Source organism: Lepidochelys kempii, chromosome 1 (assembly GCF_965140285.1).
Source record: "Lepidochelys kempii isolate rLepKem1 chromosome 1, rLepKem1.hap1, whole genome shotgun sequence".
Classification (NCBI taxonomy): Eukaryota; Metazoa; Chordata; order Testudines; family Cheloniidae; genus Lepidochelys; species Lepidochelys kempii.
Window position 1 is genome coordinate 111,887,728 of NC_136380.1, and position 63,542 is coordinate 111,951,269.

At 44.3% G+C, this 63,542-nt stretch overlaps 1 protein-coding gene and 1 long non-coding RNA gene across 2 annotated transcripts; both read left to right on the plus strand.

The window, feature by feature from the left end:
• Positions 1 to 8,134: 8,134 nt before the first annotated feature.
• LOC140904966 (uncharacterized) lies at positions 8,135 to 41,461 on the plus strand. Its single transcript, XR_012156690.2, has 3 exons — positions 8,135 to 8,418; positions 40,219 to 40,359; positions 40,546 to 41,461. It is a non-coding gene; the product is annotated as an uncharacterized LOC140904966 (long non-coding RNA).
• Positions 41,462 to 45,814: 4,353 nt separating this feature from the next.
• On the plus strand, positions 45,815 to 50,702 carry LOC144930724 (endogenous retrovirus group K member 5 Gag polyprotein-like). Its single transcript, XM_078853681.1, has 2 exons — positions 45,815 to 47,925; positions 49,281 to 50,702. Exon 1 carries the CDS (start codon positions 45,818 to 45,820, stop codon positions 47,405 to 47,407), a length of 1,590 nt encoding a protein of 529 aa, XP_078709807.1. The 5' UTR covers positions 45,815 to 45,817; the 3' UTR covers positions 47,408 to 47,925; positions 49,281 to 50,702.
• The last annotated feature ends 12,840 nt before the right edge of the window (positions 50,703 to 63,542 follow it).

The window sequence follows — 63,542 nt, forward strand, 5'->3', positions numbered from 1 at the left end:
CCCCTGCACGCCTCCCCCCAGCCCAGACACTCACACGCCCTACACCTGCACCCGCTGCCCAGCCCACACACTCACACCCCCTACCCCTGCACCGCCCCTGCTCCGGCCCACACAGTCACAGACCCTACCCTCCTACAGCCCAGTGATCTAGAGGGAGAAACAGCCTGATGCTGGGTCCCGGGGTTCCATGGCATTTCCTGTGTGCCACCACCTCCTTCCTTCAGGGCATGCTAAGAACTGCAGGTATTGAGATGGTGCCAAATTGGTCTGCCATACTGAATGAATGGTGTGAGTATAACTTTACATGACTTAAACATGGCTGAATGACTGCAGAGGATCCTGGGAGAAGGTTCCCTTTAAGCAGAAGGAAATTTGATAAAGGACTGGCAAAGTCTGTATGTACGATCAATATTGAACCTATTGGTCGGCAAATATGGGTCCATGCAAAAGTAAATGTAAAGTTCCAGCATTAAGCACAGCTCGACCTGGTTTTAGCGACCTCACTGCAAGGATATCATGCAGAGAGCCAGCATGAATGATTGATAAGTGAGTAAATGTGGGGTGATCTTCATTCAGTACCACCACCCCCAGCCCCTTCTAAAACACTAATTAGGTAAAATTAGTAAGCACACGCCCACTAGGCATGCTTTTAAGATGTGACTCCTTTGAGGAAAAAGAGTATAAGAATCAAGAAAAGCAAATTACTGTGATTGGGATTCCTTAACTAACATTTGAAGAAGCAACGCTGCTTGACAGAGTAGCCAAAACTGTGCTCCGTGGGCTCGAGTAGGACTGTGAACCAGAGGGGTCTCAAGGCAACCAAGGCCTTGCCTCAAGGGAATCCAAGACAGACCAGAGGGCTGAGGAGAACAGACCTGGAGAGAAGCAGCCATCCATAGATTGGTAACCACCTTCTCTGTTTGTCAAGCAGGAACTGTGTGACGCTAGCACAGGGCCTGTTTGTGGATGTTTGTGAAAGAGAGGCTCGCTAAGAGGAATGTATAGCTCTTAATGTATAGTTCTTAATGTCTAACATAGGAGTTATGTGCTTAATGTAACCCTTTACCACTTATGTAATTCCTTCTCAATAAACTGCTGTGTATTGAAGATAATTACCGTGGACCTTTTTCACTGGTATGACAGTAATCCACCGGGAGCCAGTAAAGATCCATTTCAGGGGTAGTGGTGCCCTTTTTCAACACTGGGATCCCTCCAGTTCCTTCCCCTCCCCCCCCCGGCTTTGTCTTCTGTTTGCAAGCTGGGCTCTGCTGGGTCCAGAAGCCCCTAGTTGTGCCAACATTTCTGCACCCATTTCACGGGGGGGAGGAGAAAATTCTGCACACCCAACATTAATTGCTGCAAAATTCTGCATTGTGCAGTGGTGCAGAATTCCCCCAGGAATAAAGAGGCAATGGGCTTAAATTTCAGCAAGGGAGGTTTAGGTTGGACATCAGGAAAAACTTCCTAATTGTCAGGGTAGTTAAGCACTGGAATAAATTGCAGAGGGAGGTTATGGAGTCTTCATCATTGGAGATTTTAAAGAGCACATTAGACAAACACCTGTCAGGGATGGTCTAGATCAGTGGTTCTCAACCAGGGGTCCAGGGACCCTTGGGGGGCCACAAGTAGGTTTCAGGGGGGCTGCCAAGCAGGGCCAGCATTAGACTCACTGCGGCCCAGGATAAAAAGCTGAAGCCCCACCACTTGGTGCTGAAGCCAAAGCTTGAGCAATGTAGCTTCGGTGGCATGAGGCCCCGGGCAACTGCCCTGCTTGCTACCCCCTAATACAGGCCCTGGCTTTTATATGCAGAAAATCAGTTATTGTGGCACAGGTGGGCCGCAGAGTTTTTATAGCATGGGGGGGTGGGGTGGGCTCAGAAAGAAAAAGGTTGAGAGCCCCTGGTCTAGATAATACTTAGCCCTTCCATGAGTGCAAGGGATTGGACTAGATGATCTCTCAAGGTCTCTTCCAGTCCTATGATTCTATGACTGGGACTTGTGCTGAGCCCAAGTAACAGGGGCTTGTAGGGCAAAGCAGGGGAGTTCTGCAATGGGCCTTTTCTCCTCCCACTGGAGTGGAAGACCAAACTCTCACCAGCAGGCACCTGGTCCCTTTGTAACATAAGGACTTTATGTTAAACATCCTTATTTTTGATCCCTGCCTTCCAGCCCAGTACAGCTGCTCCCTGCCGGTCAGTGGCCAAGTTCCCAACATGCAGGATTGGGCCCTTCAGGAGATGCGTGAGCTCAGGATCAGCTCTAAGGGGCTTGTGTGTTTTTCTCTGGTCACAGACGGAGATGAACTCTAAGTAATAGCCTTTCATTGATGCTAAAAGCAGAAACTCCTAAGCTGCCAGGGCAGTTTTAGGCACTGTGCTGCACATGGCCCACCCACACAGAGCAATTTGCAGGATTGGGTTCATTATGCTGACAGGTTTCAAAGATGGAGCAAAAGTGTAACCTGTATGGCAGAAATATCAATTGCATTTTACAAAGTAACCAAAACAGGTCTCTGATTTTTCATTTTTTTCTTTAAAAAAAATGTGTAATATTAGTTTGATTTCTTTTTTGTTCTGTTTAAAAACCATGTATTGTTATTCTTGAAATTTTCTTTGGTTTATTAGTTGCAATGAATTCTTCTCCTCTCTTAGGTCTTAATCCTACAGTGGCTGCATAAGTCTTTGCAGGATCAGGGCCAAAGTGAATTGTCCAAGGCCACACAATCCTGCCCTTGGTCACACTGGGGCAAACCTCTCAGCCCACAGGGAGCCCCACTGAAGTTGTTGTGGTTCAGCACAGGTGCAGGTGTCTGCGTCTGCTCATGCAAAGCCATTTGCAGGATCTAACCTTCAAGCATGTGAATAGTCCCAGTAACTTCAGTGTGACTATTCAGATGAATAAATTACAGATCAACCTAAGGGTTTTCAGGATGAGGATCATGTTTTAAAAAGGGACCTCAATTTTTGCAGCCCAAAATTAGATACCTAGGACATGATATTCAGAGGGGCTGAGCAACCACAACTCTTGCTTACTTCAATAGGAATATGGATATTCACCATCTTCGAACATCAGATCATAGGTCCTATTTTAGTACCCAAAAACCAAGACACTGAAATTAGGCTCTGTAAAGATTTCTGCATGCTAAAATCAATGGACATAAGTTTTTGCAGGATCAGGGCTAAATCCTGTGGTAGAATAGGGAATAGACACCAGACCTACTGATTCCCATCCTCTACTTTAACTACAAGTCAATCCTGCCACCTTTTCACTATACTTTGTCTCACAGAACAATTATAAATAGGTGTCATTTTGATAAAAGAACAGAAGTACTTGTGGCACCTTAGAGACTATCAAATTTATTAGAGCAAAAGCTTTCGTGGACTACAGCTCATTTCATCGGATGCATAGAATGGAACATATAGTAAGAAGATTATATATATATATATATATATATATATATATATATATATACACACACACACACACAGATAAGTTGGAAGTTGCCATACAAACTGTGAGAGGCTAATTAGTTAAGATGAGATATTATCAGCATGAGAAAAAAAACTTTTGTAGTGATAATCAAGATGGCCCATTTAGACAGTTGACAAGAAGGTGTGAGGATACTTAACTTAGGGAAATAGATTCAATATGTGTAATGACCCAGCCACTCCAAGTTTCTATTTCAAACCCAAGTTAATGGTATCTAGTTTGCATATTAATTCAAGCTCAGTGGTTTCTCATTGGAGTCTGTTTCTGAAGCTTTTTTGCCACCCTTAAATCTTTCAACTGAGTGGCCAGAGAGGTTGAAGTGTTCTCCTACCAGTTTTTGAATGTTCTGATTCCTGATGTCAGATTTCTGTCCATTTATTCTTTTGCATAGAGACTGTCTGGTTCTCCTACCAGTTTTTGAATGTTCTGATTCCTGATGTCAGATTTCTGTCCATTTATTCTTTTGCATAGAGACTGTCTGGTTTGGCCAATGTACATGACAGAGGGGCATTGCCGGCACATGATAGCATATATCACATTGGTAGATTTGCAGGTGAACGAGCCCCTGATGGCGTGCCTAATGTGATTAGGCCTGTCATAAATATAAAGGGAAGGGTAAACCCCTTTAAAATCCCTCCTGGCCAGAGGAAAAATCCTCTCACCTGTAAAGGGTTAAGAAGCTAAAGGTAACCTCACTGGCACCTGACCAAAATGACCAATGAGGAGACAAGATACTTTCAAAAGCTGGGAGGAGGGAGAGAAATAAAGGGTCTCTGTCTGTCTGTATGCTGCTTTTGCCAGGGATAGAACAGGAATGGAGTCTTAAAACTTTTAGTAAGTAATCTAGCTAGGTATGTGTTAGATTATGATTTCTTTAAATGGCTGAGAAAAGAATTGTGCTGAATAGAATGACTATTCCTGTCTGTGTACCTTTTTTGTAACTTAAGGTTTTGCCTAGAGGGATTCTCTATGTTTTGAATCTAATTACCCTGTAAGGCATCTACCATCCTGATTTTACAGAGGTGATTCCTTTTACTTCTATTAAAAGTAGTCTTGTAAGAAAATTGAATGCTTTTTCATTGTTCTCAGATCCAAGGGTTTGGGTCTGTGGTCACCTATACAAATTGGCGAGGATTTTTACCAAACCTTCCCCAGGAAGTGGGGTGCAAGGGTTGGGAGGATTTTTTGGGGGAAAGATGTGTCCAAACTACGTTTCCCAGTAAACCCAATTAAAGTTTGGTGGTGGCAGTGGAAATCCAGGGTCAAAGGATAAAATTAATTTGTATCTTGGGGAAGTTTTAACCTAAGCTGGTGAAAGTAAGCTTAGGAGCTTTTCATGCACGTCCCCACATCTGTACCCTAGAGTTCAGAGTTGGGGAGGAACCTTGACAAGGTCCTATGATGGTGTCACTTGAATAAATATGTGGACAGAGTTGGCATCGGGCTTTGTTGCAAGGATAGGTTTCTGAGTTAGTGTTTTTGTTGTGTGGTTGCTGGAGAGTATTTGCTTCAGGTTGGGTTTTAAATGTTAAACACTATTCATACAGCCTCTAAAATTGTTTTAAAGGACATTTCTTCTGCAAGAGAAATCTCATTGAAATACTCACAAAAAAGGCGAGAGATTTCTCGCATTGTCTTAAATTCCATTCAAATGGAGGGAATTTGCCTCCCAATGAGTGAGACTTGGCAGCTATATTGGATTTAAGGGTGGTTGTTTGTTTTTTTTTTTTAAACTGCAAGTCTGGTATCCTCTGCTTCTGCAGCTTCTTTTATTTTTCCCCTGAAGAGCTTACTGGTAGTAAAAGTCAATATTTTATTATGCTGAGATGATATTATTAGCTTACGGTTTTATTTCCTTAGTCTGTTACCTGATGATAGAAACTTTAAGGGCCAGATAAAAACAACAGCAGCAGCTAGTGAGTTTCCCTGTTTCCCCAACCCCTCTGTCATTGCAAAATCTGCAGCACATGGTTTCCTTAAAAAGATGTTTTTCTTCCTTCTGTGACCTAGAGCAAACCAAAAACATACCCACTGCAATAACCAGTCACCTGAAACATACATCTTAAACTGTATGGGAGCAGTGAAATGATATTCCTACCTGTGCATTTTTAATCAAGTCCTGACTTTCCAGAAGGCAAACTCTTCAAAAATTACAATTACTGCCAGAGAAACATCATATAGTGGAGTCAGCATGCAAATGGTTGCTGAAGAGACTGGCTGATAAGATTTCACAAAGGAGATAAACAGCTGATTCCTCCCAACATGATCCTCAAGGAGGCTGCCTCCTAAATATGATCTGTCAGGGTTCCTTCCCCACTCTGAACTCTGAGGTACAGATGTGGGTACCTGCATGAAAGACCCCCGAGGCTTATTCTTACCAGCTTAGGTTAAAAACTTCCCCACGGTACCAACTTTGCTTTGGCCTTGAACAGTATGCTGCCACCACCAAGCGTCTTAACCAAAGAACAGGGAAAGAGCCCACTTGGAGATGTCTTTCCCCAAAATATCCCCACAAGCCCTACACCCCCTTTCCTGGGGAAGGCTTGATGATGATAATAATGCTCACTAATTGGTACAGGTGAACACAGACCCAAACCCTTGGATCTTAAGAACAATGAAAAATCAATCAGGTTCTTAAAAGAAGAATTTTAATTAAAAAAAAAAAGGGTAAAAGAATCACCTCTGTAAACTCAAGATGGAAAATTCCTTACAGCATAATCAGATTCAAAACATAGAGAATCCCTCTAGGCAAAACCTTAAGTTATAAAAAGACACAAAAACAGGAATATACATTCCCTCCAGCACAGTGTATTTTACCAGCCATTAAACAAAAGGAAATCTAAAGCATTTTCTAGCTATATTACTTACTCACTTAACAGGAGTTGGAAGGCTTGGATTTCTGATCTGTTCCCGGCAAAAGCATCACATAGACAGAGAGAACCCTTTGTGTCCCCCCTCCCCCCCTCCAGATTTGAAAGTATCTTGTCCCCTCATTGGTCATTTTGGGTCAGGTGCCAGTGAGGTTACGTTAGCTTCTTAAGCCTTTACAGGTGAAAGGGTTTTGCCTCTGGCCAGGAGGGATTTTATAGCACTGTATACAGAAAGGTGGTTACCCTTCCCTTTATATTTATGACAGTAACACTTTTATTTTTTGTATTACCAGGACCCCATTGTGCTAGACACTGTACAAACAGAACACAATGATTGTCCTTGTCCCTAAGAACTTACAATTTAAGACAAGAGACAGATGGATACAGACAGGTGGCGAAGTACAAGGAAACAATGAGACTGTATTGGTCAGCATGACAGGCAGTGGTCAGAGCCAGGGGTGAAAGTGGGCCAGTTTGGTGTACTGGTAAGAAGCCAGTACCGGACCATATGCAGCTGACATTAAAGCGCTGCCATGGCCGCTTTTGCCCCCTCCCTCCCTCCCTCCCTCCCATCGGCGGCCCTGCCCGTAGGGACCCTACCGGCAGGGCCGCTGATGGGTGGAGGGGGTCAAAAGGGGTAGTTGCCCCGGGTCCAGTGATTTAAAAGGGCCTGGGGCTTGCAGCAGCAGCTGGAGCCCCAGGCCCTTTTATATCGTTGCTGGAGCCCTGCGCAGCGCAGGACAGGCAGTGAGGATGGGCTGGCTGGAGGAGGCTGACCACCCCCACCCTCCCAGCCCTGCCCCTTCTGAGGGCCCAGAGTTCAGCCCCCGTACCAGTAAGTGTTTAATATTACTTTCACCCCTGGTCAGAGCACACCAGCGGCCTAACCATTAAGTTTTTGTTGGCATCATGGCATAGAGTTTTAAGGAGGGTTTTGAAAGAGGATAAGGAGGTGGCTTTGCAGATGTTTATGGGGAGCTCATCCCAAGACTGAGAGGTAGCATAGGAGGAAGCACAAAAGTGCTCGTTTGAGACTTTAACAAGAGGGCAATGAAGTCTAATATCACTGGCAATTTAAAAGGGAGAGTCAAAATCTTGAAAGTGAAGGAGAAATGGTACATAGGCTGAGAATAGGCCATGAAGGGCCTTGAAAGTGAAGACCAGTAACTTACATTTGAGAAAGTGGAACTAGTGGAGGGATGGAAAGAGGAGAAGGGATGACCTTTCAAAGTGGTGGGCTAGGTAAATGATCTTTGTAACAGCAATTTGAATAGATAGGAGTGAAGCAATATACTCGGAAGAATCAACAGGCCTGTCATCAAACCAGATCCAGAGAACAGAAGAGTGTGCTGTCTGCCAGGAGCAAGGACACAAGATGTGGACATGAAGCTGAAGAGCATCCTGATGGGAGTGGGGAAAGAGACACTGATTGTGCTGCATGTCAGAATGAACAACACTGCTAGATTCCCATTGGAATGGATGAAGAATGACTATGCTTGGCTGGGTAAGACGCTTAAAGAAGTGGAAGCTCAAGTGATTGTCAGTAGAATACTTCTGATCCCTAAAGAAAGAGCAAAAGTATGACAAGGTAATGAAGATAACTCAATGCTCCCAATCCATTAGCACCAATCCTTTAAAGGCATTAATTGAAAGAAGATTTCTCAACTGATGGAGTTCACTTGAGTACCTGGGGTATTAACCTTCTGCTAACAAGGCTGGCATGATTGATAAGAAGGACTGTAAACTAGGAGATAAGGGGAGAAGGCTGGGAGAGACTCTCAAAATCCACTCCTGACTTCAGTGCACAGGAACAGGAAAATCAGCTAAATGAAGACACAACAGAGCACCACAAGCTAGAAAACTGGGTGAGGTTCAAAGGAAACTGAAATGGTTGTACAGAAATGCAAGAAGTCTGGGCAATAAAATGGAGAAACTGGAACAACTGGTGCAAGAGGCCTAACCAGATTTTGTAGGGATTACAGAAACATGGTCAAGTAGCACTCAGGACTGGAATACATCATACTGAAGGATATGCTGTTTAGGAGAGAGAGAAATAAAGGTAAGGGAGGTGGAGTTGTGCTGTATATGAAAGAAGCACTAAATGCTAAAGAAATATGAAGTGATAGCATAGACAAAACAAAATCTGTCTGGGTCAAAATCACTTTGGGGAAGCAAATTCGGTTCTGTTGGGATTGTGTTAGAGGTTTGCTATAGATCCCTCCCCCCGCCCAGGGTCATCTTCTGACATGGATAGTGATCTCTTTATTATTAGAGAGAAATACTTTTGGGGAATTGTCATTGTCAGGGTTCCCTCCCCACTTTGAACTCTGGGGTACAGATTTGGTGACCCGCATGAAAGACCCGCATATCAGCTTAGGTTAAAAACTTCCCCAAGGCACAAATTCTTCCTTGTCCTTGGATGGTATCACTGCCACCACCAAGTGAGTTAGACAAAGATTCAGGAAAAGGACCACTTGGAGTTCCTGTTTCCCCAAAATATTCTCCCAAGCCCCTTCACCCCCCTTTCCTGGGGAGGCTTGAGAATAATATACCAATCAAATAGGTAAACAAGGTAAGCACAGATCAGACCCTTGGGTTTTTAGGACACTAAAACCCAATCAGATTCTTAAAAACAGAACTTTATTATGAAGAAAAAAGTAAAAGAAGCACCTCTGTAAAATCAGGATGGAAGGTAATTTTACAGGGTAATAAGATTTAAAACACAGAGGATTCCCCTCTAGGCAAAACTTCAAAGTTACAAAAAAACAGGAATAAACCTCCCTCTTAGCATAGGGAAAATTCACAAGCTAAAACAAAAGAATCTAACATTTCCTTGCTTTACTTACAATTTTTGTAATCTAGATGCTTATTTCAGGTAGGGTTTTATGTGATGGTTTCTCCTACCCTGGTCCCTCTCTGTCCCGGAGAGAACAACAAAAGACCACACAAACAAAACCTCCCCCCACAGATTTGAAAGGATCTTCTTCCCTTATTGGTCCTTTTGGTCAGGTGCCAATCAGGTTATTTGAGCTTCTTAACTCCTTACAGGTAAAGGAGGGATTTTATGCTATCCCTAGCTGTATGTTTGACAGTCATAATGGGAGACTTTGATATTGAATGGAGAACAAATGCTACTAATACTGACAGGGCCCAATTATTCCTACATGGGATAGATGAGAGTTTTCTTCATCAAATTGTGTCTGAACCAACAAGAGGTGATGCAGTTTTATACTTGGTTGTATTAAGTAGTGAGATCATCATAGAAGAGATAATCATAGGAAACAAACTTGGATCAAGAAATCACAAATTGATTCCATTTAAATTAAATGGAAGGATAATCAAAACCCAGTCATCAAACTACAGTTTTTATTTCAAAAGCACAGACCCTGGGAAATTAAGGCAATTAGTTAAAGAACTCAGCTGGACAAAAGAGCTCAGAAACTTAAATGTGGAGGAGACATGGAATTTCTTCAAAATAATGATAGTTTTTTTTATATCTGAAATTTCCATCCCAAGATGGGGGGTGGAGGGAGGGAGTTGTAAGAAAAGGCTCTAGACATAGCTAGATGAATAACCACCTCAAAAAGATTATTAGGAGTAAGCAGAGAGACTATAGGGAATGGAAAAAGGGTCTGAATCAGTAAAGAGATGTAGGAAAAAGTGAGAATTGCTTAAAAAAAAAAAGCCTAATTAGCTCTTGCTAAGGAACTTAAAATAATAGGTTTTTTAGTTTTATAAATAAGAGGATAAGGAAAGATGAGGTTGGGCCAGTGTGATGTTCCCCTCTGGTATTATCAGGACCGGTGATCTGCTAGGTCATTCCAATCCTTGATTCTGGGAGCCAGCCTTACCCTGCTCTGCTGTGAGAACCCCCCACTCCTGGCCTGCTCACACACTGCCTCTGGCATGTAAGCTGCTCCTTGGATTGAACAACCGAATGACACTAGCCAATATCTCCGATCCCAGACACCACCCTAGGAACCTCAGTCTTGCAGTGTCCAGTTATGCCCACTGGACACTGCAAGTTTATATGAGTTTGTCAGTTTAACAAAGAAATTGATATGTATCAGGCTTGTTATCCCAAGGGGAGTCTCTGACATGCTTCAAACCAAATGCACTGCTTCAGGTAGAATCAACAGATTTATTAACTATAAAAATAGATTCTAAGTGGTTATGCTTTGACTTATAATCAATCAGATTTGGTCAAATGAAATAAAAGCAAAACGCATTCTAAGCTGATCTTAACACTCTCAATGTCCTTACAAACTTAGATGCTTCTCACCACAGGCTGGCTGGCCGGCTGCTCTTCAGCCAAGCTCTCCCCTTTGATCAGTGTTTCAGTTGCTTGGTGTGGTGGCTGTAGATGTAGGTGGAAGAGAGAGGAAGAGCATGGCAAATGTTTCTCCCTTTTATCATGTCCTTTTCTCCCCTCTTGGCTTTGCCCTCCCTTCAGAGTCAGGTGAGCATTACCTCATCACAGTTCCAAACTGACCAAAGGAAGGGGGGTGACTTCCTCAAGAGTCTAACAGATTCTTTTGTTGCTGCCTAGGCCAGCGTCCTTTGTTCCTGTGAGGCTGGGCTGGGTTTGTCCATACCTGCCCTGATGAGATGTGAACTGCCTCTCTGCTCTTGGAGAGTTTTTGCCTGGGCTTATTTTAAGCCACGAGGATACATTTTCAGCCTCATAACTACATACGTGAAATTATAATCTATAACCTTACTATAACCTTCCTGTAACAATTACTATAACATCACTAAAACAACTATGCTCAGTGCATTATGAGCCTTCCGAAGACACCCGATATGACAAACTTTGCATTGGATACCACATAATCATTTTACAAGGATTAACATAGGGGTGCTGCGTGTTCCCCTGAGGTACAGAGCGTCACAGCCAGTATGCCATGAGAATGGGAAGGAGACTAAAGATAAAGTAGGTGCGGCCCAAAAACTAAATGAATACTTTGCCTCACTTTTCAGTAAGGATGACAATATGTAACATGTGCATGAAAGTATGATCTACAGAATGGATCTACTGGTCCATTCTGACCTTAAACTCTATCACTCCTTTTACCAAGGCCAGAGAAAAGAATGTTGGAGGAACAGAGACAAAAAATGAGAGCCTGTGAGACAGATATCACAATCCCATGCAAAATCTTTGGGGACCATATTTTGTGAAGTGTATGTATTGCTGTGAGTCAGAGATTATATGCAACTCCTCAGGGGATGATTATGATTGCTCCTCCAGGGATGATTAAGGTGAAATACTTCGGTTGTAAACCCCTCCAGAGAGGTACCATTCCTGGGGAGGCTTGCATATATTGGTTCAAACTGAGTTTTCCAGAAATCAACAAAGAAAGGGCTTTTGAAATAAAAAGATGGGGTTTAAACTGATTCCATCTTTCTGATCTAAATGGACAGGACCTTCTGTCCAAGGGAGACCCAAACCTTGTGGACGGGTTGGAAAGACTTTGACCTTATAGGTTTCAGAGTAGCAGCCATGTTAGTCTGTATTCGCAAAAAGAAAAGTACTCCTTTTTCTTTTGACCTTATAGGGTCCCTTAAGACTGATGGGTGACCTCCAGTAAGCTTTTAGCATGTGTATAGCAACTTCTCTATATGGTTTCTCTGTAATGCTTTACCTTAAGAATATATGTGCTTGCTTAGAAAGAGCTATGTGGTAACTTGTAACTGCTGGCAACACACGGTTCATAGACCATGGAGAGAAAGCAACACATAGGCACTGGCCTTTAGGCTGGCTTACTGGGGATATCACAGTGAAAGGCAGGGAGCTCTGGAGCTCTAAAACCCCCAGTCAGAATGCAGTGGTACAAGGTACCCTGCCCAGAGATGGGTGATGGCTGGAGACAAGACTTGGAACTCCTGGAGTGAACCACAGAGCAGGGATAGAATCATAGAACCATAGGGTAAGAAGGGACCACAAGAATCATCTAGTCTAAACCCCTGCCAAGATACATGATTTGTGTCTAAACCATCCAAGACAGATGGCTATCCAGCCTCTTTCTGAAAAGAAAATAGGTGCAGCTGCCCTGAAACTGTGACAGTATGGACGAGAGTTTAGCTGTGTGGTTAGATAGGAGAGGTGGTCTCGTCTCAGGGATATTATTCAGAAAGAATGGGGATTTGGACATAATATAGACATGAGGACCTAGAGAGAGATCAAAGATGACACCCAAGTTACAGACCTGAGTGATAGGCAGGATGGTGGTGTTTCCCAGAGATCAAGAAAGGAAGTAGGAGAGCGGGCTTGTGAGAGAAGATTAAAAGCTCTGTTTTTTGATTCTCCCCTACCCTGGCTGACTGCTATTTATTTGTATTGTTGTAGCACTTGGAGGTCCCAATGTGTTAGACAATGTACACATCATTAGAAAAGACAGTTTATAATGGCGGCTGCCTGTATCCCTTACCCCATGCTAATTAAAATAATTAGCATTTAAATAGTACCTTCCATCTTTCAAGCACCGATTGCCTTTTTTTTTTTTTTTTTTTTTTAACTTAACACACTAACAATGTGTTGTACAGTAGCTGGAATAAATGTTCTGTGGCCTTGTCTATACTCAGTCAATAGAGGGAGTAAAGTTCAGCCTTCCTTGGCTGGAAGGACAGCTGTCATGGCATAGGGGCCTGAGAGCATGAGGAGTAAAGGGACAAAGAATGGAACCTGTAGGATTTTTCTTTTATGGATCTGATCCAGTAAGGTGTTGAATTCCTACTGATATCAGTGGGACATGAGGGCACTCAGCACTTCAGTGAGTGATACTTTCATGTTCATGTATGTGGAGCATCCCCTTATTAAATATAACAGTGTACACAGAATTAACAGCCTAGGAAGAGGGGGGTTAAAATGGATTTAAGTTGGAGAGGGCCTCAGGAAACGGAGACAGCACTGAAGTCCCAGCTAAGTTATGGCAGCCTTTCAGGGCTCCTCTATGGGCCACATAGCTGCCCAGAATCTTGCTGTGGCCCTGTCCCCAGAATGCCCCTCCTCTACCCCTGCACAACCTCTAGGCCAGGGTTTTTGAGGGGGAAAAAGAAGAAACCTTACATCTTAAACCTTCCACAGGGCCTTTGTTGAGTGAATCCTCCCCTTCTTGTATATGGGGATTTTAGAGCCCCTCTATGTCATTCCCAATGTGGAAAATACGGGAAATATGTATGTTATTTTGAATGAATATTGTATATATCTCAGTTTACCTGCCTGCTATTATTTGGCTGATTGCACAGAATTTGATCAAAGGAGGCTGTTAAGGAGAAACAAGCAGGAAAAATGGCTGATAGGGTAACTGCAGGGATAATACCAAGGGCCTTTAAGAGAACAATCAGTGAGCTTTTCATTGGGAAATACCTACTTGCCCGTCTCAAGCCAGGTTAAAAGGTCAGTTTTTCCAAGGTCAGACCTTAAGACCCAAAGAGTATGTCTACACAGTAATAGTTGTGCATAGGCTAGCATACCTGAGCTAGCTTGAATGCAGTTAGTGCAAGTAACAACAGCAGCGAAGACACCACCATGAGGACTTCAGAGTGAGCTAGCAAGCCAAATACATAGCCAGGGTCCATGCCAGGCTTGTACTACCTCTGTTGTCTTCACTGCTCCTCTTGTTACCCTCATTAGCTGGATTCAAACTAGCTTGCATAAGCTGGCCTGTGCTCAGTTTTTGCTATGTAGATATATCTTAAGCCATTAAAACCCCCTGCATAGAGAGTAAAGTGGGTGGAGTGAGCAGCAGCTGTTCAGGGAGATATGCTGACATGTGGCTGAGTGAGGCAGCTAGGCTTGTGAGGGAAGTGATAAGTTTCAGGCCCTGTAGGGGGATGCAGACCTTTGATAATCCTAACCCTTTTCCTGTGCTTGCTGTGAGTCTTTGAGTGACCAGACTGTCTGTTTGAGTAGCTTTACATTAGGGGACCTAGGGCCAGCCCCCCCCCGGCCTGCCCACCCTTGTTTGGAGACTGGTTTTTGGAAGAGGTGTTCGACCCTGGGAGAAAGGATTATTAGACCCAGATGGCATCTGGTGATTCCTGTAAAGGGCTGAAGGAGCTCACTTGGAGGAGCTGCTGGAAACAGGTGGGCTCCTGTGGCTGACTGTGGAGTGGGAGAGATGCAAAGGGAAAGGCCTCTGGGTTTTGATCAGACTACATGGGAGAGACACCAAGAAGCATATTTCACAATTTATATTTAATCAGCCTACTGCAGCTTTCAGCCACCCACTACCAGTTTCATGCGATGAGGCCAATGAATGTTAGTAGTTGGCAAGACAAGTTACAAGCCAGTGATCAGCACTGCAGGTGTCACTGCTTTGATTACTCGGTGTGACTGCTGGCTCCAGGAATCCAAATATATTCCACCCCCTTAGTACACAAGGTAGCACCTGAGGTTGCTGCAATGTAGTAACAGCTTGGAGAATCATTACCCATTGAATTCTCTGCAGAAACATTTTCTTGCTCAGTTGCCATCTTCCTGATCCACCACAAAAGAAGGTTTGAGACAATGTGATGATCCTGAAAACAGGACAGGGGAAGAGAAATGGACCGATAGCACTCTGTTTCTCCTAGCTTCTCTAAAATAATGAGGCAAAAGTGAAATGATATTCAGATGTTTATTGCTTTAGGTTAAATTTGAAACCATTAGGAGACTCCACACAGAAAAGGGTTAACGGCCATTGCAGACCAATCCATCTCATTATAGGGTTGAATTAACTAAGTTTTTATTAATTAACAAAACCGACAATTTAAGAGTCTGAGATTGCACTTTCCTCAAATACTGTATATATCGGTTTTGAATTGACTAAAAGTATTTTGTAAGTGTCAATTGATAACTGCTTGCTGAAAGTATTCAATATTTGAATACTTGTGATGGGAGGTTTAAGTCACCTGATATTTTTTTCTTCCCTGATTGGACAAGTAGCTCCTGAAGTTTTGAATTTATCAAGGAGAGGTAACAGACAGGATTAGAGAATGTTAAGACATTTTCCTTTCTGGGCCCTACAGGCCTTGCCTGAAACATCATGCCTAGAAAAAATTAGGCAGCTATAAGATCTATTAACTGGGTGTAGAGTTAAATTGAACTTTCTCTTGTCACGTACCTGGATAACTCTGTGTGCAATTTGAGATGAGTCAAATCTTTGTCTGGTTTTAATTGCCTCTGTGCCAGGGCTGTAGCAATTTGTTTTGGGAAACCTATCTTCCTCCTGCCTTGACCAATATACTATTAAATAAATGACGGACCTAGTTGTCATCATAGTCTTAAATAAAGTAATCACATGTAACTGCAGAGTACTAGCAGTTAAGGGAGAAGTCAGATCCTTGTCTTTTTCATTTAATTGGCTCTGCTCTACCATTCTGGTGAGTTCTGTGAACACTTTCTCCTGACTGTGTCAAGCATCAAGTCATTCTATATGAAGCTGTCAAGGTTCCTTCCCCACTCTGAACGCTAGGGTACAGATGTGGGGACCTGCATGAAAAACCTCCTAAGCTTACCTTTACCAGCTTAGGTCAAAACTCCCCCAAGGTACAAAATATTCCACCCTTTGTCCTTGGATTGGCTGCTACCACCACCAAACAAATACTGGTTACTGGGGAAGAGCTGTTTGGAAACATCTTTCCCCCCAAAATACTTCCCAAAACCTTGCACCCCACTTCCTGGACAAGGTTTGGTAAAAAGCCTCACCAATTTGCCTAGGTGACCACACACCCAAACCCTTGGATCTGAGAACAGTGAAAAAGCATTCAGTTTTTTTACAAGAAGACTTTTAATAGAAATAGAAGTAAAGAAATCACCTCTGTAAAATCAGGATGGTAGATACCTTACAGGGTAATTAGATTCAAAACATAGAGAATCCCTCTAGGCAAAACCTTAAGTTACAAAAAAGATACACAGACAGAAATAGTTATTCTATTCAGCACAATTCTTTTCTCAGCCATTTAAAGAAATCATAATCTAACACGAACCTAGCTAGATTACTTACTAAAAGTTCTAAGACTCCATTCCTGGTCTGTCCCTGGCAGAAACAGCATACAGATAGACAGAGACCCTTTGTTTCTCTTCCTCCTCCCAGCTTTTGAAAGTATCTTGTCTCCTCATTGGTCATTTTGGTCAGGTGCCAGTGAGGTTACCTTTAGCTTCTTAACCCTTTACAGGTGAGAGGAGCTTTCCCCTGGCCAGGAGGGATTTCAAAGGGGTTTACCCTTCCCTTTATATTTATGACAGAAGCATTACAGTAAAAAAAAGTATTTTAAAATAATGAAGAACCCCAGGTTGAATGATGAGGCTTAAATTTTTTTTGGCTAGCTACCCATTCAAGGAGCACCATCCATGCTGTGCCCTGAATGAAATAGGTGTCCTGGACAGAAGATAGTATAGGATCATGTAATTGAACTGTAACAAGGGAAGTACTCTTGCAGCACCCCTTGTGGGTAGAAATGGCCACATTGGCACCCCCAAGTTCCATTTCCCCCTCATAAAGGTGCCTCAAACTCCATCTTCACTCTTCAGTTCAATAGTGCCCTTGCTGCAGGCTAATTTATTAACATTAATGCTTCAAAGTCATGAAGTATACTCCATCACCCTAGTGCAAAAGCTAGGCTCTTCTGTGACCTCCCTCTTCAATCAGAGTAGTGGATTGCTAGGTTTCTCCTTTGTTCCCTAGACAAACTCAAAGACCCAACATGAAGCTCCCCCAACCCCCACTATTCCTCAGACATTCTTGTCAACTGCTGGAAATGGCCCACCTTGATTATCACTACAAAAGGTTCCCCACCCCCACCCTGTTCTCCTGCTGGTAACAGCTCACCTTAAGTGATCACTCTCTTTACAGTGTGTATGGTAACACCCATTGTTTCATGTTCTCTATGTATATAAATCTCCCCACTGTATTTTCCACCGAATGCATCCGATGAAGTGAGCTGTAGCTCATGAAAGCTTATGCTCAAATAAATTTGTTAGTCTCTAAGGTGCCACTAGTACTCCTTTTCTTTTTGCGAATACAGACTAACACGGCTGCCACTCTGAAACCCATAATATAAACAGTATCCACCTACCCTGGATTTAACAATGCAGAGTAACCAAGATCCTCCCACTCTGGGCTTAAACTCTTACTCCTCCCCTGGGTTCTTCCCAGCTCCCTGTTCCTTGGCTGGAACACCAGCCTATGGGACTGCTTCCCTGGACCTTCCTTCCAGAGCTCCAACTCCTCTGCTGCTGTCCTGACCCTGAGCCTTTTCCAGCTCTCTTCTCCCAGCAGCTCCCCACTACTGCTCCCTGGAGGAAACTCTAGTACAGGGGTTCTCAAACTGGGGGTTGTGACCCCTCAGGGGGTCGTGAGGTTATTACATGGGGGGTCGCAAGTGGTCAGCCTCCACCCCAAATCCCGCTTTGCCTCCAGCATTTATAATAGTGTTAAATATATAAAAATGTGTTTAATTTATAAGGGGGGGAGGGTCACGCTCAGAGGCTTACTGTGTGAAAGGGGTCCCTAGTACAAAAGTTTAAGAATTACTGCTCTAGTAGCTCTCATTCAACCTTCTCCCAGCTCCCCATTTCTGTCTCTCCCTTTTCCAGCTGCTGCCTGATGTTTTATATAAACTGGGTGTCTTCTTTCCAGTCCCAATAGAAGGCAATTAACCAGGCACAGGTTGACAGGGCCCACTCCTTCTTAAAGGGGCATACAGGGTGCATTATAATGCATATGCACAAGAGGGCTGAATCAAGATTGCATTAGGAAATGCCTACATTAATTTTTCTAACTTCTGAGTGCTTGACTTCACAACCTTAACATTCTTTTAATGTAATTTTCTAGATATTTAAAAAAACAAACATTGAAAAAACAAAAAGTTCCATCTTGTGGAACTATACTGACCCACTCACATGAGTCACCAGCACAGTTGATATCTTTAGGTCCTCTTGTACTTGAATTAACAGAGTAAATGGTAGCAGTAGAAGGCTGTTATCTTCTGTGTGGACCTGCCACACCAAAGCAAGGGGCAAGGAGTCACACTTCCCCCAGGGGTTTCACAGCTATAATTTGATAGACAGCAAATGAATGTTGAGACTCAGCCAAGAATAGTGGGTTCACCTCCAGGTTCTGGAGGGCAGTGTTCTTTAGTGGTTACTGACTTTTCTGCAGCTGTTCCCCCCACAGATTCTCTAGGTCCCTTCTGCTCCCTCACCTCCCCAGCTCCTGTCCTTGTCCCTGCCCTCCTGTTATCCTCCCATCCAACTTCTTGCCCATCTCATTCCTGCTCCTATCCTCCCCCTGGCTCCTACCCTGCCCTCCCACCCCCCCCCCCCCATCCCTCATTGGCTCCTGCCCCATCCACCCCCTCACTCCTGTCCACCCCAGCTCTTCCCCAAGCTCCCTGTGGTAGAATGCACCCCTGTATTCACACCCTACACACCATTGTGATAATCTTTGTACAAAATATGCCTTTTAAGGTATGATTTGAAAACTAATACTGTAACTTGCTGGTCAATATCATGGTGAAAATGTATGTAGCAACATTATATGTAAAGTTGGGAACATAAGCTGAAATCATAACTGAAGTGCGTTTACCTGACTAGTCTGGGGAGTGCGTAAACCTGTTTCTCAAAGACAAAGGACAAAGCTGATGGGCAATCACCTGTCAAGTGGCCATTCTTTGGCATGGAAGGAAGACAGGAGACAAGGAAAATTGGCATTTCAGCAAATGGAGGCAAGAAGAAACAGCACAGAACATCTTTCCCCACCGGACACCCTGTCGCCTTCTTTACTGAATAAACTTTAACTAGGGGTAGCCCTCAGGAAAATGCATTTCAAAGGGTAACTGAACTATAAAAGCAAGTTACAGTACCTCAAGTTCTCTCTCCCTATCCACAAGGGCAGAGTTTGTGGATGGCATTGCTGCCGCCCCCCCCACCCCCCCGCCCTTACAACTGCAGTGCCATAACCAGAGCAGGGCAGCCGTCCAGGGTGCAAAGCCACAGGGTGAGCTATGCCTGCCGACCCACCCCTCTTCATCTCTCTCCCTGAGGCACTGCCCATTGGCCAGGTCAGAGGCCAGAAGCTGGAGCCGGGCAGCGCAGGGCAGCTGTTGCTCTGGCTGGTGCCATGGAATGGGTGGCCAAGGTGCTCCCTTGTCTCCTGCTGCTGCTGCTCGTGCGCAGGGCTGCAGCTGCTCCTCAGCTCCCAATCCCCCCTTTGATTGCTCACACAGCCAGGAAAAGCCATCCAGGTGAGGAGACTTGGCTCCAGGGCTTGCAGAGCCCTTGGGAAGCAGTGACCACATTGGGGGCCCTCCTGGCACACAGCCCCTAGCTACTGCCTTCCTGCATCCTGAGCTACCCCCCTGCCTGCACACAGCCCTGAGCTACCCTCCTGCCTGCACCCTGATCTACCCCCTGCCTTCACCCTAAGTGGTTTTCAAACTTTTTGAGCTGAGCCTCCCTCCTGCCTTTGAATTATAATTTTTGATTGCACCCTTCCCCAAACAGACAGGCTGGGTTGCCTGATGAAATGAGTCAGGGTGCAGTGGTGCTCCCTCCCCAGGCCCTGCCGTGTGGAGCTGGCCAGAGCCCTACCAGGCCCTGCCTCCCAAATATAGAAGTCAAACTACACCTATGCCTATCCATCTCTTGTGTCACCTAAGATGAGAAAAGAAACAGCCACTGGAGTTTGGAAGCAGATCCTGGCCTGAGGATTTGGTCAGCAATGTACTGAAAACATGTGTTAAGGGACTTCACCTTGAGCCAAGGCTAATTTGTTCTGTTTAAAAAGTGTTATCTTTATTTTTCTTGTCACCCTTTGACTTTAATGCCTTAATACTTGTATTGACTTAAAATCCTATCTTGTTTTGTTTTATTATTTAATTAAAACTAATCCAGTGTTGTGGCTAAGTTGGGCTGTGTGGTAACTCCATTTAAAAGAAGCAAGTTGTTGTATATTGTCCCCTTACAGGGACAATGGACCTTTGTTACCTGAACTGTCTAGGAGAGGGCTGGACAGCGCTGTAAAAACAAACTTTTGGGGGCGGGGGAGGGAAATCCAGGACTGGGAGTGTGTTACGATCACCAGGATGTGGTAACCCAGGCTGGTGGAAGCTAGAGTGTGACTGATGCGTGCCTGGAAGCTGCAGCTATACACAGACACTCAGGCCGTGGCAGGCAGACTGTTGGGCTGTTTGCGAGCTGCCCAGGTGGGAGCTACAGCACCATGGTGTTGTGAAGCACCCAAGGTTGCAGGGCAGGTGGGGACACAGCCCCTCACTGGTCTGGACTGGACTCTCTGGAATGTGACACCTCCCCCTCTCTCCTATCCTTCCTCCCTGACTCTGCCGCCCCCAAATGCCCCACCCCCATCCCCCTACTGTCCTCCTCCTATCTGGGTTTTCTGTTCCCCCCCTTGCTGGCACCTGCCCAGGTCCCTTCACATGTCCCCTCCCCCATGCACCTTCCCCCCGGTGCCCCGGACACTGGAATCCAGCTGCTTCTCCCTCCCAACCTGGGCACTGCTAGGGGAGCATAGAGAACACAACAGAGTCGGTCTTTCTGCTCTCCAGTCCAGTGCCTGGGACCACCATGGCCCCTGGTGGACAGGAGGAGGAGCTGCATGGAAAGCTATGCCCAGCCCCTGCAGTCCTGGGGTGGAGCATGCTCAGTGGCTGGATCATGCTCAGTTAGTGTGACCACATATCCCAATATCATCAGGAACATCCTGATATGAGGGGCTTTGTCTTATATAGGATCCTATTATCCTGTCCTGATTTGTCACACTTGCTATCTGCTCACCCTATGCTCAGTGAAGATGGAATCTTTAGCAAATTTAGCTGCCAAACTCAAAATTCTCTACCAAGTATGTATGAAATGAAGCTTTTCAGAGGCCATATTAGGGTGAATTTTCACAGATACAACAAAAGGCACATACCTGACACCAGGTTCTCTCTCTCACCCCCCTAAATTTCAAGACCCTTCTCTAAAGCATGAGAAAGTTAGAACTTTTCAACAAAACACTTGGAGCAATTTAAAAAAAAAAAAATGGGCAAAATAACATTTTCCCCTAACCTTGTTCTTGGAAACAGCTGATCCATTTTCACTCATACTTTTCCGGAAAAACTCAGCCTGATACAGACACCCAACATGGAAAATTTCAGCCTAAACAGTCATAGTCTGGCAAAGTTGTAAGCAATTGAAAAAGTCTTATAATGAAAAGTGCTGGGCAACCTTAACCATTCAGGTCACTACCTGTAATGCCCCTCCTAGTGTAAACCTCAAGCTTAAAATCTGAGTTCTATGAGCATTTGTGAGTAAATTTCCCACCATCTGTATGTTCATGAAAAGCAACTCCAAAGGGGTACAAGTACAGACAAAGTGAATTCACTTGTAAATCTGAGCAAATGCTTATGGAAAATGTTTTGAGCTACTATTTAATTATTATTCACCAGCTCTATAATAGAGTCTTTGTAGATGGTTGTCTTTGAATCTGATGGGCAGTTAAAAAACAGACCATTGAGTCCTTTTGTTAAGGGCATGGAATTTAAATGTACTTTATTTTGTATTGCAAAGCAGCCAGCAACAACACCAGAAAGTAAAATCAACACTGGCTGGAAGTGGTTTTGACTGGTGCCTGACTGGGGGTGATTGTGAGATCGTATTTTCATAACGCAGAAGCAGTCTGACTGGGGTATTGAAACCAGAGTTGTGTTGTAGAGGTGTGAATCTGTGAATTACTAGCTTCACTGCTTTTGCCATCTAATCTCAGTAACACTGTAAGTTTAAAGGGAAAAACATTTTTCACCTCTCATGTGTTTCAGTAAGTTTTTTTTGTCCTGAACTAAGGTTAAATGAAACTCACAATACAATTAAGTTTAGTTGTGTTCACAGGACTGGATGGTATCCCTCAGCTGTAAAGAGGTTATGCTCTATGTAATGTACCCAAGCTTGGATTGAAGAGCAAAGAATGGTGTTTGGCTTAGTGGGCAGACTGGCTATGTTCTGATTAACTAGTGGCCTCTTCACTGTGCTGTGATATTTGGGGCATGAAGCACAGACTTTTTAAAGTCTTCTGGCCAGGCAGTTTAGCTCTTTATTTCCCTCTCCTCCCCATTTTCTAAAGGTTTTAGGAGCCCCCTCATCCTGCTCTAACTGTGGAAGATTTGGCTTATATGGCTAGACAGATAAATACAATGTTCTTTTAAACTCTCAATCATTTGTAATACTCACACAACTCAGCAATCTTTCCCCAAAAGGTTTTGTTCCTGACCATTTGGCAAACACTGTTTTTTCTGTGTTTGGAATGTTAATAAAACTAACATGCCTTTATTGTTTCATACACAGCAACTTCAGCTGAAGCATTTTGCCAGACCATCTCTTGATATAATCACCCAATGTCAGCACAGCTCTGCTAAGAGTGTTAAGCCCTGACCCTGCAAACACTTAGGCAGATAGAATCATAGAAAATTAGGGTTGGAAGATAACTCAGGAGGTCATCTAGTCCAATCCCCTGCTCAAAGCAGGACCAACCCCAACTAAATCATCCCAGCCAGGGCTTTGTCAAGCTGGGCCTTAAAAACCTCTAAGGATGGAGATTCCACCACATCCCTAGGTAACGCATTCCAGTGCTTCACCATCCTCCTAATGAAATAGTGTTTCCTAATATCCAACCTAGACCTCCCACACTGCAACTTGAGACCATTGTTTCTTGTTCTGTCATCTGCCACCACTGAGAGCAGCCTAGCTCCATCCTCTTTGGAACCCCCCCTTCAGGTAGTTGAAGGTTGCAATCAAATCCTCCCTCAGCCTCTCCGCGTAAGTCATGTGCCCCAACCCCATAATCATTTTCGTTGCCCTCTGCTGGACTCTTTCCAATTTGTCCGCATCCCTTCTGTAGTGGGGGGACCAAAACTGGACAATATTCCAGGTGTGGCCTCACTAGTGCCGAATAGAGGGGAAGAAGCACTTCCCGCGATCCACTGGCGATGCTCCTACTAATACAGTTCACTATGCTGTTGGCTTTCTTGGCAACGAGGGCACACTGCTAACTCCTCCAGCTTCTCATCCACTGTAACCCCCAGGTCCTTTTCTGCAGAACTGCTGCTTAGCCAGTCAGTCCCCAGCCTATAGCAGTGCCTGGGATTCTTTCTTCCTAAGTGCAGGACTACACATTTGTCCTTGTTGAACCTCATCGGATTTCTTCTGGCCCAATCCTCCAACTTGTCTAGGTCACTCTGGACTGTATCCCTATCCTCCAGTGTATCTACCTCTCCCCGCAGCTTAGTGACATCTGCAAACGTGCTGAGGGTGCAATTCATCCCATCATCCAGATCATTAATAAAGATGTTAAGCAAAACCAGCCCTAGGACTGACCCCTGGAGCACTCCGCATAATACCGGCCACCAACTAGACATTGAGCCATTGATCACTACCTGCTGAGCCTGACAATCTAGCCAGCTTTCTACCCAGTTTACTTCTTAACTTGCTGGCAAGAATACTGTGGGAGACTGTATCAAAAGTTTTGCTACGGTCAAGATATATCACATCCACTGCTTTCCCCATATCCACAGAGCCAGTTATCTCATCATAGAAGGCAATCAGGTTGGTCAGGCATGACTTGCCATTGGTGAATCCATGTTGACTATTCCTGATCACCTTCCTCTCCAAGTGCTTCAAGGATTCCTTGAGGAGGACCTGCTCCTGCTTCCCCAAGTTCTCTTTCTTCCCTTTTTTAAATATGGGCACTATATTTGCCTTTTTCCAATTGTCCGGGACCTCCCCCGATCACCACGAATTTTCAAAGATAATGGCCAATGGCTCTGCAATCAGATCAGCCAACTCCCTCAGCACCCTTGGATGCATTAGCTCTGGACCCATAGACTTGTGCGTGTCCAGCTTTTCTAAATAGTCCTTAACTTTACTACTTGTGGCACCTTAGAGACTAACCAATTTATTTGAGCATAAGCTTTCGTGAGCTACAGCTCACTTCATCGGATGCATACTGTGGAAACTGCAGAAGACATTATATACACAGAGACCATGAAACAATACCTCCTCCCACCCCACTCTCCTGCTGGTAATAGCTTATCTAAAGTGATCACTCTCCTTACAATGTGTATGATAATCAAGTTGGGCCATTTCCAGCACAAATCCAGGTTTTCTCACCCTCTGCCCCCCCCGCCACACAAACTCACTCTCCTGCTGGTAATAGCCCATCCAAAGTGACTACTCTCTTTACAATGTGTATGATAATCAAGGTGGGCCATTTCCAGCACAAATCCAGGTTTATTCTTTTACGTAGAGACTGTCCAGTTTGACCAATGTACATGGCAGAGGGGCATTGCTGGCACATGATGGCATATATCACATTGGTGGATGTGCAGGTGAACAAGCCTCTGATAGTGAAAGAATAAATGGACACAAATCAGATGTCAAGAATTATAACATTCATAAACCAGTCGGAGAACACTTCAATCTCCCTGGTCACGCAATTACAGACATGAAGGTCGCTATCTTAAAACAAAAAAACTTCAAATCTAGACTCCAGCGAGAAACTGCTGAATTGGAATTCATTTGCAAATTGGATACTATTAATTTAGGCTTAAATAGAGACTGGGAGTGGCTAAGTCATTATGCAAGGTAGCCTATTTCCCCTTGTTTTTTCCTACCCCCCCCCCCAGACGTTCTGGTTAAACTTGGTTTTATGCTGGAAATGGCCCACCTTGATTATCATACACATTGTAAGGAGAATGGTCAGTTTGGATGAGCTATTACCAGCAGGAGAGTGAGTTTGTGTGTGGGGGGGTGAGAACCTGGATTTGTGCTGGAAATGGCCCACCTTGATTATCATGCACATTGTAGGGAGAGTGGTCACTTTGGATGGGCTATTACCAGCAGGAGAGTGAGTTTGGGGGGGGGGGGACACAGAGGGTGAGAAAACCTGGATTTGTGCTGGAAATGGCCCAACTTGATTATCATACACATTGTAAGGAGAGTGATCACTTTAGATAAGCTATTACCAGCAGGAGAGTGGGGTGGGAGGAGGTATTGTTTCATGGTCTCACGAAAGCTTATGCTCAAATAAATTGGTTAGTCTCTAAGGTGCCACAAGTACTCCTTTTCTTTTTGCGAAATCAGACTAACACGGCTGTTACTCTGAAACTTTACTACTGTGATTACTTCAGCTGACTTCAATAGGACTATTCACAACAGTAAAGCTAAGCCTGTGAGTAAATGTTTGGCAGATTGGGGCCATAGTTAATTCAAAGCCCAGCCTGCAGGTTTAAATGACATGCTTAGATATCAATTGTGTGTGTGTTTTCATACTAATACTACTTTGGAAGTGTGCAGTGTAATTATTCTGTTTACCAAGTAATCTTTCTTGTATTGTCCCTGACAGCTAGGCTGTTTTCTTTTTTTTAAATTAAATATTTATATCCTAACACACATACAAGGCCAGATACATTCTGGCTTTCAGGTGCCCATGCATATGTCAGGAAACTTGCAAAGTGTAGGACAGATTACAAGGCAGATGAAAGCAGACCCTCTTGTGACATGATATATGGAGGATCATTCCAGTGCAAGGCAAACAGTTCAGAGGAGTGACACTGCCAATTCTCCCCACCACTAATGCAATTTAGGCTTCTGGCAGGAATAATCTGTGATTGAGGGGGGGAGATATTGTACATCCATGTTCTAATCAGCAATGTATGGGTTTGGGGCTATTCATTTATTGGCCCTGAATTTGACCCATGGCTTTAATTGCATATGTCAACGTGAGAACTGCTATGTTTAAAGCAGAGTTAATTCAGGAAGCGTGCTCCGTCAGTGAAACAGCAACAACAAAAATCAGCTGCTTTGGATGATCCACAAAGATTTATTCCTTTTTGTCCGCTACATCTTAGGATCAAATGTAAGTCAGAGCAGACTTTTAACTCCAGCATTTACATACACGTTGAAAATACAATGGCCAGATGTGTGATGAGGACCATATAATTGCCTATGTCAATAGAAAAATTATGGTTTCTTCACGGCTTTTTTGGGTTTGTTCTGAAATCCCTTCAGAGTACTGATCACAGAGTATTATGAACTTGTTCTGTGTACAGACCAATTGCTAGTGGTTTTAACTGCAGTTATTGCATTTCAGTATAGTGATGCAATGTCAGCAGTGGCTGTTGTGAATTTAATCCTGTGTGTAACAGATGGCTCGTGATCACCGCAGTGTGGTAAACAGCTTTCACATTGCACTGTGCCTACTGTGAAGAAAGAATAGCAGAGGTGCAGTACATCCCACAGCAATGTGGCAGTGTGTCTCTTTCATGTCCATTCATGTTCTCATGAGGGAAAGTTACATTGGCCATTATAGTCCAGCTGGCACAGTGCATTAATTGGAAAGCTCACAGTTGTGTGAAAGTGTCCTTAAAGCTCATTTCAGAACAGACAACTCTAATTTATCACCACATGGGAAAAACTAATTAACAGGCAATACCTATATGAGAGTCAGGGACTATTTTAAATATATTGAGTATTATATTTTCCCCGCAGCAGCACCCCCTAGTATCTTGTGTGTGCTCATTTTCCTGTTGTGACAGGGTCAGGCCAGATGGCTACAAAAGAGTGGTCGAAGGTAGATACATTAGTTCCAGGTTAAGCAGGTCCCTTTTCCCTGGGTAAAATGACAGGGACTATTCCAGAACACTCAGGAACTTTCTAGAGCTAATTAAGGCAGGCAGGCTAATTAGGACACCTAGAGCGAATTGGGAAGAATTCTAGAACTGCTAGAATTAAGGCTAATCAGGACACCTTGTTTAAAAAGGCTGTCACTCCAGTTAGTGAGGTGTGCGCAAGGAGCTGAGAGTGAGAGGGTGTGCTGCGGCAGGACTGAGGAGTACAAACGCTATATGACATCAGGAGGAAGGTCCTGTGGTGAGGATACAGAAGGTGTTGGGAGGAGGCCATGGGGAAGTAGCCCAGGGAGTTGTAGCTGTCACGCAGCTGTTACACAAAACACTATAGACAACTGTGATCCACAGGGCCCTGGGCTGGAACCCGGAGTAGAGCGCGGGCCCGGGTTCCCTCCCTCCTCCATCCCCCCAACTCCCTATTGGATACAGGAGGAGTTGACTTGGACTGTGGGTCCCACCAGAGGGGAATGTCCCTGGCCTATCCCCCGACCCACTAAGTGAACCAGCGGAGACTGTGGGGATTGTTCTCCTTCCTCTTCCCCATGCTGGCCAGTGATGAGGTTATCTGAGTGAACGGCAGATTTGGGCCACGAAAGTGTCCAAACTGAGGGCTACTGTGAAACTCTGAGGCGAGCAAAATCCGCCAATAAGTGCAGGACCCACCAAGGTGGAGGAGGAACTTTGTCACACTGTGTACAATAAATTTCAGTGCAATTTTCCTGCAGTGTCCACATATACTTGGAAGAATCCACTCAGAGTATTTAATATTTAAAGTTTGTTGCTTTTTGGACAAAAATAATATTACAGCAAATGAAATTTCAAGAACTGACAGCAGATGATTACAAAGCTACTATGAATGTTGGCTTTTCAACAACAAGGGCTGGGGGGGAAAAAAGTAAAACTTTCCCTTTTGATTTGCTTCGCTTACACTTTTAGATGTCATTTAAGGTATGGGTTCATAACAGGTCCCTGTGATCTCCTTGTGGCAGAGTTCAAGATACTAATTTAATCTTATTGTCCCTGGTATTGAAAAAGATAAATGTATTTTTCAGTATCAAAACTAGTGAGGAAAACTGGCAAATAATATCAGTCAAAATAGATCCCTCTTCAAAGAATTTAAGAACTAACTTGGAGGGACAGCACAAAGTAAATAATTGCATCAGAATTATAGCAGCTATAAATTGAACAGAGCTATTTTGAGACACCCTGTTGTACGTAACAGCCTACGAACAGCCAGCAGAGAGAACCAGGATCCTAAGGCCAGAAACATCACATGCAGCTGCTGGGGATCAGCTGGTTCCAGGCATGTGTCTGCAGAGAGCTGACAAATAATTTGCTCCTTGTCCTTTATCAAGTTTCAATAAGTTTTGCTCTTATTTTACTTCCACCTCCCCCTTCTTTTGCAGTTTATAAGTATAAATATGTAGAGTTAGGGGCATCTAAAGTACAGGAGTCAATGAGTAGGGGAAGAGGCACTTTCATGGGTAAGATTAGCTGGAGACAAGCAATGTAGTGTCAGCTCAAGAGCTAAACCAAAAGCATGAGGGTTTGGCATGCATAATGCAGAAAGAGTGGTAGACATGGGGTGCATTACTGTGGGTCAAAGAGATGAACGAAGAGGTCTGGGTACCCAGGATTAATGAGAAATTAAAACCATTAAAGTATAATGAGAAAAAGAATGTTAGCATGATGGAGGAGGATGTGGTATTGGGGAACTGCACCTTTAAGGACTGAGCTTCCCAGACAGAGTCTGGGCAGGGCGCTGCAAAGCTCTTGTTGCTATGCACTGCAAGTTGGAACCAGACACAGAATAAAGCACTTTTGCAAGCACCAGTGATTACTGAACATCATATGATATGAGGAATAAAAAGTTAAGGGTTTGTCTACCTAGGGAGTTATTCCAGATAAACTATTCCTTATTAACTCTATGTATGGACAGTTATTCCAGAATGAGTGCACCTTATTTTGAATTATCTTAATTCACTACCTACAAGGGGATAAATTCTGGGGGAGATGGTTGATGCCAAATATTTTTCTATGCCAGATGAGTTAGCAGGATTCTGGCAAGTGCTCTATTTTTCTCAGGTCACATTTTAATGCACATGCAACATCCTCTTCGGGAGACACCATGCCTGCAGACTGCATTTGGGTTGTGTTTGGCACCCAAGGTATTTCACCAGAAAACACAACACATTTTTCTGTGATAGAGAGGACACTAAGGTATTAGAGGATATTTGATTGGGGGGGGAGGGAGAAATAGTAGCGCATGACTAAAGGCTCTGGGCAGCTGTGGAAAGAACAAGACCTGCTGGGCTAAAGCTAAACAAAATGATTTGCAAATCAAATACAAACCTGAGGGAGATTTAGTGCTTGGAGACATGCTCTCTAAAGCATTTGACAACCGTGTAATGTAGCAAAGTCTAGAGCTAGATTTTGTACAGCTCACTTTGTACATGATATAAAGAAGTCATGTTCCATCTCTGATAAAATGTGACCTGTGATTGCCTGAGCTACTGCTCAGGATGAGACTTGCAGAAAGTGATTATGGCTATTAGTAGATGGCAGCTGGGACAGCATCTTCGCAGCCCCTACCATCAATTTAAGGGGGAGCTCTTAGTCCTAGATGGTGTTTTAAAGGCGCCAGAATGGTGATTCCTAAGATGTTATAGAAAATGTTAGGATACATGAAGAGATTTAAAAAAAACATCTAATAAGGGCTAAAGAGATGTTTTATACTGGTCTTCAGTGAACAGTGACAGAGAAAATTGTTGAGGTTTGTTGCATAGGCCAAATCAGGCAAAAGAGCCCATGATGGTGGCACAGGAAAAAATGGGCCCCCTGGAGCAAAGTAGGCATAGATTTGTTTACATTGGCTGGAAAAACTAGGACTTGTTCTCGACTAAAAGAAAAGGAGTACTTGTGGCACCGTAGAGACTAACAAATTTATTTGAGCATAAGTTTTCATGAGCTACAGCTCACGTCATTGGATGTATTCAGCGGAAAATACAGTGGGGAGATTTATATACACACAGAACATGAAACAATGGGTGTAACCATACACACTGTAACGAGAGTGATCAGGTAAGGTGAGCTATTACCAGCAGGAGGGGCAGGGGTGATAATCAAGGTGGGCCATTTCCAGCAGTTGACAAGAACGTGCGAGGAACAGTGGGGGGGGGGAATAAACATGGGGAAATAGTTTTACTTCATGTGATGACACATCCACTCCCAGTCTTTATTCAAGCCTAATGTAATGGTGTCCAGTTTGCAAATTAATTCCAATTCAGCAGTCTCTCGTTGGAGTCTGTTTTTGAAGTTTTTTTGTTGAAGAATTGCCACTTTTAGGTCTGTAATCAAGTGACCAAAGAGATTGAAGTGTTCTCCGACTGGTTTTTGAATGTTGTTCTAGACTGTTGTTCTTACTTCCCTGAGGTAGTCTTCCTAGAAGATACTGCAGCTAAACAGGTGCTTGTGCATGTCAAATCTACTTTTGCTGACTAGTAATATTTGACAACAGACCACAGTTTAATGGACATGAGTTTGGGTTTAGACATTCTTCACTAGTCCCCATTATCCTCAGTCCTACAGGCTGCTGGAAAATGGTGTTTATCTCTACTGAGAGGATGTGGAGTCAGGCTCTGATCCATATTTAATATCGCTAAATTACAGAATGGCACAAGTGAAGCATGGTGTGACAGGGTGGATCACAGAAACCCCCTGGAGGCTACCACCTGATGTGCCAAGACTACTTCTGTTCCTGCTTTCCTGCCCTGCCAGCTTAGGACTCCAACATGCTGCCTGGTTTGAGCCAGACCTGCTAGCCTGCTGCAAACCCAGACCAAAGTCTGAACCACGTCCCCTAACAGCTGTAGGCTTAACTGAAAGCAGCTTACAGAAGTGTGCCTGTCTTTAACACTGAGATGCCCAACTCCCAATGGGGTCCAAACCCTAAATAAATCTGTTTTACCCTGTATAAAGTTTATACAGGGTAAACTTAAATTGTTCACCCTCTATAACACAGAGAGATATGCACAGCTGTTTGCCCCCTCCCCCCCAAGTATTAATACATACTCTGGGTTAATTAATAAGTAAAAAGTGATTAAATACAGCAAGCAGGACAAGTTTCAGAGTAGCAGCCGTGTTAGTCTGTATCCGCAAAAAGAAAAGGAGGACTTGTGGCACCTTATGCTCAAATAAATTTGTTAGTCTCTAAGGTGCCATAAGTCCTGCTTTTCTTTAGACAGAACAAAGTGAATTACCAAGCAAAATAAAATAAAACATGCCAATCTAAGTCTAGTACAGTAATAAAAACTGACTACAGATAGAATCTCACCCTCAGAGATGTTTCAGTAAGTTTTTCACAGACTGGAACTGGACATCTTCCTAGTCTGGGCACAATCCTTTCCCCTGGTACAGCCCTTGTTCCAGCTCAGGTGGTAGCTAGGGGATTCCTCATGATGGCTGCCTCCCTTGTTCTGTTCCACCCACTTATCTTTTGCATGAGGTGGGAATCCTTTGTCCCTCTGGGTTCCCACCCCTCCTTCTCAGTGGAAAAGTACCAGGTTAAAGATGGATTCCAGTACAGGTGACATGATCACATGTCCTGTGATACCCCAAGCCCTCATTCCTCCCACCCTGACTCACAGGAAGGCCTGCCTGCAAACAGAGCCATCCACAGTCAATTGTCCTGGTTGATGGGAGCCATCAAGATTCCAGACCACCATTAATGGCCCACACTTTGAGGGCCTATTGTAGTTATGCAGAGTTATATTTCATATTTCTAGTTTCAGATACAAGAGTGATACATTTATACAAATAGGATGACCACACTCAGTAGATAAGCTTCGTAATGATACCTTACAAGAGACTTTTCATGAAGCGTATTTTAGTTACATTATATTCACACTCTATATATAGAGTGCATCACACATGGGTTGCCACCTGATGACATTTTGTTCAGCAGAAAACTGAAGAGAATGCCTGCTGTGTAGAAACTGACATCAGAGGCACTGGGGAGTAGTATAAAGAGTCAGATATGGCAACATTAAAAAAAAAAAAACTAGACTGGGGATCATGGGAGCTGCCACCATGTCATGAAAATGATTGTTTGTCTCAGTAATCAGAAACAATGGTTGCAAGCAGCAGTGGTGTCGCACGAAACAGCCCCACAGCCAGAAGTGATGCTTGGGGAGTGTCACTGCCTCTCAGCCCCACAATTTGCTGCTTGGCATGTACTGAGCATGCTCACACAGACTGAGCATGCTCAGTAACATCTGCTGAAGCCTCTGCCCTTACTCTGCCCCCTCACTATTGGCAAGTACAGGTCATCTCTGCCTGCAGCCATATGAGATTGTCTCCCCAGATGGACACATTATGGAGGAATAGGCAATACCATCTCCAAATCCCACAAGGGAGGGAGGATACCGGCACCGAGTTTGCTATTTTGCCTGCAAGGGTCTCAGATAGGAAATAACTACAGCAGGTTGAGACAATGGAGCCCTAAGACATCCAATAACCAGAACAAGTGGCCTTACGGCTTCCTGAGAGCAGGAGGACAGCAGCAGTGCTGATGTTCATGGGGAGCGCGGGTCCAAGTGACAGCACCCGGCACATCAGAGACCAAATGACCATTGCTAGCAAGTTTAGTTATTAGGTTGGTTGTAAATATTTGTAATTATTATATTAATATTGGCTTTTAAAATGTTAGTGTTATTAAGTGTTGGCTTGAAAGGGAAGATGTGGTATTGAGGACTATGCCTTTAAGGGCTGAGTTGCCCAGACAAAGCCTGGGCAGGGTGCTGTTAAGTTTTTTATTCTTATGCACAGCTTGCTGGACCCAGAAAAACAACAGACAGAGTTACCTTAAGCCCTGAGTGATCACTGAACACCATGGAGTGGAAGGATATATAGCATCACACACTCTCTTCTCCATGAGAGGGGAATGAGAGATGGGCATAGGAACTACAAGTGACAGTAGTAGAGGACTCAGTACATAGAAATGTGGAGTGAAATTCATTTCACACTCACAAACTCAGAGCAATTAGAATTCACCCTGTATTTATTAATATTGAATGAAGTGATTGGGCTTTATGCAAAATATGTGTCTTGTGATCAGTTATTTTTTGTGTGTTTTTATAAAACTATGCTATTCCATGGCAGGGGTAATATTTTGGGACTGTTATTGATCAACCTTCGTAACTGTTTAACCCCGAGAGAGAGAGAGAATCAGATCTCACCCCTGCCAATGGACATAAAAGCATATTAGCTATGTAAAACATTTTGCTCTAACGCAGGCATGCTTAGCTCCCATGAAATTCAAGAGGCAGTGCACAAAGGTGTCAAAATACAGAACTAATGGAGCTCTCAGTTTCATATTCCTACTGCTACTGCCAGCAGCAGTTGTCTTATTGCCATTTACTCTTAGCAAGCTTTTTGCTCACAAATCAGGAAGCAACTTTGGACAATTTTCACAAGGAGCATTTCCATGATTAATAAAATAACCTTGCTAGAGACTGGAGTCGAGAAGGTGTTCTGCTAACTGGGGTAACAGACATACCAATAGACTGGCAAGCAATAGCAGGTCAGAGAGCGGGAGGGAAGCTTGGCTGCCGGTGGGTGGGGAGCACCCGCTAGTTTTTTGCCCTGCGTGCTCCAGCCCTGTAGCATCCATGGAGTCTGCGTCTATGGTGTCAGACATAACTGTTCTGATCTAGCAGCATATGTACACTCAGTTACATGTGTGCAAGGTGCAGGGCATCAGGCCACCGGTCATCAGTGGGAATGGAGGGAGCAAATGCCCTTTCAGGATCAGACCCATTAGGATGATTTGGCATGTAATGCTTTCACAAGGGGGCATTCTTTGCCAGGTTCTACATCACTGCCCAGTGTAAGTCACAGAGCAAAGTAATCGTTATTACTGCTGGGCCCCAACAGAGTTATTTCTGCTTTTGGAGACATAAAGGAAGACAAGGTCCCTCAGTGATTTTCAGGATCAGAGAGCGGGAAAGAGTGCACTGGGGAGGTGTGTGAATTAATAAAGTGCAGGTCTGGGAGAAGGAGCAAGCAGGGCTGATCAGACAGTACTGCTAATCATGTAGCCAAAGGGCACTTCCCGAGGTAGCCTCAGCCGGTAGGGGCAACGTGGTGAAATTCTAGTGAGAAAATTTTTGCTCCTGTTCCACTGCTGCAGAGCATCAAGTAGGGACTACTTGTGCAGCCTGAGCACTTTGGAAATAATCTGAGCCGGGGTCGGTGGAAGCCTCCTAACAGTGGGTGGTCACTGTTGCCCAAACTGTCACCCCTCCCATGCCCCCCCCCCGAACGACCACCCTGGCACTGCCCCTTCCTCATGAGGCCCTGCCCCTGTGCTGCCTCTTCCCTCCCCCCAGGACCTCTTCTCCTCTCTCCCCCACCCCTCAGTCACTCATCCTTATGGCTGGTTAAAGTGTGTGTGGGGGGGGAATGGCCCTCTGTTCTAGTGTTCCTGATCTGAGACTCTAGGGGGGAAATCAAATGTCATTCCCTTTGTCAGGGCTCAGAGTCCATAGCAGGTTTCTCCTCCTCCTGTGCAACAGGAAATCTCTATCCACTGCTCCCCTAGCTCCTGCCACAAATAACCACACCAGTTATTTGTTATGATTATTAATCATTTGTATTGCAGTGGCCCCCAGAGGCTCCAGTCAGAATAGTGGCCCCACCATGCTGGATGCTGTACACACACCACCTACATGGGACGACACAGTCAAACATACTAACTTTTGTCCCTGCCCTTGTGGGAATGAACCACCCCAGCTGGCAAGATAACACCACTTGGAGCAAGTGCAGTGGAGAAATGGTTGGTGGGGGGAGAAGATGGAAATCACATATTGAATCTTGGGCCTCAGATCTAACCCTGGGAACTTCAGCACCATCCCAGAGCTCTGCACCCCATTTCTCCTGGGGATGGGCCAGGAGATGACAGGGTAGAAAGCCCATTGTACTATGAGGAGCATGACATCACATAGATTGCCTCACCTCACTGGCCCAGCATCAGACTCTAGTTTTTGCTTCAGTAAAGCACAGAACTGATATGACTTCCTGAAGTGCATGTTAATGAAGTGGAAATCAGGAACTTCACTAAGAATTGTTAATTGCAAAACATGTACTAGCAGCTCTCTTCAGAGCAAGCCCTTACTGAATTGTTTAGGCGTGGCCCTGAATAAAGATTAAGTACCTGGGAAGAGCCATTTAAGTACATAAGGGATTAAACTTTAAATCTTTTCATGCAACATTTGTCTGACAGTTATGTACTGAGCTTGAGCAATTTTTTCCTACACTTAAACAGCCACTTCAGGAACATGGGAAATGCACCATCTACAGGTCACTGGGAACACCACAGGAAAATCTGAGAAATGATAAACCAAAATATTTGCTCAACAACTGTATGGAGAAACAGGGACACCATTTCAGATGGGGGGAAGCGGGGGAAGAAGGAGGAGGAGAGAGGCAACTTTAACTGTGATTCCAGAGCCTAACAATTCAGACAAGTAGATTTAAACCGAACACCATTACACTACTTTAAACCTTTTATGGTACTGCGACGATTTGGATGATGCACATGAATGATATTTTATTACACCCCCAACTCAAAGATTGTTTCATAATACCCCACAACTGAAGTGCTTTTCATAGCAGCAGTTTTTGTATTCTTACTTTTCCATTGCACAAATGAGTGAAATTCTACTAACTTTAGAATTTCAAATCAATGAACCTCAGATTTTTATTGAGGTCAAAATATATTGTTCAAAATTTTGTAGTAGGAAGATCAAAACTAAAAATGAAATAAGATGGACCATATTCTGGTCTCATTCACACAACTCCAAATTCAGAATAATGGTTGAAACCCATACAGTTACTCCAGATTTACAGCAGTGCTAAGGAGAGCAGAATTTGCCCCTCTGTGTTCATTAGTTGCAATTTCTATTGGAAACTGTGCTAGACATAGCTATGGATAGGGATTCTCTGGTAAAACCCCTCCCTATGTGGCACGCTATATTGAAGAATTCATTTATCACAACTTACTGTAAATTACTGTACCTAATTACTAGAACATACTTGATTGTGTTTCTTTGTAAAACTGCTATAAAATAAAGATTGGAACAAACATTGCCTTCCAGTCAGATTAGAGTAGGCCTTTGTGTAGGACCAGTTGCAATCCCTGAAGCACATTTGTCACACAGCACTCAGATAGGAATTGTAATGATCTTTACAGGTCTTAGTGCTCTCACTACGTCTAGAAATGAAGTTGAACTATATTTTACCTCTAGAAAATGGGAGTCTGACTCATCTTACTCCAGTCCATGAAACTTGTAAAACACTGGTTTATCTAGATTAAGGTTTCTAAAAGGGTTTTCAGAAGAGTAAGGTTGAATTACCTTAACTCTTATTTCCTGGTTTTTAGAGGTTTGAGTTATGCTGAAATAGTTGTTCTGGAAGGGCACAAGATGCCACCAGAAAGCCTTGGCTTAGTGTTAAAGGTTGTTGGGGTTTTTTTTGACAGTGAATTATAATAGCAAACACTAGATTTTTTCAGTCTGTGACCCTTATATCGCTAGGTGGTAGCAGAATGTGTATGAGTGGTCTGGTTTCCTTGATCATTGTGGTTACTGACCTGTTCTGCTATCATCCATTCACTAACAACTGAATCTGATGCAACCAATTAGTGGTGTCAGATTAGAGGGATTAAATTCAAACCTGCATTTAATTTGCAGAACAGACAGTTGCTTCACTTCTGACAACCCTGACCAGCGACTGTGGGTTGCCTGGCTATAAACGTATAATCTAAAGCCCTACAATTGATTATCTCAGTCTTCTCCACCTCCTTCTTTAAATCATAGATTTGTACAACACAAACTCTTCAAGGAGGCTTATGAACTAACTACTCTTTTACATGTTGGGTCAGGTTCTACTTGGATGCCGAGATGCTATTTGGAGCAGAGGTACCCCTGAGCCCTCTGACTCACCAGCGTGGGCTCCCTCTCACACTGTGCTGCTGTGAGAAGCTACAAAGCCCTCCAGCCTGCACTTTCAGCAGCATACATCCAGATAGACACCCTGGGGCAGAATGCAGTATAAGCCACTCATCACAGGCAAGGTTGGGTTTGGACCTGCTGCCTCTGCCTATCCTTGGGCTGTCTCCTGCAACCCCAGTACCTGTTGCGCCTAGAACTAGGCCACAGCCTGGGGCTTTCCTGGCTGGCCCTTTCCCAGCCCTGCTCCAATCTAGGTACTCTACTTAGGTCCCTACAGCCAGGTCCCTCCCTCTCAGAAGCTAGAGAGAGTCTTTTGAGCTTCGGCCCAGCAGCCCCTTTATAGGGTCAGCGAGTCTGTTTGGGGCATGGCCACAGCTGAGGCTGCCTCCCAATCAGCCCAGCCTAAGGCGCCCAGCCCTGGCCCTCTCCAGGGGCTGGCTTTTAACCACTTTGGGCCGGGAGCGGGTGACCACCCCGCTACAGGAACCTATATTTATCTGCATTCTAAAGCCATGTGCCCAACTTGGATGTGTAACGGTTGCAGACTTACCACCGCAGCGCCTCCTGATGGTGCTCCGGGAATTAGCTCAGTCCAACTCTGAGCACCCTCTGCAAGTGGTGTCTTGCCCGTTGTCTGCTCTACTCTGCAGTTTGAGACCCACATTGCTCCCCTGCTCGACAGTGTCCTCTTCAGGACACTGCCCTCTGGCAGTGCCCACTGCTTTTCTCACCCCCCCTTCCTCTTCTGAGCCCAGCAATCACTACATTCCTAGAATCCATCAATTATCCCCCACCCACAAATTTCATTCCCCAGTATTTTATGGGACTGGTGTCTCTTATTTTCCCCTCTGTCCATTCATCATTTTTCAGATGGCACCCCTTAGTCCAGCTAGTTTTTCCTGTGTACACACACACACACACACACTCTCTCTTTCTCTCTCTCGTCTATGTCCCAATTAGCAGGTCACTTTTCATGCAGAAGTGAGAAAGAGGGAATTTTTTTTCTTATCTTTATTTTAAAAAAACCCTAGGGCTGCTGTTTAATCGCAGTTAACTCATGTGATTAACTCAAAAAAATTAATTGCAATTAGAAAAATTAATTGTGGTTTTAATCACACTGTTAAACAATAGAATGCCAATTGAAATTTATAAAATATTTTGGATGTTTTTCTACATGTTCATATATATTGTATTCTGTGTTGTAATTGAAATCAAAGTATATTTTTATTAAAAATGATAAACAAAAGAAACTATATTTCAATTCACCTCATACAAGTACTGTAGTGCAATCTCTATCATGAAAATGCAACTTACAAATGTAGATTTTTTTGGTTACATAGCTGCACTCAAAAACAAAACAATGTAAAACTTCAGAGCCTACAAATCCACTCAGTCCTACTTCTTTTTCAGCCAATCACTTAAGAGACAAACAAGTTTGTTTACATTTACAGGAGATAATGCTGCCCTCTTCTTATTTACCATGTCACCAGAAAGTGAGAACAGGCATTTGCTTGGCACTTTTGTAGCCAACATTGCAAGGTATTTTCATGCCAGATATGCTAAACAGAAGTCTTAAAGGAGAAACACTCAGATGCTGAAACTACAGAACCTAAACCACCAAAAAAGAAAAATAACCTTCTGCTGGTGGCATCTGACTCAGATAATGAAAATGAAAATGCATCCATCTGTACTGCTTTGGATTGTTATTGAGCAGAACCCATCATCAGCATGGACCCATGTCCCCTGGAATGGTATTTGAAGCATCAAGAGACATATGAATCTTTAGTGAATCTGGCATGTAAATATCTTGCGATTCAGGCTACAACAGTGCCATGCAAATGCCTGTTCACACTTTCAGGTGGCATTGTAAACAAGAAACGGGCAGCATTATCTCCTGCAAATGTAAACAAACTTGTTTGTCTGACCAATTGGCTGAATAAGAATCAGAACTCAGTAGACTTGCAGCCTCTAAAATTTTACATTGTTTTATTTTTGAATGCAGTTTTTTTTGTGCATAATTCTACATTTGTAAGTTCAACTTTCATGATAAAGCGATTGCACTACAGTATTTGTATTAGGTGAATTGAAAAATACTTTTTCTTTTGTTTTTTTTACAGTTCGAATATTTGTAATAAAAATAAATATAAAGTGAGCACTGTACACTTCGTATTCTGTGTTGTAATTGACATTAATATATCTGAAAATGTAGAAAATATCCAAAAATATTTAAATAAATGGTATACTATTAATGTTTAACAGTGCGATTAATCGCAAGATTAATCACGATTAATTTTTTTAATCGCTCGACAGCCCTAAAAAAACCTCAACAAGATTGGTTTTTAGAAGATAATTGTATGTTGTTTTGTGGAATCCTTGAATCTTTTGGAAAAGGTCCAGAGACTGTGTGTGTGAAACCCAAAACTTCTTCAGGTTCCTTTAATTATTATGCAGCCAGCTAGAGTTATCAAACTTGCTAACTTTCCCTACCATCATACCACCATAATTCTAATAATTCCAGCCACATTATTCTTGATTTCCAAAATGTCAATACATTATTTGAATAAAGAAAAGGAGTACTTGTAGCACCTTAGAGACTAACAAATTTATTTGAGCATAAGCTTTCGTGAGCTACAGCTCATTTCATCAGATGCACGATGAAAAGCTCACGAAAGCTTATGCTCAAATAAATTTGTTAGTCTCTAAGGTGCCACAAGTACTCCTTTTCTTTTTGTGAATACAGACTAACACGGCTGCTACTCTGAAACCTGTCATTATTTGAATAGTCACTTATCACTCCAGCATTAAGACATGACAAGAGATGTTTTCATGGCCTAATAATATCATTACAGCATTAAGAGGTTGATCCTGCAAGTTGCTGAGGCCCAGATACTCAAGGTTCCTGGTTTCCATTGAAATCAATGGAAGTTACTAGCCTAAATACCTTTGAGGATCTGCATTAATGCTAAGGGGAGTTGAGGGTGCCGTGCCCCTCTTGGAAGCACTTGGCACCTTGAGGTATTATGTTCAGGACTGAAATGCATTATGCAGCCTCGATTGCTAGCTACTCAACCTGTGTTTATTAAGCACAATACACAATACATCTTTTCAGGTCTTACTGCTTTTCCAGTATGGGTAACTAGTTTTGATTTTTAATCTTAAGAATTATTGTCTATATCTTTCTCTAGAGACTAGCTCATCCCAGTGTTGACTTGTTTTAGGATGGCCGGAGACCAGCCAAGAGATTCGTCTCCCTACCCACATCTATCATCGTGTTTTAAGATCACCCAAAATAAAAACCAACAAGGAAGTATAGGAGTAAAACGCAGGTATGTTTATTAGGAACAAGGTAAGCAAACGGGGTATGCTATAAAGGACTCCCAACACACGTAAACAAGGTAAACAGGTAAAGTTGACACTATATACTGACTGTGACCAAAAAGTGTTTATTCCCTTCCCAAGATGGGTCCCAGGTAAGGGGTATGGAGGACTACTATTTCTACTATTTCTTGCAGCTTGTGTCTGGAGCCTCCTATCTCACAATGCAGATCGGGTCTGGAACCGACCAGGTGACTCAGGAGGGTGAGGAGTGGACCTCGGGCAACAAGTAGGCGATAACTCTGCTTGATGCTGGTGATTCTTCTTCCTCCTCCCCTGCATCGTCATGTGTGCAAGTAAAATCCAGATGAGAGGGTGGCAGCTAGCAGTTCACCCTTGCTGGCAAGTGTGTTAAACCCTCCCACAACCCTAAGGTGCTGTGCTCTGGCTTACACACCTGAGTAGAACTGATCCAGCACTCTGCCACTCAGATGGGCAGCACCTTCCCTCTGACGTGCTGACCCTTATATGCCCTGCTGTTACTGGGCAGATCACATGTCACATGGTTCCTCAGTTTCAGTAGAAAGGGCAGGAAACTATACCTAAGGAGAGGGAAGAAAGGCAGCCAAGATGGATTCCTAGTTGTTGTTGTCAGAAATACAGAAATTCTCCCCCAGCACCAGAAGGAGAGTGGAAATAAATGATTGGTTTATTCAGCTGTCAACAGTGTGTCATTTTTTCTTCAGGGCACAAACACAGTTCATATATTGCAACCTCAGCGTTCAACAGTCAGTTACAAGTAGCCAGGCCACTCACTATACAAATCGATTCCAAGGCACAGCACGAAGACTGCGTTGCTCTTTTTCAAAGCCACAAGTCTTGCATAATTTCTCCCCATGTTACATATCCCATCTGCCCTGTGCAGCCCTGTTTGTGTCAGCCCTCATGGAAAATAGCAAACAGGTTGTGTCTGGTTAGATAGTTGCAGGCTTTGTTTGTCTTCATTTCTCATGCTTCTTGATGTTCTCATAAGGATTATTACAAGACAATTACTGTATGTGTCTTTATTATTCTAATCTTCTTGCCACAAGAAAGCCTCAGTGGTACAGATAAGCAACCAGTGGTGAGCTGGAGCTGGTTCGCACCGGTTCACTAGAACCGGTTGTTAAATTTAGAAGCCCTTTTAGAACCGGTTGTTCCACGAGGGACAACCGGTTCTAAAAGGGCTTCTAAATTTAACCGGCCAGAAGTGGCGCCTTAGGCGCCGACTCCACCTGGAGCACCCAAGGGGAAAATTTGGTGGGTGCAGAGCACTCACCGGCAGCTCCTCACCCCACCCCTGGCCGCAGCTCACCTCCGCTCCGCCTTCTCCCCTGAACGTGCCTCCCCGCTCTGTTTTTCCACCCCCCAGGCTTCCCGCGAATCAACTGTTCGTGCAGGAAGCCAGGGCAGGCTGAGAAGCAGACCGCGACTTCCCGCTCAGGTCCAGGGAGGCGGAGGTGAGCTGGGGCGGGGGGGGGGGCGTGAGGAGGGCCGCCTGCGCCACAGCAGGTAACCCGGGGGGCAGGCAGGGGAACCGCTCCCCACCCCAGCTCACCTCTGCCACCCTCGGCCTGAGCGCGAAGCCGCCACCTGCTTCTCAGCCCTCCCAGGCTTCCTGCCGAACAGCTGATTCTTGGGAAGCCGGGAGGGGGTGGGGGCGCGGAGAAGCAGAGCGGGGCAGTGCGTTCAGGGGAAGAGGTGGAGCAGAGGTGAGGTGAGCTGGGGCTGGGTGCAGGGTGGGGAGTGATGTGATGTGATCAGTGGGGGGAGTGGCTGCTCCTCCTGCTCCCCCCCCAGCTACGCTCCCCCACCCCTTGGAGCCAGAGGGACCTGCCGGATGCTTCCTGGAAGCTGCCCCAGGTAAGCACCTCCGGGACTCCCCACCTTGCCCCCCGGCAGGTGCCTCTGGCTCTTAGGGGTGGGCACCCACTATGGTGGCGCACAAGACCCTCCTGCCCGGTTCTGGGGGCAGTCAGGGGACAGGGGAGGGGGCGTGGATGGGGCAGGGGTCCGGGGCGGGGGGCATCAAGGAACACGGGGGGGTTGGATGGGGCAGGAGTCCCGGGGCGCAGAGGTGGGCAACAACCCCCTCGTGGGGTGAGGAGGGAACCCGTTGTTAAGATTTTGGCAGCTCATCACTGTAAGCAACCTAGATAATAAGCAAAGAATCATTATTAAGGAACACCCATATTATTCATGACAGCAACCAGCTGTGATTTCCAGTTACAAACACTATCTATATACTGCATAATGTGTATCACGGAAAAGATTAATAAAGAAAACATGATTTGAGACAATATATTGCCTAAATTGGAACTGGGCTTTTGTTGTGTTCTGCAGATATGTCTGCTTGATGCAGGAGGCAATTCAGCTGGAATACATTGGCAGGGCCTTGTTGGGAAGTTTGGCCCACGGACACCTGCACTATGCCCTTTCTTTATACGAAGGAAGGATCTCAGTCACCAGGTCTAGAAATCCAGATCTTTTTATGAGCATTAAATTCACATGATTTAATTTTAAAGTTTTATAGGGGCTCAAATATTCTGTCTTGATTGTGTAATCAGATTAAACACTGCTGCTTCTTGGTAATGATCGGTGGCTTCTGAAGTGTCATGCAGTGTTATTTTGCTCAACTCACCCTAGGACCTGTGGGGAAATAGCAGATGAAAGCAGCTTCCTACCTCTTTCAGCTGCTCCTTGACTAAGTGCTCCCACCTTTCTGCCAGGACCAAGGTGGGCTCGATTCCCTTCCATGCTTGGTGTAGTACTGGACAATGCAGCATGCACCCTGGGGGGTGGGGTGGGTTACACTTTCTTGTGATGAAAATGCCCTGCCTTAGCCACACTTGCAGACAGGATACTGTATTCCTGATTTGTTCCTATATGGCAGCTCTCCTTATGTTCGCCTTCGTTTTAAAATCTTTCTCAAGGTGATCTGGGATGCTTCAGTTCTTGGCTGTGCAACATGAGACACCTTACAGGGGTTTGATTTTTCAGAGAGCAGTTGCTTAGCACTTTATGAAAGTCAGGCCTCTTTAAGATAGAAAACCAAAACCACTAGTCAAACTTGAACATATAACCCCTAATCTCTAATACACTAGAGATGAACAATACAATACAATACATTTATTTTCATGCACAGGTTTTATTATTTCTATAGACTCCCTCTGCTGGTAAGTTTCTGCAGTTCAGTTATACACGTCATCAAAGCTCTGCTGTAGCTCTTGCTGGCCAGCCAAGGTGCCGACCATTTTACATAGTCCTCTAGGTACCTACAGTGCAATAAGATATAAGTAGTGGTAGAACCCACAAGCACAAACCAAGGAAAGCCATTTGACGTGCATAATAGTTCAAAAATCCTACCAGGCCCTTCAGGTCATAAAGCAACCATAGAACCAGTTGCTCATTATTTTCATATTTGACAGAGAGGAAGTCTTTCACCTGATAGCAAAGCAACAACTCTTCTATGCTGAAAACCCTCATCAGGGAGTGAAAAATGCTTAGTTCCATAAATGGGGATGTTTGCATAAGTGAAAAAGAGAAACAGAATTCAAGGACATTATGCATTTTGAAGACATTATGCAAAGTGAACTAGTTAAACTAGCTTCTGTGTGTTTATTGCTAAGATATCCAGCATTTACTTTCAGTGTCCCACAATATCCCAGCTAGAACCCTAAGGATCCCTACACTTTCCCCAACAGCTCCTTAATCAACAGGACAAGTCACTTTTGAGAGATGCTCTTCCAGAGTGCAATCACTGACAGATTGCAACCCCCCGCGTTCCTTGACCCCCCCCCCCGGGACCCTGCCCCATCCACCCCCCTCCCATGTTCCCTGACAGCCCCCAGAACACGGCAGGAGGGTCTCGTGGGCCACCGTTGTGGGTGCCCACCACATCCCTAAGAGCCTGAGGGACCTGCCGGGGGGCGAGGTGGGGAGTCCTGGCGGTGCTTACCTGGGGCAGCTCCCAGGAAGCATCCAGCAGGTCCCTCTGGCTCCTAGGAGCGGGGGAGGATAGCTAGGGGGGAGCAGGGGGAGTGGCCGCTCCCCCCACTGATCACATCAAAAGTGGTGCCTTAGGTGCCGACTCCGTGAATGCTCTGGGGCTGGAGCACCCACAGGGAATATTTGGTGGGTGCAGAGCACCCACTGGCAGCTCCCTGCCCCGCGCCCGGCCCCAGCTCACCTCACCTCTGCTCCACCTCCGCCCCTGAATACACTGCCTCGCTCTGCTTCTCTGCGCCCCCTCACCCCCGCCCGGCTTCCCATGAATCAGCTGTTCGGCGGGAAGCCTGGGAGGGCTGAGAAGCAGGCAGCGGCTTCCCCCTCAGGCCGAGGGTGGCGGTGGTGAGCTGGGGCAGGGAGCAGTTCCCCTGCGCATGCCCCCCCCCGGGTTACCTGCTGTGGCGCGGGCGGCCCTCCTCGCACCCCCTGCCCCAGCTCACTTCCACCTCCCTGGGCCTGAGTATGAAGCTGCCGCCTCCTTCTCAGCCTGTCCTGGCTTCCCGCACGGACAGCTGATTCATGGGAAGCCTGGGGAGGCGGAGAAACAGAGCAGGGCGGCGCGTTCAGGGGAGGAGGCGGAGCGGAGGTGAGCTGGGGCCAGAGGTGGGGCGGGAAGCTGCTGGTGGGTGCTCTGCACCCACCAAATATTCCCCGTGGGTGCTCCAGCCCTGGAGCACCCATGGAGTCGGTGCCTAAGGCGCCACTTTTGGCTGGTTAAATTTAGAAGCCCTTTTAGAACCGGTTGTCCCTCGTGGAACAACCAGTTCTAAAAGGGCTTCTAAATTTAACAACCGGTTCTAGCGAACCAGTGCAAACTGGCTCCAGCTCACCACTGGAGGTAACTGTCCTGCTCTAGTCAGCACTGGTGAGTTCTCAGCTGGAGTACTGTGTCCAGTTCTGGGCACCACTCATTAGGAAAGACGTGACCTGAAGGGTTAATGTCTAGCTATTCCACCTGGAAGCAGGCGGGGCACACCCTGACTGTTTCCTAGAAGCAATGCACACATTGCTCTATCCAAGGACAAGGGCTAGATATGAACCCTGAGAACTTGATTGCTTGGACAGCAACTGTGGGAGGTTTCTTTAGCCTGGGCTCAAGGCCTGAGAACCAGGATTGTAGTAGATAGAGGATGGTAACTAAGCATATGAATCAACGTCATACATTCCTTTGTGTAGCAGTGTGTAATGCTTAGGGGGAGAAATATAATAAAAGGAGAAGGTGGAAGGCAGGGGGGGGAGAACAGCCCATCTCCGCTGACCAGCCTGTTTGCTTGCATAAAGCTGTGTTCTGTCTCATCACTGAACCGCAACAACTGGCGCCCAAACGTGGGGCCCTCAGCACTCACCTCGCCCGGCAAGGGTTTCAGACGCGTCACTCATCCACTTCGTGGATCCCGGTGAGTATTTTTCATCGTGGTAAGTATGGGAAGCTCCCTCTCTGCTTTGCAAGTGCAACACCGCAATGAGCTGCAGTATTTGCTGCGTAAGGCTCAGCATGACTGCCCGGCTCGAGAACTCACTCTCCTGCTACAGGAGGTGCGTGCCAAGTGCCCGTGGTATCCTGAAGCTGGAAGCCTTAAGCTAGCGGACTGGGAGCGATTGGGCCAGACATTGCACAAAGAGCCTCGGGCACCCGTGCAGGCTTTACATGCCTGGCACCTCTGCCGCGACATGGTACAGCATGTCGCCTCGGACAGACCCTCCCTCGCGAGGCTGGTGCTCTCGCCGCCCCCGTCCGCCCCTGCAGCCATCCCCCCTCCTGGCGATGCGACACAGCGTGTCGCCTCGGAAAGGCCCTCTTCAGCACCAACAGAGGAGCTGCCGATCCTGCCACCCCCGTCCGCTCCTGCAGCCATCCCTCCCCCTGCTTCGCCCCCAGTGCCTCTATTACCACCGCCTCCCTGGCCTTCCCCACCGGAGCCGGTGTGTGATCACCCTCCCCCCATGGGGCCCCCCGGAGAGTCATCTGCATCTGCTCAGAAGCTTTCGCTGGTGCAACAAATGGTTCACGCAGCGAAAGCTCGATCAGATCTTACAGCAGAGGAGCTGGCTGATCTGGTCTCCGTTTGCCTGGTGACCTGGCAGAATGATGACCAGGGCAACCCCGTGGGCACCTGGACCACTCTGCCATACTCGGTGGTTAGAGAGGTAAAGAAAGCAATTCGTGAATTTGGCCTGACTAGCACCTTTGTGCGTGGTCTCATTGAAGGGATGGGTGCTGGGTACTCCCTAATCCCTGAGGATTGGAAAACGCTGCTGCGCATGATGTTGTCACCCAGTCAGTATGTTATTTGGCTTAGTGAGTATCGGCAGATGGCAGAACGCCAAGCCCAGGTATATAGAGAGCAAGGTATCATTTATGAGCATTTGGCAGGGGAGGGCCAGTTTGCTACTATTGAGATGCAGTCTCAACTCCCTCAGGCCGTCTTCCCCATTATTTCCACCTGTGCCCAGCATGCTTTCAAGAAGGTCCCGGATTCAGGCAAGCCTACCAAAAGCTTTGTCAGTATCCGTCAGGGTGCCTTAGAGTCCTTTTTGGATTTTACCAACAGATTGCAGGAGGCTATCCTCCGACAGGTGGATAACACTGAGGCAGCTCACGAGCTCCTGTTAAAATTGGCAGTTGAAAATGCAAATGAGGATTGCCGCCGTGCTCTCCAGGCAGCACAAGTCTCTGGTATTTTAGAGCTCTCAGACATGCTGCGGGCGTGCCAGAACATTGGCACACAAGCCCACAAGGCTGGAGTTCTGGCTGCCGCCCTCAGAAAAACTGGGAAGGAGGGGAAGCGCTGTTACCGCTGTGGAAAGGAGGGTCGTTTTCAGCGGGAGTGCCGCTCATCTAAGGCACCAGCCCGACCCTCAAAGAAGTGCCCCAAGTGTGGGAAAGGTTATCACTGGGCTAATCAGTGTCGTAGCGGGTCGGGAAACCGCGCGACAGGTCCCCCCCGAACCCAGGGCCAAACGGGGGTGTTTCCTACTCAGGCAATCGCTCCTCTGCCTTGGAATCCGTAGACTCTATGAGGGCAGTGACTGCTGGAAGTGCAGGGCTTGATTTGATCATGCAGGAGGACACTGACTTTCAGCTGCCAGGGGAGGTCTGTGCCATACCTACACAGGTGACGGGACCTCTCCCTGCCGGCTTTGTAGGTCTTGTTCTCCCTCGCTCACATGCTGGGAAACAGGGCTTTTTTGTCATTCCAGGGGTCATTGATGCTGATTACACTGGCATTATTAAGGTTCAGGTGTGGACTCATCTTCCACAGTCGCTCCCACGTGGACGGTCAATTGCACAATTGATTTTAGTCCCCTATCAGGTGCCAGCTGCCGAGGATCGAACTCGGGGTGGAGGAGGCTTTGGATCTACGTTGTCTCACTCGCCGTCTCACAGCGCGTCTTCTCCACTTGTTGCTCTGACAATGTCAGTCCGCCCCTCGAAACCTCAGTTAACACTTCTTTTAAATGATGTTCCTTTTACAGGGCTGGTGGACACTGGAGCTGACGTTACAGTGATTCGTGATCTGGAGTGGCCGGTTAGTTGGCCAACGGTTCCTTCTAAAGAGTTGTGGGGGATTGGGGGTAGCAAACCCGGGCGCCAAAGTTTGTCTTGGGTCACGGTCTCTAAACCAGGAGGCCGTGCCCTTGCTACAATCCGCCCTTTTGTGCTCCCTGTCCACCTCAATATTTGGGGCCGTGATTTACTTACAAAGTTAGACACCACCCTCGATATTAACATCTGATGGCTCTCCCCACCGAGGTGTAGTCACTTATCAGTTGGGTGACCCCCCTCGTTGGCATTCTCGTTTTACACTGCCTCAGCGTTCGGCACAGTGTTCAGAATTAGCTGCTGTTATTTTGGCCTTTCAACTTTTTGCTGATTGTCCCTTTAATTTAATTGTGGATACCCATTATGTTTATCAGGTAATTGATCATTTACCCCTTGCCCTCATTACCCCTCAGGTTGATGCAGACCTCCTTCACCTGTTTTTGTCTTTACAGCATCTTCTTGCCACTCGTTATTTCCCTTACTTTGTTGCTTATATTTGCAGTCATACCCCTCTGCCTGGGCCACTCACTGAGGGCAATGCACGCGCCGATCGCGCGTTGCGTGGTCAGGTAAATTCCCTTTTTTCTGACCCCATTGAAAGCCATGCCTTTTTTCATCAGTCTGCCTCTGTTTTGGCCCGGCAGTTTCACATTCCTGCTGATCATGCACGTTCCATTGTTCGTTCCTGCCCCCACTGTGCTGCTGCTGCTCCTACTTTTTCTTATGCCGTTAACCCCCGAGGTACCGCAGCAAATCAGCTGTGGCAAATGGATGTTACTCATGTACCACAATTCCGCCCCTATTCATTTTTACACGTTTCCGTTGATACTTATTCAGGCTTCCTTTGGGCAACCCCACAACGTGGGGAAGCCACTAACAAAGTTATTCACCATTTGCTGGCCTGCTTTTCTGTTATGGGTCGCCCTTGCCAAATTAAAACAGATAATGCCCCAGCCTACTGCTCTGCAGCCCTCTCCACCTTTTGTGCCCGCTGGGACGTCCGTCTTAAACACGGAATCCCTTATAATTCCACGGGCCAAGCCATTGTTGAACGTGCCAATCGCACACTCAAAACCTTGCTAGATAAACAATTAAAACAAGGGGAGCTGCATCTCCGAACCTTAGGAGACATTCAACAACAAATGTATATCCTCTTGTTTACTTTAAATAATTTAACACTGAATGCAGATCAGCAGACCCCTGCGGATCGGCATTTTCACAAACCTGAGGTACTGGAAAGACCGCGTGTCCTTTACCGTCAGCTGCCCGATCCACAGTGGTTGGGCCCAGCACCTCTAATCACTTGGGGTCGGGGATATGCTGCTGTGTCTCTCCCTGCAGGACCGTTGTGGGTTCCAGCCCGGTGCGTGCGACCAGCACTTAAACAACATGGCATGGCACCAGGGGCTGTCGAATCCCATACCAGAGTTTCAGCTGACCTTGGAGGAGACCGCGTTGCCCCCCGAGTCGACAACGGCGGGACGGAAACGGAGGAGGCGTAGCGTCCCAAGCCAGCCCGTGACATGGGGAGCAGTAAAAGCGTTGGTCGCCACGGCTCAACGAAAACTGGCAGCAGATCAGCAGCCAGAAACTCCTAAGACTTTGTTTGTGGCGATTCTCGCCCAAATCACTGCTAATTCTGTGATGATTGTGTGCCTTTTGTGCCTGCTATTTCCTGTAGGGGTTGGCTCGGAAGCGCCTCCCCCGTTACAAGTCCGAAGGAGAATAAGATACTGCTCTTTGCTTATGCTAATCTTTTCTCCCAGTACTCTAGCATGGCTAATTGGGGCCCGGCCAACTATATTCTGCCTCGCACGGCTATATCCCTCCACACACCGTACCCGGCCGGGGCTCACAATGTCACCTGTGCGCGTGCAGTTAACTGCACTAGTACAAAGGTGCCATTGGGCTGTCAAAAAATTTCTCAATCCCTTTTAAATTGTTCCCATGCTGTTAATGTTTCATATAATTATGGCCATATCATCCTACCATCAGGATGGGTTTTTACTTGTGGTTCATGCACCTTTAATTATATTCCTGCAAATTTAAGTGATGGCACCCTTTGCTGTCTTAGTAGAATGATACTTATATTGCCTTTTGCTGGTTACAATTGTAGTAAAAGAAGTGTACCCCTTTTAGATGATTATATTGCAGATGTTAAGCTTTTGGTTATTTTGTGTTTGTAATCATTGGGCTTATTTTTTGTTGTTGCTGTGTACAATGTATTCCTTCCTTGTTAAGACTTTGTGAAATTTTGCCCTGGAAAGCTCCCCAGGTTATGTCCTTGTCTGTCTGGGAGTTAAATAGCATGACAAAACAAATTGGCGGCTACCATGAGATGGCCAACTTCAATAAACAAAAAAGGGGAGATGAAGGGTTAATGTCTAGCTATTCCACCTGGAAGCAGGCGGGGCACACCCTGACTGTTTCCTAGAAGCAATGCACACATTGCTCTATCCAAGGACAAGGGCTAGATATGAACCCTGAGAACTTGATTGCTTGGACAGCAACTGTGGGAGGTTTCTTTAGCCTGGGCTCAAGGCCTGAGAACCAGGATTGTAGTAGATAGAGGATGGTAACTAAGCATATGAATCAACGTCATACATTCCTTTGTGTAGCAGTGTGTAATGCTTAGGGGGAGAAATATAATAAAAGGAGAAGGTGGAAGGCGGGGGGGGAGAACAGCCCATCTCCGCTGACCAGCCTGTTTGCTTGCATAAAGCTGTGTTCTGTCTCATCACTGAACCGCAACAGTGACCAAATTGGAGAGAGTCCAGAGAAGAGCAACAAAAATGGTAAAAGGTTTAGAAAACCTGACCTATGAGGAAATGGGCATGTTTAGTCTTGAGAAAAGAAGACTGAGGGGGGACCGGATAACAGTCTTCAAATATGTGAAGGGCTGTTAAAAGAGGACAGTGATCAATCGTTCTCCTTGTCCACTTATGATAGGACAAGAAGTAATGGGCTTAATCTGCAGCAAGGTTGATTTAGTTTAGATATTAGGAAAAACTTTCTAACTGTAAGGATAGTTAAGCTCTGGAATAGGCTTCCAAGAGAGATGGTAGAATCCCCACAACTGGAGGTTTTTAAGAATTGGCCAAACAGACACCTGTCAGGGATGGTCTAGATTTAATTGGTCCTGCCACTTCGCAGGGGGCTGGACTTGATGACTTCTTGAGGCCCCTGCCTGCCCTGCATTTCTATGATTCTATTATTCTTATTGCTAGTTCCACCTCCATTTACTTGCAGCATGCTATATAAATTAGACCTCAAGATGGAGCTTTTCCACCGTGGCCAGTGGAGAGCTCCAGGATTTGACTGATACCATCATTGGTCTAGAGAAGGGTGTTCTACTGAGCTATTGAAACAGCACAGACCTCTTGGTATCTGTTGCCTAAAAAGGCTAAAAGTGTGAACAAATATTGTATTTTTAATCTGAGATATATGTTTACTCTGTTGTTCTCTTTTATTGTCTATGATGTCATCTGAAAAAGCTTGATGGGGAAAACTTGGGGAGGAAATTCTTAACAAGCAATCTAGGGTCTCAGGCCCCCATCTCCTTGTCATTTACAGTATTTTAGAGGTTGTTTGAAAGTCTTAAGAGATATACACACACATCAATACGTTATTTTGCAATTCAGACACAGACATATTCCTCCTTGAGTTCATTAAATGTTCGTTACATTGGAACCATTTTTACCACACATGTACTTTTTTGGTTAGTTTGAAACCTGGAGAAAATTACGGAACGTGTTTCCGTTACTTTTTCTAATTTGGTGTTGGACTGGTGTATCACATAGTGCGGCTTCAGATGCCTTGCTTGGCTAAAACCTACCCCCTAAACCCTTTGGGCTAATTTTTGCAGCGAGTAGCTGTATTTTATATGCTTTCTCTGAACGAATCAGAAAAGAATTCTTGGTAGCATCAGGAAGTGACTTTATGCTGCAGTGTAATGGGGATGACCGTTCATCCTTCTTCCCCACCGATCATCTAGAATTTGAGATAGGCACTTGCTCTTCCCATCAGCCCCTCAGAATTACTGTGGGGGAAGGGGCGGTCAAGCAGCCCATTCACTGATGATGGTGGAGGAAGGTAGTACTCATTGCTCCTGGCCAAGATCAGTCTGAGCTGACTCAGCTGCTGAAGATTCAGGAATATTGTTATAGCAACATTCATCAAACTCTTCCAGAAAATAGTGGTCTCCTTTTATGAAGCTGATTGATAAACTCATCTTGAAATAACCTAGATGCCTGTCTTGCAAAAGGGGAGCTTTTTTCCAAAACAAAGCTCAAACTCTGAAACTGACCTTGGTGAATGGGTTTGTCAGAGATGGTTTGTTACAGGGTCTAATGGATGGAGGGGGACCATATGGGGACAAATGGCCATGTAGCATGGGAGTGGGGGAGAGGAAATAAGCTAGATATGCATACTAGATTTTTATGTGTTTTTGCTCTAGTGAGACTGGTTTATTATGTGCTCTTACACTATATATAGTTTACTGATGCTAGATGCTGGGGCTTGCATGTGGATTTTATTATACTTTAAGAGTACAGGGCATGCTTTGTAGGATGCTGGTGAAAAACAGGCTGGTTTAATCTTCTCCTTACCAGCACTCCCCTCACTAACCACCATGTGATCACTCTCATAGATGTTAAGGTCAGATGGGACCATCGTGATCATCTAGTCTGACCTCCTGCACATTGCAGTCAACAGAACCTTGCCCACCCACACCTGTAATAGACCCCTAACCTCTGGCTGAGTTACTGAAGTCCTCAAATCATGGTTTAAAGACTTCAAGTTACAGAGAATCCACCATTCATACTAGTTTAAACCTGTGAGTGACCCATGTCCCAAACTGCAGGGGAAGGTGAATCCCCCATACGGTCTCTGCCAATCTGACCCTGGGGGAAATTCCTTTCCGACCCCAAATATGGCGATCAGTTAGATCCTGAGTATGTGAGCAAGACCCATCAGCCAGACACCTGGGAAAGAATTCTCTGTAGGACCTCAGGGCCCGCCCCATCTAGTGTCCTATCACTGGCTGCTGGACATATTTGCTGCTAGCAGTTGCAGATCAGCTGCATGCCATTGTAGGCAGCCTTGTCATGCCATCCCCTCCATAAATTTATCAAGCTCAGTCTTGAAACAAATTAGGTTTTTTGCCCCCATTGCTCCCCTTGGAAGGCTGTTCCAGAACTTCACTCTTCTGATGGTTATAAACCTTTGACTAATCTCAAGCCTAAACTTGTTGATGGTCAGTTTATAGCCATTTGTTCTGGGGTCCACATTGGCACTTAGCTTAAATAACTCCTCTCCCTTCCTAGTCTTTATCCGTCTGATGTATATATAGAGAGCAATCATATGTCCCCTCAGTCTTCTTTTGGTTAGGCTAAACAAACCAAGCTCTTTGAGTCTCCTCTCATAAGGTAAGTTTTCCATTCCTCAGATCATCCTAGTAGCCCTTCTCTGCACCTGTTCCAGTTTGAAGTTTTCTTTCTTAGACACGGAAGGCCAGAATTGCACACAGTATACCAGATGAGATCCCGACAGTGCCTTGTGTAATAGTAACAACACTTCCCTATCTCCACTGGAAATACCTCACCTGATGCATCCTAGGACCACAGATGCTGGAACAATTTGTATAGTGGGGGTGCTGAGAGCCATTGAACCAAATTTAAATCCTGTATATGATGGAGAGGATGCAGCAGCACCTATGCCTACGGCTGCATTAACCTTTTTCATGATCGCATCTCATTGGCGGCTCATAGTCATCCTGCAAACAACCAACACACCCAAGTCTTTCTCCTCCTCTGTCACTTTCAGCTAAATCCCCAGCTTATAGCAAAAATTCTTGTTGTTAGTCCTAAGTCCATGACCTTGCACTTTGCACTATTTAATTTCATCCCATTTCTATTACTCCAGTTTTCAAGATCGTCCACTGTGTGGTATTCCAGTCCTCCTCTCAAGCCTAATTCTCTCACTACAAGTGCCCCAAACCCCTAGTCTGAAGTCATGCTTCTTGCCTGCCTTCTTTTTCATGACCTTTGATATTCAATTAAAGCAAAGTTACAAGGACTCAAAAACAATGCAAAATGCACTGGAACATGAAAAAATTGTCATAACGTTTGCTTGGAGTCCTAGCAAAAATAACAGCATATACAAATGAGGAAGATGCTGTTAACATTGGAAATTCTAAATAGTAACACATTTGCAGGAATTGCTTTGGCGAAACCCTTTGCACTCTTATTTCTTTTCATTTGCAAGAAGGTTGTTGTGGGTTTGCTTATTTTGTGTGTATCTAGGTCTATGTTGGGTTTTTCAAAAGCAGCATAAGGGAATCAGATACCTAAATCCCATTTAATTCAATGAGGTCTGAATACTTCATTCCCTTAGGTGAATATCTAATTCCCTTATGCCCTTTACAAATCCCAGCCCTAGTGAACTATTATATTCTACTATATTATAGTAGAATATAAAACAATAACATTGTACAGTAGCAGTACTGCATATGATTACATTAATAATTCAAATATAGAAAAGCAAACATAAGACGTGCCAACAAAAATAGCAAATTACTTGTTTGGACAAGGTGAGCAGCAGTCTAGAGAGGGTTAAGAGATCCCTGCCTACCACACAGCTGGAGGCAACAAGAGAAAAAAACCTCTGGGGCTTGTAGCCAGCAACTAAAAGTTGCTTTATTTTATGTCTTTTGTGTTCAAACAATAAATGGTGCCCTGAGCCAAGGGCCTTAAAGGGAGTTGGGTGTGGTGTTCCCTTCCCTTCCCAGGCCAGTGATTCATCCCCCTCTCCCAGCTTACACCTGGTTTTTGTTAAATACCTAGGCTCAGTTTTAACATTACCTTAATAATTATTGATACTAAAACACACGGTTTACTTTACTGGGCCATCACACATTACTCTGCAGTAGGTGCAAGTGTCTGCAGTGTTTTAAGCTTACTTGTGGTAGATGACAGGGATGCTGGAACAATTTTCAGAGCAGGGGTGCCGACAACCATAGAACTAAACTGGAAGCCCTGTGTATAATGGAAACCACTTCAAGCCAGGGGGTGCAGTAGCACCCCCAGTGCCCCTAATTCCAGCACCTGTGGTAGATGATCAGTTGATGCTAATGGATCTATCACTTTTCTAACTCATATAGATTGACACGTACAGAAATGCAAAAATCACCCCCTAAAAATTACTCTACCCCACTAATATCTGACTTGTACTGAAAGGAAAGTGTTCCAGAATACTGTGATAGCACTTCGGCAGTATCAAAAGAAGCAGGCATGTAAGATATACACAGAGAGGGGTTGGGCTTCCTGGTACACATAGATAAAATGCCCTGTGCATTGCCCAAGGAACACTTTATCAATTTCCAGACAGCTAGTAAAAGCTCCCTAATTTTTGCTGGTGATTTTTCCAGCCATGTGAACTGCAGGTTTTTATTACAGAAAATAAATACTCTTTCTTTTTTTTTAAATCATCCCTACTTCAACCAGCTCTATCTGCAATTTTTAAAGCCCAACTAGAGAACAGGCAAACAGAGAACTTGCTATTCTAGTTTGATGCGATTTTTTTATGTTACAGGGCACTTTCAGACTAGGTCATGTAATACTGAACAATAATATCAATCATGCTTAGTTCAGTTCTAAGGAGCCTCCATGGCTGCGGGCTCAAAAAGTCTCCATGGATGAAATTCCCCACTGTGCAGAGGTCCAGTATTATACAACCCATAAATTCTACTAACTCCCAATTTTGAGGCTTTAAGGGGTGCACTGGCCTTTTATCCAGCCCTCTGCATGGGGGGTGGGGGTGGGGAGGGAAAGATTTCATTCCATGAGCTTCTTGCTGCCAGGAAGGCTAATGCTATGTCTTCAAGGAAAAATTTTAAAATAATCACCTCCTTTAGCTATCAGGGAACACTGTGTTCCATGTCACCTCTCAAAGCAGTGTCCCCAGCCTGCCCAGCCCAGCTGTCTATCTGTGCTCTTTACACTGTCATCAAAGGGATTTGAATTGAGCATGCTGCCAGTGTGCCCATGTCATCATTCTCTTGGCTGGAGTCATAGAGGAGCATTCTGCCAATCTGGGAAACAAGCTATAGTCAGACCTCTTAAACATACTGCATAGCTGCTGACAGTGTCCAACATATCCAAAGGAATGTGGTGCAGTGGACTGTGGGTAAAGAAGAGCTTATTTGCATAAACTCCACCCCTTCTAAATTAGCTCTGCAACTTTCAGAAGCTTACTGCCACTTAAAAGATTGAGGTTTTAATTGGCTTTTCAGGCAGGCTGACTTTGGCTGTCAAAGAGCCAGGATCTGTGTGTGGATGGCTGTGGATAACATTTAACGAATCAAAGCTCTTAGGAAGTGCCCTTTAAAGAAAGGCCTTTTTAATTAGAAAAGGCTTCTCTCCACGGTAATGCCCAACTTATGAAAACAAGGCAGATATGCTGGCACATGTGAGAGTTGACTTTATTATATTAATATCTGCCTACCTACCACAGGGTGTTATGTGGCATTAACAGCAAGATTCCATTTTGCAGCTATATTCTGTTCAGCAGCTGGGCAGAAAGAAGCAAACATAACAAACCGATCCCATCTACCAAAGCAAAGCCTGGGACACGCAAACTTTACGCAGAAGTTGCTATTATTGTCCACTCTGAACATCACATTCCACTGGCACGTTTCAATTGACATTGGCTGCTCATTATTATCAAGTTTCATATCACACTAAACACTTGCTACACTTGACAGGAAAGCATGAGCAAGATAAGACTTTCCAATGAGTAACTTTAATATCCGTGGCAATGCCTGCCTTGGGCCTGTGTGCCCCTGCTATGCCACAAAGGCAACTTAACCCCAATCCTGCAAAGTGATGAATCCCTCCTGCAGCATTCTCAGCACCCTGTTTTCATTGACCTGCTCAGCACCTTACAGGACTGGGCCCTTTGTGAGTACTTGTAGTTGCTGCATTATGGCCCTTTGTGAACACAGGAGTAGCTATAGAGTGACATGCATGAGGAAATAACCTCTCTCTACAAACATACATCAATACTGTACACACCCGAAAGTGTAAATATCTTGATAGAAGGTTCAATCAATATTTTCCCAACATTTATACGATAGAACATAAGTGCCCGATAGCAAATTATTTAACATATTGTCCTTTCAGGACTTTCCTACAGATAAAGAAAGCATCTACCTTTCCGCACATTACCCCTGAAACATTATTCATGTTAGCAAAGGATCATTTGCATTTACAGCTTTAAGGCTAGAACTTAAGTGGTCATTTTTGACCTAATGAAGGCTGACATTGTCTAAAGCCATAGAAGGAGTAGTAACAGCGTTTTGTTAGAATGAGTAAATACAAAGGAATGTTTGTCCTCAAAATACCCTAGGTACAAACAAAATCGAGCATTTATCAAGGAGCGATTGGAGCAGGATTATATTTTTGATGATCTCTCAGCCCCTCTCATAATAAATTGATGATTAATCTGATGACATATTTGCAGTGATCTTCAGGCCAGTGTTTAAGAAAGGGAAAAGAATCCCACCCTAACAAATATGCATCAATATCCATGCAATTACAAAGTGATAATTTAATTCAAGTGTCTTGAACATTGAAGGAAAAAAGAAAGATCTGATTATACAAATAATTGAGGTAATTAGTTTACCTGTAGATATATTTCAGGTATGATGCTTAAATGTATCACTTACTCTAACTATCATTGGTTTAAAAGATGAATTTAGGGGTCCTTCACTGTAACTTTCTGCTATGTATTTTGCTTGTGCTGCTGTTCTAGTGCCGTCCTGGAGTTCTGCTTCTCTGTCATTTGTTTGGTCAGACCCTGGCCTCCTGGCCTTTCCTGCAGCAGCAACATTTTCATGCTTTGCTAAATCATTTGATGATAGTTTACGGTACTTCTCAAAGCCAAGCTGGGTTTTCCTCAGTTCTACAGTATTTTTATCATGTTTGGATACACCATTTGATGGGGGTAATTTTTGGTAGTTATCAATGTCATGCCAAGTATTCTCCTCTAATGTTGAATCACTTCGATGCATCATGAGATCACTTGGCAATGGAGCTTGATACTTCTCAAAGTCACACAAACTATTTTTCTTTCCTGAACTATTAGTTTCATGCTTCTCCAGTTTACTTGAGGAGGGTAACTGGTATTTCTCAGCTTTGCGATGTGGATTTTTCTTTTCTGTAGTACTATTTTCATGCTTCCCAAAATCATTTGCTATTGGTGTTCGTTGCTTCTTCTCTACTGCAGTATTTTTTCCATGCGTCACCAATTTATTTGATGCGGCTAATTGGTACTTCTCAGAGCTATGATGTTTATTCTTCTCTTCCACAGTGTTAGTTTCATGCTTTCTAAAATCATCTGATTTTGGTATTTGTTGCTTCTTCTCTACTGTGGTATTTTTTCCATGCTTGACCAATTTATTTGATGAGGTTAACTGGCACTTCTCAGAACTATGATGTTTATTCTTCTCTTCCACAGTTTCAGTTTCATGCGTCACAAAATCATCCGACAATGGTGTTTGTTGTTGCTTCTCTACCGTAACATTATTGTCATGCTTCACCAATGAACTTGATGATGGTTTTTTATTCTTCTTAGGGTTACACAAGGTATCTCTCTCTACTGCAGCTTTCTTTCCATGCTTCTGTAGTGCATTTCTTGAGAGTAACTGGTACTCTTCAAAATTATGATGGGTACTCTTCTCTTGGACAGTTTTGTTTTCATGCTTCCCTGTACTTCTTGATGATGGCTTTTGGTAATTCTTAAAGTTACTCTGGATATTTCTTGCCTCCGCAGCATTATTTTCATGTTTCATTGATTCACGGGATGAGGACAGTTGGTATTTCTCAGTATTACAACAGGTGTTTTCATCTTCTGTTGTATTATATTCATTTTCCACTAAATCTCTTGATGGCATTTGGTATTTGATGTTACACAAGGTATTTCTCAGTCCTGGAGTGTTAATTTTATTCTTTGATGAGGGTAATTGGCAAGTCTCAAAACTAGAAGAATTCTCTTTTGCATTATTATCCTCATGCTTCATAAAATCACCCGATGTTGGTATTTGGCACATCTCAGAGTTACACAAGGTATTTCTCTCTGCTGCAATAGCTTTCTTCTCTACCATCGTATCATTTTCATGCTTCAAGCCATCATCTGATGACAGCATTTGGTACTCTTCATATTTATGTAAGCTATTTCTCTCACTTGCACTATTATTTTCATGTGTCACCATTTCATTTAAGGAAGGAAACTGGTTTTTCTCAAAGTTCTCATCTCTCATCTCATTTTCATAATTCAGAGTATCATTTGAAGTTGGCAGTTGGTTCTGCTCCAGATTACGCCAGGGTCTTGTTTTTACCACAGTATTATTTTCATGCTTCTCTGATTCATTTGGCAAGGGTAGTCGGTACTTTTCCCAGTTAATCAAGGGACTTATCTCTTCTGCAGTATTATTTTCACACTTCCCCAATTCATTTGGTGAGAGTAACTGATTCTTCTCAAAAACATGAAGGATATTCTTCTCTTTGGCTGTATTATTTTCATGGTTTGTGACATCACTTGATGATGGTAGTGTCTGATAATTCTCACCATTATACATAGCATTCTTTGCTATAATATCATCTTTATGCTTTGCTGACTCATTTGAAGAAGGTATTTGATACTTATCAGAATTATGACAAGTCTTCTTATCTTCTACACTATCAGTTTCATCTTTCACCAAATCTTTTGATGATGTGATCTGGGGCTTTTCAATAGCATGCCAGATTCTTTGTTCTGTAGCATTGTTTTTGTGCTTTGTTAAATAATTTGATGATCGACATGTCTCAGAATTAGGCCAGGGATTCTCTTCTGCAATGTCACTTTCATGCTTCATGAAATACTTTGATGGCATTTGATAAGTCTCCAGATGACACAAGGTACTCCTTTGCCTGGCAGTATTGTTTTCCTGACTTGCCATTTCATTTGATGAGGATAATTGGTCCTTTCCAAAATTCTCTTCTGGAATATAACACCTGTGCTTCACTAAATAACTTGACAATGAACTTTGGTCCTTTTCAATATCGGAGCAGATATGCTTTTCTTCTACAATACCACTTTTTTCCTTCTTTGAATCATTTGATGAGTGTACTTGGTATGTCTGATTCATAGTCAGATTTGATACATTAGTGCTGAAATTATCAATGTTATTTTGTGGGCTGAGCATTTGATGTGCTTGTGATTCCTGGTTTATTTGTTCAGTTTGCATTTGACAATCAGACAGCTTGTTTGGGTTTATCGCTGGCTCCTCTTCTTGCTTAGCTGTGACTTTGCAATCATTTTTTCTAGAACTAGGAAATATTTCCTGTTTATAGTGAAATTTCTCTCTTTTTACAGCTGCTTTTGAATGTTTGCCTTTAAAATCTGATGCATTTTCTTGCCTTGGCATGAGTGGTGGCATTTTGTCAGTACCTGGTATTTTGACAGTTAACTGCAGGTCATCATTTGGAGGCACTACATTCTGCGATGCCTGAGCTACTGGGGAGCAAAACGATGGAATATTTTTCAATAGTTTCTCCTCCGGGAAACATTTTTGGCTTGTAAAGAGAGTATCCTTTTCTGACTCTGAGAACTCTATTTCTGCCTCCTTTGAACTGCACGCATTCACTGTTATTTTAGGAATCTCAACCTCTTTAATATCCTGGGGTCTATGTGCACTGGATCCTTCAGCTACATCAGAATAAGGCGAGTTAGTAGATGGATTGTCTTCACTAACATTTTGAGCAGCTTTATTATTTCCTAATGAAGATGTATCAAATCCAGCTAATGTGCTATTCCCCATGTGAGATAGGCTGGGTTTAGATAAAGTAGGAATGCAGTCTGCAAGGGCTTTATTTTTACAGAAAGTAGAAGAGCTGTCTTGATTAGGAAGAAAATCAGGTCCTTGGTTTGCGGAATCTATTTTAGTCTCAGCACTATCCTTGTCGTCACTCATGACCTTGGGCATGACACATTGTACAGTTTGCATCTGTCCTTTGTACTCTCTGTCTTGTGCCCTATTTTCTGGCATTTCATTCTTACCAGGCTTAAGATCATGTTTGCTGTCAGAGTCACTCATCTCTCCCATTTGAGTGCCATGATCAAAAGGCTGATTACTATCAGTGTTGTTGGTCAACCAGCTCCAAGGATGGCTAATTTCAGTCACAACACTGAATCTAGGCATTGGAGCAGTCGTACACACTAAACACTGGGGCTGAGGGCTATTTAGAACCGTGGCTGTCACAGTGTGTAGCACTGTGACCTTTGGTTTGTGAATAGCTATTCTATTTGGGACCTTTGTATTATTTTTCTCACCTTTGTGCAACAGCAATGTTTTCACCTCTGTGGCTGAACAAACAGAACTAGCTTGTTCAAACTTTTCCTTCAGTTTGGAGAGAACAGAATTCTTGCTGATTATTTTTGGCAAATTACTGCTTGGCTCTTTCTTTTTCCAGACAGAAGCTTTCTCCTTAGTTTCTTTCTCCTCTGCAGCTAAAAATTTCTTCAGAATGTTTTTCACTGTATTTTTCCCACTCAGGCCATTCCACTTGACCCGCTCATTGGGCATTATCTGTTTGGTCTCGTCTGGTGCTTGACCACTTCCTTTTTTCTCCTTATTTTTGTCTGATTTGTTAACAGGGGCATTTAGACAGCCCCTGTTTGCCCACTGCTTTTCTTTAATGATTAGTTTGCCAACTTCTCGTGTCTTCTTTATGTAAGGTTCACGATTGTTGTTCATGAACTTGGACTGCAAAAGCTGGAATCTTGTGGGGCGCTTGCTGTTGTTTGTACTTTGGCAGTCAGGATCACAAATCACCTTGTTTCCTTTGCCTTCTGCCCATTTTGCTTTCTTCCTCGGCATCTGTGGATCGCAGGCCACGAGGTCTGTGATGTAAAGAAGCAGGCTGCTGAGGACAGCAAAAGCCCCTGGTTCTGTTGCCATCCTATTTAGCTTCTTCTTCAGCACCAGAGGATCTATCAGCAGCTTATCATCGCAAAACTTTGTACATTTAGTGCTGCATAAAACAAAATGAATGCTCTTTTGAAGTCATCAGTATTGCCTCTACTTCCTTACTCTGTATTACTTTTATTTTATTTATTAACAGATCCATTCTTTTATAACAGAAATCTTCTAAAACTTCTTTTACAACTTAAATCAAGACAAACTTAGTATTATACACAAATACACAATTAGAAATTGGTCTGTGGAAGTCCCTACAGCTGTACTGACAAGACCCAAGACCAGTCACTTTCTTCTAATCTTATTCTTTTTAATTACATGTACAGTGCATTAAACAGAATACCTTACCCTACAGTTCTTAACTGGGTCATAGTTAGTTGCCTGTTAACAGCATGCAAAATATTTTAGAAGCCTTATGAAGCATCTTATGGGGTGTGTGTGTGTATGCAGGTTTTTAATAACAATCCTACATTGTGCAGCCTGCAATTTGTCCTGTGTTTTGTGACAATTGTTTTGTGACAATTGGACAGTAACTGGCAAATGTTCATGAGAATAAACAACACTAACAATGGTGAACAAAGCTCATCTGTGCCATTCCTGACTCTCTTTAAGTACTATTGTCCCCTGGTATGCAAATGTTACCAAACATTTCCACTCCTGATAAACAAGAAAGAAGATGAGAACACACTCAGTATGGAAATACAGCTGTGCCTCTGGCTTAACATAAAAACAAAACCTGAAGGCTGAAAAGTGTAGATCAGCCACAAACTCAGGTTTCACTGTAGATACAATTTAGAAATTAGCAGGAACCTTTCCAGTTAACGAGGGGTCTAATCTAATTTGGGACATTTGGTGCGTGGGAAATGCCCCATTAAATCTATTTTCCAAAAGGATCACACCAATGACAAGTAGGACAGAACCAGAGATAGAGCACTTTATGTAATGACAGCCATGGCAATGTCGCTTGACTACTGCCCCCTTTCAGTATTTAGCCTGGAGCAGGAACTCTGGCATGCTGTCTCTACAGTTCAGTTTGGAGAATTAAGCCTTCAGAGAGTCGAGGATCTTAAAAAATGGTGCTGATTCGTTACTAAATAAAATACAGAACTTAGTGCAAAAGCTGCAGAGTGAAGTCAATAACATAAGACAGTGCTTTGGAAAAAAACGCAAAAAGTGTCAGCTTTCTAGCACACATGAAAAAATGGATTACTTCACTGTGCAGTAAAATAGTGTTGTGAATGGAGTCCAGCCAACATGCCAGGCGAAGATTCGGAGTATTCATTTTTATGTCCTCTTCATTTATGAGCAGAAGTGGGACAACAAATTCTGTAAACTAAACCTGATGTACATGCATAAGGTGCATAAATAGAATGAAGAGAAGTTGCAAAACTGTTCACATTTTATGTAGTATCAATCTTCAAAACTGTATTCTTATAGGGCCAGATCCTGCCACTTTTACTGACAGCAGGTTTGTACACCATTGATTTCAATGGATGGAAAATTAAAACCAAACCTATGTTGTGATTTTAATGGGGCTACCTGCAGAGTAAAGGTACTGCTCATTGTCAAAAAGGGTGGCAAAATCTGGC

Bases quoted from the DNA above. Each gene is read 5' to 3' on its own strand.
- LOC144930724 (XM_078853681.1), top strand. From the start codon at position 45,818: ATGGGAAGCTCCCTCTCTGCTTTGCAAGTGCAACACCGCAATGAGCTG.